At 41.8% G+C, this 69787-nt stretch overlaps 6 protein-coding genes across 7 annotated transcripts; 3 read left to right on the top strand and 3 right to left on the bottom strand.

Annotated features, from left to right (window-relative positions):
- Positions 1–1243: 1243 nt before the first annotated feature.
- LOC116929995 (progestin and adipoQ receptor family member 3) lies at positions 1244–4620 on the bottom strand. The gene is made up of 7 exons (XM_032937332.2): positions 3992–4620; positions 3056–3218; positions 2829–2981; positions 2021–2218; positions 1865–1955; positions 1762–1793; positions 1244–1658 (listed from the first exon to the last, which is right to left on the bottom strand). Exons 1-7 carry the CDS (start codon positions 4369–4371, stop codon positions 1488–1490), a joined length of 1188 nt encoding a protein of 395 aa, XP_032793223.2. The 5' UTR covers positions 4372–4620; the 3' UTR covers positions 1244–1487.
- Positions 4621–10015: 5395 nt separating this feature from the next.
- Positions 10016–21908, bottom strand: LOC123466557 (ankyrin repeat and KH domain-containing protein 1-like). Its single transcript, XM_045179163.1, has 13 exons — positions 21326–21908; positions 19870–20077; positions 19637–19793; positions 18540–19317; positions 18223–18474; positions 17918–18153; positions 15814–17843; positions 15449–15740; positions 15218–15384; positions 14837–15136; positions 13486–14768; positions 13044–13421; positions 10016–12888 (listed from the first exon to the last, which is right to left on the bottom strand). The coding sequence occupies exons 1-13, from the start codon at positions 21707–21709 to the stop codon at positions 10159–10161; spliced, it is 9195 nt and encodes a 3064-aa protein (XP_045035098.1). The 5' UTR covers positions 21710–21908; the 3' UTR covers positions 10016–10158.
- Positions 21909–22265: 357 nt separating this feature from the next.
- LOC116929989 (ring canal kelch homolog) lies at positions 22266–25476 on the bottom strand. Of its 2 annotated transcripts, none has more exons than XM_032937321.2 (13): positions 25183–25476; positions 24972–25115; positions 24681–24909; positions 24425–24600; positions 24260–24356; positions 24044–24200; positions 23872–23981; positions 23674–23786; positions 23421–23598; positions 23212–23352; positions 23060–23152; positions 22839–23001; positions 22266–22688 (listed from the first exon to the last, which is right to left on the bottom strand). In XM_032937321.2, exons 1-13 carry the CDS (start codon positions 25239–25241, stop codon positions 22516–22518), a joined length of 1833 nt encoding a protein of 610 aa, XP_032793212.2. In that variant the 5' UTR covers positions 25242–25476; the 3' UTR covers positions 22266–22515. The 2 variants fall into 2 exon arrangements, with proteins under 2 accessions (XP_032793212.2, XP_032793213.2); XM_032937322.2 differs by having other exon boundaries at positions 25195–25476.
- A 100-nt stretch (positions 25477–25576) lies between these two features.
- Positions 25577–26652, top strand: LOC123475897. Its single transcript, XM_045179117.1, has 2 exons — positions 25577–25871; positions 26084–26652. Exons 1-2 carry the CDS (start codon positions 25802–25804, stop codon positions 26476–26478), a joined length of 465 nt encoding a protein of 154 aa, XP_045035052.1. The 5' UTR covers positions 25577–25801; the 3' UTR covers positions 26479–26652.
- A 255-nt stretch (positions 26653–26907) lies between these two features.
- Positions 26908–27995, top strand: LOC116929992. The gene is made up of 3 exons (XM_032937324.2): positions 26908–27099; positions 27192–27374; positions 27444–27995. Exons 1-3 carry the CDS (start codon positions 27042–27044, stop codon positions 27662–27664), a joined length of 462 nt encoding a protein of 153 aa, XP_032793215.1. The 5' UTR covers positions 26908–27041; the 3' UTR covers positions 27665–27995.
- A 15827-nt stretch (positions 27996–43822) lies between these two features.
- Positions 43823–61385, top strand: LOC116929980 (filaggrin). Its single transcript, XM_045179114.1, is given in 5 exon segments — positions 43823–44881; positions 48050–50244; positions 50329–50493; positions 57345–58641; positions 58644–61385. Coding segments are annotated over 4 exon segments (4857 nt in total). The 5' UTR covers positions 43823–44881; positions 48050–48072; the 3' UTR covers positions 59867–61385.
- Positions 61386–69787: the final 8402 nt, after the last annotated feature.

Below are 69787 nucleotides of genomic sequence, written 5' to 3'. Positions count from 1 at the left end.
TGATTTTTGGAGAATTTCAAGAGATGTCATTTTTGGCCGATTTTGACAAAAGTGGAAAGGCTATACCCTTCCCACTTTTTCATTTTTGGCCAAATTTCAAATTTGGCTTAAAATACATGATTTAGATTCAGAATTGAATGAAAATCACGGAAATCAGGTTTATTTTTCTATTGGTCTTATAGTTTTTCATTTACATGTTAAAAACCATAAATGAAGTTGGTGCGCTAACAGAACTGTTTTCGTTAATTTTTTAAACGGCTAGTCTAAAGAGAAAACCAATGACTAAATCGAAATCAGCGTTCAATTTCGATTATGCCGTCTGATTTTTGGAGAATTTCAAGAGATGTCATTTTTGGCCGATTTTGACAAAAGTGGAAAGGCTATACCCTTCCCACTTTTTCATTTTTGGCCAAATTTCAAATTTGGCTTAAAATACATGATTTAGATTCAGAATTGAATGAAAATCACGGAAATCAGGTTTATTTTTCTATTGGTCTCATAGTTTTTCATTTACATGTTAAAAACCATAAATGAAGTTGGTGCGCTAACACAAAAGTGGAAAGGCTATAGAGCAGTAAAACATCCTGCGTTGCGCGTTTTCCACAAATGCGAAAATCTCATTTGTGTCCAAGTTGGTCTGCTGCGGCTGCAGCGTCTTATGGAGAAACCATCTTCTTCACGTTAAAAATTAAGTTTTCATAACTATAATTTAGTTTTCCCCCTTTTCTTCCAAGCAGTGGGTACCCTATTCATCTTTTCATTTCCCAATATTTTTTTCTAGCTCCAGTTATATCTACTTTATTTTTATTTTATTTTTGTTTGTAAGTTGCTCGTCTCTTTTAGCCGAAGAATTTCGTTTGCTGCCAGAAATTCGTCTGCTACAAGGGGATGAACAACAAACCATTCACAAACAATAGCTAAATAAAAATAAACCAGATAGAACTAGGACTAGAAAAAAAATTTGGAAATGAAAAAATGAATAGGGTACCCTCTGCTAGGAAGAAAAGGGGGAAAATCTTAATTATATTTATGAAAACTTATTTTTAACATGAAGAAGTTGGTTTCTCCATAAGACGCTGCAGAACTTGGACACAAATGAGATTTTCGCATTTGTGGAGAACGTGCAACGTAGGATGTTTTACTGCTCTATTTAAAGAAATGAAGTTTATAATTTTTCGTTGACACTTCTTCCGAAAAGTTGTCTGAACTAACTGTAAGGAAAAAATAGAAACATAACTTAAAATTTATTTAAATATGATTTTATTACTTTTAAAAATGTACCGAATTTAGAACAATAGATATTATTATAAGTCCTGCGACGATGATCAAGAATGGTGAAATAAAAATGAAAGTACATATCATGACAATGCAACAAATTTACAAATCGAATCGACGAATCGACGTTTGAGCCATTGCATCCCAGACAACACAAGTTTTACCAATATAACAGGATATTCTTGCGTCTAATAATCCTATAAATCTGACCACTAAAATACGGTACCACGGGGAACGTTTTCGCCAGTGACGTTGAAGACCGACGAAGACGAAATTGCCATTTGATTAAACTCAAAGCATCCGTGATGGGATCGCATATCGGCAAAATACTTGCCGACGGTCTGCCAGTGATAGAAAGCCAGAAAAATGATGATGTGCCACCACTGCAAAAGAACAAAAAGGTAAATACGAGAAATTTTTGCACACAAAACGATTTAATCAACGATTTCGCGCAGCAATGTAAGCTGGATTGAATTCGCAACTCACCTGGTGTGAACTACCAATGAAGTCAACGGAACCTGTTGATTTCAAGGAATGTCAAGAAGTAATTACGACATAAATATAATCAAAAAGACACAAGTATCCTCACCTGGGAACCAAATCTCGGGTACTTTAGTGACATAGAAGAATAAAGCTAAGCCACAAATCAGGTACATGATACCAATCTGGCTAACCAAATCCTGCGAGTAAAAAAAAATTTAGTTGACAGACGTTAGAATAATAACGAATGACGTCAAAAACGTACAAACACATTTGGGGTACTAAATCCACCATTCTGCCAAATCCAGTGAAGGCACGGAAGGAATCCAAAACAACTCCACGAAACAAAGAAGATCAAGCGAGTGAGGCTGTAATCGTCCGTAAGAAATTTTGGTGTTGTTTGGAGGACCAAGGCCACCACAAATAGAGTTCCACTTACGGTGATGTAGATTGTTCTAATTTCCTGTGAATAATTGCAAAAAGAAGAAAAAGTTTGATTTTAAAGCTAGAATCTCAGAAATGGATGCGTTAATTATAATTGATTCTTGTTGCAGCATCGTTTCATCTTGAAACGATGGGTATAAGCACCGTTGTTATACCGGATGCAAAACTTTCGTCCACACCAACTTTCGTTTTCTCTTTTCTCTTCACACACATAAAACGGACCTACTCCAGCTGGAGCTGATATAGTTCAAGGACGGCCGTGTAGTGACTTTGACCTACTTTAACTTTCTCTTTCGATTTCATTCACCACATGGCAACATATTTCAGCGAGTAGCATTTTTAAATGGAGGAACCTGATAGTCCATTAACTTTAGGCTATTATAGTACATTACATCAGTTGTTTTTGTTTTTTTGCATATAGGTGCTTTATGAACTTCAACAGATAAAGAAAAGGCCTGGATAAACAAAATAAAGCGACCGTTGGGAGTAATGTCCTAAGTTCCCTTGACGGACTGATAATTCGTCTTAAATCGGTATCATGGAAATGAAAACCGAAGTTGTAGTCCTCGGTAGATAGACCTATGGGGGAAAGGGATATAAAATAGATCAAACAATCCCAAGAGTCTTACGTTCTGGCACCAGAAGGCGTAATAAATCCCGGTGGTGTAAATAGCCAAGAGGCTGAAGGAGATGCCACATAAGTCGTAGGAGAGCCAGCAGTGGTAAAAATCTTTCGAATGACAGCAAAATGTGTGATAGCCTGTCGACATAGCCATGCAAATCTACGAGAAATAAAAAATAATTAGTTGCTAGAAACAACAAACGAATTGGTCAATCAGATATGGATCCCACGAACCTGGAAACAGGAAACTATCAAGAGGCTGATGGCGCTGTCTTGCCATGAAATGTCATTGCTGTTGACCAGCTGAAGGACTTCATCCACAGTGAAGTAGGCGAAATAGATCCATCCGAGCAAGTGAGTCCAAGCATTGAGCGTTTCATTCGTCCACCAAAACAGGCTAAAACGACAAAGAAAACGAAAGGACATTTTGAACAGATTGTTGTGCAATTCCATTTCTATCGTCTTATTGCTGTGCGATTGGAAAATTTTTACGATACAACCAACCGGTTAAGAAAGTTTTTAGTTTTACGGTTCAAATTGCAATCCGCCTGTCACTGCTTCTGTAGTTGATCAATAACTTTCAGAAATTCCATGGTGCAGAACTGCTCACCATTTTGGGGGTACTCTGACCAGACTGTCTATTTTTACTCCGAGCTTGCATAGACTCACACACTTGTAGAGGCAAATTACATTGAGGTTAATGCGTGAGCACGTTCTTTTAATTAGAGTGTGGTTTTCTTTGTTTTGCTTCAAAGTTTTAACAATTTCCTTGCATCGGGCGTCATGTGTTCTGGCAGCCGTTCAACTCTGGCCCAGACAAAACCCCCAAAGAAAGTGAAAGTTTCTACCCGTTGGCTGCGATATGCGTTCAATGTAGAGAATGTCCTAGAAAATAAAAATAAAGAAACAATCTACGGATTTCTGAAGATTACTACTGCCATGTGGAGTGAAAAAGCGAAAGTTGTTCGTTGACCAAAATGACGCATTTGGAAAAAGAAAACATGAAATACATAAAAATTCTGCCTGTCATCGGGACTTTTCACGCATTGGCGATTGATGCGTCTTGACCCGTGAAAGAATCATACTTGTTTTTGCAAAAACAAGCTGACAATCGAAGTTACTTTTTCGTTTTTTTTTTGTTTTTTGTTCTACTGTTTGATTTTGTTTTACCTTCTGATGCACGTAACGATGCACAAATTAGTGCGATAGCCTCTATAGATGAACGGGTTGAACTGGAGAAAAGTTGGAGCTTCGTGAAAATTGACCACAACCGGTTGCGGAATGGCTACAGTCGTTGGAGATGGTGTTCCGACGATCGAAGTATTGGATTCCGACCTTAGCAAGCGCACCTCGCTCGACACGCTGCTGCTCCGGCTGCTGCTGGTCGAAGACGCGAGTTTGTTGGAGCAACACTTGTTCCGATTGTTGTTGGGTTCGTACGATTCCGACGTCTTCCGTAAATGACGGGGAGAAATGGAACGGCTACGCTTCCGCCTGCGGAGCCTGACATCCACGAAAGGATCGCTCTCCACTTCCGAGTGCGGCGGCATTGTATCAGACGTTTCGAATCAGACAAAATACCCCTAGAAACTGCAATGGTGAACCGAGAATAAGGCGGGAAAGATGTTTCCGAGGACGATAGGACCACTTTTCAGTCCTGCTCAAGGGAATGCATGCATCTGCACCTGACCAATCTCGGTTACCGACTGGCTGGACTCGCCGGGCGGAGCGTGTTGCACACCAATTCAATGTACTCTCTTAACCGCATGGTGGCGCCTTCTCCGCGGGCTATTTTTTTTCATTCTGAGGGCAGCTGCGGCCTCTTTTCTTTTCGTGGTTGTATGGTATCTAAACCAAAGTCGCAACAGGAATCTAGCCGACCCCTATTAGGATCGTTTGAATCTTGGCCCATGGTATTTAAAATAAAATGTTTAATACTATTCTCTCGAGACGATGTGGCCTCCAAATTCTGTCACAGATATATTATGGGGGAAATATTTTATTAAGACAGTGCCATTGATTTCTTAAGGAGGAAGAAAACACTAAAATGTTTACCTTGAAAAGAGAAAAAAAAAGGGCGTGACGACTAGAGTTTCTCACTTTCTATCGCGCGATCACTCCACTCGGAACAGGCTCGAGTTCAGTTCGGTTTTGGGATTCACACGCCGCATCATGTAATAGACATTTCCATACATCATTCATACGCTTTCACTTAGGCCTTCGGCTTAAAATGGGGAATAATTTCCAAGCTTACCTTGAGTGCAGTACTATATAGGGAGACGTCAAAGAACAATGACGAATGAACCGGGCGACCAAGGCGCTTCTCGTATGGTTGGTAGATCGAAGGGGCCGGTCGATTCCATTTAGGATTCGTATGGCAGAAGGTCATGACTTTTGATCGTGACCGTGATTTAGCTTTTTCGTCGGCAGAGCGAGACAGTCAACAACGGGTTTGGGGTTAGACAGTCTGCTTCTGAAATCTGAATACAGTTTTTTTTTATTGGCGTTGCTTTCGGCGAAATGAGAGAATCTCAATGCCATTTAAACTGGATGACTAGCTGTGTGGCCTTTTTTTTATTATTTTATGGCACGATAAATATTTTCGGATTCGTAACAGGGGAAAATACTAGCGGAAGCAATACGACAAGAACCGATTTCCTGGATGCTATAGCAATCAGTTTTACCATTTCCCGAAAAAAGGATCAATTCTTGAACCATTTCCTCCACGTGTGCAAAATAAAAGATTGAGCGACACGTGTACGGGTAAAAAGAGCCGCACGGAAGACGGCATATTGGATTTTAATTGGGCTTTTCAAAACGCAAAACGTTCCGAAAATGATAAGATTGTGGAATATTCTATCAATCAGCATGCGCACGGATAAGCGGACACCCGAAAAATTAGCAACTATTTTAAAAGCATCCGAACATTCGCGAAGCAAAAATTTGGCCGTCTGACCGTCTATCCGTCTTTCCCGTCGGTAACACAGAGGAACATTTAATATAGTCATCAAAGTGACGAAATATCAATTTGAACTCACCAAGTGACTTGCAGAAACCATTTACTCCCGAAATCGCCCTAGCTCGCGTTTCATTTCGATCTTTCTAGACTGTGACGGCCCAGTTGCAGACACAGCATATAACTTTTCCATTGGCTTTCTAAAAGAAAAATAAAGAAATAAATAAACAAACAAACAAAAAATAAAATAAAATAAAATAAAATAAAAAGGAGAGTACCGAAAAATTAGTTTCGAAACGAAATAATCACCAGAAAGAAGTTTCATCATGAGAAAATAGGCCGATGAAAATATCTGTCGGTTGGGAAGATATGTTGCCCGTCGAGACGTCGACGCCTTATGGCGACCAAGTAACGTCCATCGAGACTTTCGCTTTCGACTTTCTTATTGTTTTGATCCATCGAACGATATTCGTGACGTCATACGACCTCGCCAACAAAGTCCTAGTATTCAAATCCTTTCAAGTCCAAGTTCAACAGTTACAATCAGAGGCTAAAAGTTTTTAACGCCAATATTTCTCTCGCCAAAATGGCAGTAACAAAAATTTCTCTTACCTTGACTGAAGGTACATTGCATGTTCCAGACGTCGTTAAGGTCCCGAATTTCTTTTTTAGTTGTTCTCAACGACTCTAGGATGGCCTGCGAGGTTTTTCGAAACACCTATTTTTAAATTTAAAAAAAAAGAGCGCGAACTTTGGCTCTTCAAAGCCTGTCTCGGTATGCCACGAAATAGTTGTTTCTACGGGCGGTCAATTTCAAAGTGTTGCTAACTCGGTTTTCAAGCTTCTACAGTACGACTTATTTATATTCGCGCATTCGTGCCAAATCATATTTAAGGCGATTGAACCTTTCCATCGTAAGCCTGTGTCTCTTTCGATTTCGAAACCACGTAACACGACAGCGTCATTTGGTACTGTCGTGTACTTTCACTCGTTCACGCATCACTTCACCACGGCAATATTAGAAATGTTTGTTGTTTAAATGCCTGATTACAATGTTAAGTTAAATTCGCAATGCGTTCCAGAGCAGGCTTTTTTTTTTCTCTTTCTACCTTGTGACGCAAAAAATACTTGTCCAGTATGCTTGAATAGACAAGAGCAGGTAACCACATTTTCATGCGATATTGACTTTAGCGATAACGACCCATTAGCTGTTTACAGGGCCTTGAAACTGGAATCTGACCTAGTGCTGATATCTCCTGCGAAAACAATGTAGTAACCAAGCAATTTATGTAAATCGAATTTTAAACAACCCACCTTGTACTCCGATCTCCGGGGGCAACAAATTGCGATTCAACTACGTGCCATAATGTCCCAAAAGATCTTTGACCCTACATATTTTCACCACTTCATTTTCTACTCAGATTCAGTCACATTTGATCATATCGAGGTCACGGGACTTTGCCTTTTCCGAATTGTAATTGTAATGTTTGCTGATCGGAGCTTGAAGCGGGAGAAAAAAGATTTGATATTCCCCTGATACGCCCATTACTTAATCGCGTTTGGAAATAGAACAATTGTACATGCCTGTAAACAAAAACAGCAAGTTAAATGGGTCACTAAGCCTAAAACGCAATATTATCGCTATCTGTTAGGGAGCCAGATTGCACGCTCACGATTTTGCTTCGCACATTCGACAACGGCTCAGAAGCTAGCAACACGAATCAAAAGTGAATGCCTTGCTTGGGTCATCATCGCCGTTGGAATTTTTTCCTCACTGCTTGGATTACTTCTAGATTATCCCTAGACGGCCTAATAGGGAGTTTCTCCTGTCATTGCAGTATTTTTTGTTTTTATTTTTACTCAACCCTTCACTTGGTACAAAACATAGGTGAAAAAAAAATGAATTGAGGGCAAAACGAGCAAATGGGAAAGGGAGCGGGGAGGAGGGTCTAGCAGCCGGTTTTCATATAACACGGATTGACATGATCCCGTCTTTCAACGAAATTGTAAGGCAAAATAAAAAAAGGAATTGAATCAAGGCATTATGGGACCAAAAAATAAAGAAAACAAAGGGTACGAGACAAAAATGAAATGGGGAAGGAAAAAAACCAAACAAAGGCCTACACGATGCGTATCCCCATCTCGTTTATGAAATTGACGACATCAAACAAAAAAAGACTCGTATGGAGAAGCATAAGAGAAGTCAGTGAGAGGATCAAAGAGATAAAGTGCATGTAACAAGGCAAAGAGAGGGGGATAATAATAATACACCCAACAAACTACATTCACAATTCGCTCGCAGCAATCCCAATGACATCGTCAACCTCTGTTATTTATATCAAAAATGAAAAACAAGAGATAATAGAGAAATGGAGGTGCAAAGAGGGTAAATTAACTTGGGAAAGGTAGAAGGAAAAAAAACTAATGTCGCAAAGATGGATTCACAAAATTCGATCTGACAAAGAAAACGCTTCCCACTTTTTTTTGTGCACGTTTTGCTTGCAAAATCGAATACAATCAAGAGAATGCCAAAAGCAAATGCAAGAGGGAAGGGTCGGAAGACGGACAACCAAAATTTTCAGGATAAGGGAAAGGGGGAGGTCTATATAGGCTTCCCTACCCAATATATGGCTGGTCACATCCGACACTCTTTTCGAGTTCCATCTACGTAAGTACCTCCAGCACGTTGTTTCGTCTTCTAGGTGCGTTCCAAAATAACATAAAAATATAAAAAAAAAAGAACCGACCATTCACCCAACACTAGCGCACCCTTCAGATAATTCATTTTCATCTTTCGAAGTTTAAGTTTTTCTTGTTTTTTTTTTGGCTCTTTGCGTTGTTTGTTTTGTTGTGTATGTTTAATCTAAACCCAAAGAATCATATCTACATTCTAACAGATGACAATTGGGTCAAAAAATTCCGAGAGTCACGCTCATCAATAGGTCGTACGGCAAAGGAAAAATGAAAATTTAAAAAAAGGGAAAAAAAAAATAAACAAAAAAAAATACACATACACATGATTGGGAAATATCTTCAGATTCCATTGCCTCATTTTGTCGACTCTTTCCTTCCAGATACAATGAATATCCCAACTGTTATTTTTATGTTGCTGTTGCCGTTAAAGGCCGTCTTCTTTACTTTTTTTTTTTTGTATCATTGTCTTCACGATCATTTGTTATCGTGTCTTTATTGCTGGCTCCATTTCAACCAAACCTAAAATTAAAGAGAAAATGTCACACTTGTTTCTTAAAAACCATAAAGAAAAGAAAAGAAAAAAAAGTGAAATCACAAAACAGAAAGCTTACCATGCCAGCATCAGAGAGTTGCTGATCGCCCACAATAGAGTTGGGCGACGGCCCACTCCCTTTACCCTTCATGTTGGAGCCAGGTCCAATCCACATTCCATTAACGCTGTCAACTCCGTGCTGTTCTCCAGGTCCGCCTGCAAACATCGGTCCCATCGGTCCGCCAGGCATGCCTGGTGGAGGCATACCATTCATAAAAGCGGCTCCATGGTGTTGGTGATACGGGGTATTCGAATTGGGCCCTCCGTTCATTCCGACCCCTGACTGTGCTGAAAACTGCATATCCAGAGATTCATTTCCATCCGACATGCCCTCCATCTGGCGTTGTAACAGGGTGTGATGATGTTGATGGTGGTGATGATGGTGCCCCATGCCTTGCTTCTGTTGCAAATATGAAAGGCCTCCGTCGTCATTTGAGTTGGGTGCAGGGACAGACACGTTGGGCCCATGAAGTCCTGAAAGTGCCATCCAATCATTGGGACTGAGGCCAGGGGGCAAAGTGGATGGATTCATAGCGGAAAGTGGAGGTGCCATGGGTCCTGCGCCACTGGCATTCATATCAGCACCGGGAGCGGTGTGATATCCCCACAAACCGAGGTCAGCCGGTGAAAAACCGACACCACCAGCTCCGTGAGGTGGTCCAGGAGTCCGACGAGTCATGGCTCGCTCGGTACCAATCGGCCTCAATAATTTGCGTTGATCGTCCTGCATGGAACGATGTTGAGAGTGTTGATGTTGTTGGTGTTGCGGAGGGCCACCAGAAGCCCCGTACGCATCATGGTTCTGTCCTCCCGAATTACCGTCTACATGACAGGTAAAATGTCACACACACACACACAAAAAAAAAGAATTGTTCAAAAAATGAATTCGTAAATTAAATTCTACACATTTTACCTAATAATCCCCCACCCGTTTGGGTGGATGGAGGTGGACCAGACATCCTGTTGGCTACTCCAGGTCCGGGGTATCCCATCATGCGATGAAGGTCGCTGGCAGATGCGCCAAACGGTGTACCGATAGGTGGAGGGTAGTCCGTCCCGAAAGTCTGGCTTGGCATGTGCTGATGTTGTTTCATATCACCACCGTTGGCTGAACCGAGGCCATAGCCAGACGGAGGAAAGAGATTCGATTGCCAACGCCGTACATTTGGGAAGGATAGCCTTGCTGCTGTGGTCCACTGCCACCTCCTCCCCTGCTGGTTGCGAAATCCGGAGCGTTGGGATTGAGTTTCGCCGACGCCGAGAACGAGGCTGATAATGAAGAGTTGTTATACCTCGGGGTCCGCCCATTCCCGGAGCCAGGGGGAATGATGGTGCCTGTCGCATATTGTCTACTCCTCCACCGCCCATCGGTCCTGTTGGCCTCGTGATTCCGTAGAAATTGGGCATTGGCAACCCGTCGAACTGAGACTGCTGCTGCGAAGGATCGTGCTGCATTCGACTTGTCGCCGTTGCAGGACGCATCCGCACGGTGGCCGATGGACCACCTGGAGCCAGCGAAGCAGCAGGAGGCGGAGGCATCATGTGCGAATCTGGCGGACCGCCCGACTGCTGATTTGACTGCATGTTTCGAGTTCCGACAGGACCTAAAGGTTGAATCGGAGTCGGGTTAAACAAGGGAGGTGTCCCAATCCGTGGCGGTGGTGTTAGCGGGTGCGGACGGCTGCCGACTGGAGCTCGAATAGGACACGAGCTCGGAATCGGTGTTCCCGGAGCGCTGGATGCCAATGAAGTCGGCAAGTCCATCGATGACATTTCACTCTGTGATTGGTTAGAGGCTGTCAAATTCCCACGGTAGCCAGGTGCTTTTGCTGCATCCACAACATGAAGAGATGGTCCAAGGTCCGCCTGGTGGCCGGTTAGGGAGTTAGACAAGGACGTGGGAGTCTTAGACGGTATGGGACTGACTCCAGCAGCAGCCACGCTAGCGAAATTCTTTGACGACGATTTCGAACCCTGCTGTTGTTGCTGGAGCTCCCTGGCCCACATGGTTTGTTGCGCCACTTTGCTGAAGAGATTGTTAAACGGCGAATAATCTTGAACAGGACTGGCAGAATTAGGCCTTGAAGAAACCAAGCTGTTTGAATTGGGAACGGAGACCGAAGACGAACCAGAAATGTGCTGGGCTTGGCCACTGCAGACGGGTCCCAGTTGGTTCATTTGCGCTTGCGAAGTAGCAGGCTGCGGCTGTTGTTGGACTGGAATTTGCTGTTGTTGACTTGTCACTAGAGAGGCAGACATGAGTGGAGATGTTTTATCCGACACCTTAGATGGCGCCTGAGGAGCGATTTGCTGCGGAGATAGTTTGGCCGGTGGTGCTGGGATTTGACCCGAAATGACCGGGGTAGTGCGCGTCGAGGCTGAACTACTGGTAGTTGGAACTGACGCGCTGCTACCGGCCACGGTGTAAGACACGACTGGCTTCATCGCTGCAGAGGATGTGGTAGCAGCTGGAACGCTAGCAATGGCTTTCTTCGCTGCGGGTGCGATCACTGTTGGATTAGCTTCAGGAAACAATTGACGCACAGCTCCACTCTTCTGCTGTTGCTGTTGTTGTTGCTGCTGCTGAACAAGCAAAGGAGCCGAGGTAACGGGTGGGGTCTTCGATCCTGAGGTAGACACTACCTTTTTGGGAGAGGAAGCAGCGACAATCAGGGTATTGATAGCTCCCCATGCAACAGTACTTGGAACAGGAGCAGGCTGACCAGAAACTGGAGCAGTTGTTGTAGGCTTGCTGGATGCGATTGTCGTGGCGGATCGGGTTACTTTAGGCTGGGATGCAGCGGATGCCGTCGTTGCGGTCGCGGATTTCCCTCCGGCGCTTGTAGCGGAGGCTCCTGCTTTTGCCGCTGCATTGGCGGCTCGGAATTTGGCCATTAACTCGTTAAACTCTTTCTCAGGTTCTTTGATCAATGCGCTGATGAGTTGCTGTGCCTGGCGGATGGATTCCGCCAGACCTTTTATCAAAACCGTACGGTCACCCTGGCCTTTGCCTTGTTTCTCAATCTCAATGTGGGCACCGGAAATTTCACGGATGGCATTGATGTTGCATCCTGCTCGGCCAATGACACGGCTAATAGCGTTCGAAGGAACAGTCACTTTCTTCGATCGCTCAGAGCTTTGTATAACGGACAAGGTACCCGATGAACGGTCGCTAGATTGGCTTTTCTTCCCTCCAGCTGAAGTTGAGCCCAAATTTGAACTCGAGTTCTCCCGACTGCTGACTGGTCCTCGACGTACAACTTCCTTCCAGCCTTCTTCCCTCTTGACGGGCCGTTTGGGACTTGTCAGAGAAGTGGGTGACAACGATTTTAGGGCCGATGGAATATTATTCATTTCTTTTAGTGTGTCCAATTCCGGGCCATTACGTTGCTGATGTTGACTCGGAGGAGTAGGCATCTTGGCCGATTTCTCGGTTGCGATAATCAAACTATCCAACAACACGTTTTCCTTCTTCCGTTTGCTGGCCCGGCTCGACAATAGAGATGAATCTTCGAAGGTGCTGGTGGTGACCAGTGGCGGCGGAGATGTTTTCTTGGTAAACTGCTGAATCTCCGGTTCCATTTCTTTCTCCTTTCTTTTCGAAACTTCAACAACGACAGCATCTTCCACGCTGATGGCGGCATCGAATGCGGCTGTTTTGGCGCCTTTCTTACTCTTCTTGGCTTTGGAAGATTGCTTCTCTTCTGCTTCCTTGTTATTATTAGTCGGAGGAGGTTCCACAAAATCAGGAATATCACCTGTTTCGCTCATTGCATCCTCTCCGTTTTCGCCATCTTTATCATCGTCGTTATCGTTGCCATTTTCCTAAAAAGAAATCATGAACTTATTGGACTGAAATACGAGCAAATTTGATTAAACAGCACATAATTTTTTTGCGAATTATAGAAAAATCTAACGAGTTACTACCGACAACTAAACAAACATAAATAATAAATGGACCGGAAACACTGCGGTCAGACCTGGGAATCGTTATCGAGGTCGTCGCTCTCGGCACGACGTTTCTCTTGCTTTTTTTCCTGCTTCTTCCTCTTCTTCTTTTCTCGCTTGCGAGCCGCAGCTGCTCGTTTCAAATCTTCGCGAATCTTTTCCATATCGAGCTCATCAAGTAAGTTAGCGGCATTTTTATTGGCCTCGGCTGCCTGGTGATCTTTGGCTGCTCGGATAACCTCCATGCAATGATGGCATTTTTTAAGAAGGTCCTTATCGACAGCCGTCGAAATGAATCGTGTCATTTCCTGATCAGAGGGGAACTGAGTCACTCGTTTCACCATCCATTTCACAACTTTAACGTGACCCTTGCGGAATGCTGCCATTAAACAAGAAACTTTGCGGTTGTCCTAACAGCAAATAACAATACAGTCAGAAATATGAAGAGATAAAAATCAAAATCAACGAATTTACCTGCGAATCGATATCTGCCTTGGCTTTGTACAGCAGCTCCACCACTTCTAGGTGTCCACCATTTGCAGAGAGCCACAGAGGTGAATTGCCTTTCTTATTTTTGACATCGGCCTGAGCACCACGTTGCAGTAAAAGTTCCACAAAGTCGACATGACCCTTGTCGGATGCAATGGTGAGCGCAGTGTCGCGCGAAGAGGGTACGGGAGGCGCGTTGACGTCAGCGCCGTAGTCAAGGAGTACTCGGCCGACTTCAACGTAACCACCGCTTGCTGCCTCCATCAAAGGAGTTAATCCAGTCTTGGCACGGTGTTCCACATTGGCCTTTTTCTCCAGTAGAAGTTGCACGACCTCGTGTCTTCCTTGGAAACACGCTAAAGTTAGCGCAGTGTTTCTGTTTGTCTCGATTTGGGCATTAATGTCACTGCCCATCTCCAATAATGTCTTAACGGCAGCCACATGACCATTCATAGCGGCAAGCATTAACGGCGAAATGCCTAGCTTGGATCCCGTGCGCGAGTTGATCTCGGCGGCGTGGGCCAACAGCAGTCGGATAATGTTAACATAACCGCCTGAAGCGGCCAAAGAGAGAGGCGTGTAATCCGAAACGTTGCGATGCTCCTTGTTGGACCCACGGTTAAGTAGGAGTTCGACCACCTCGTAGCGACCACCTGAACATGCTAACGAGAGGGCTGTATCCTTTGTCCGCTCAGACTGGGCTTCGATGTTAGCGCCATGATTAAGCAAAACTTCGACAACCTTTTCGTGCCCGGCTGTGGCGGCCAAGATCAACGGAGTAAATCCTTTCTTGTCACGGTGCTCGATGTTGGCGTTCCTGGATAGGAGCAGCTCAACTAATTCCTCGTGGCCACCCGTACAAGCCAGTGTCAGTGCAGTATCATGATTTGAATCCGTTTCGGAATCCAGATCCAGCATCGGTAATAAAGGTTGACTGTATTGGCTAGCAGATGTTGCGTTAGGAACAACTGCACCTCCCGTCACAACAGATGTTCCAGACGGTGGAACGGAAGCAGGAACTGGAAGACCACCGGCAGACGACATCCCAGCAGCACCTGCAGGCATGCTTGCATAGTGCGCTGAAGGTATGGAGGCTGCCATAGACCCTGGAGGGACAGATGCCGTTCCAGGCGGTACAACACCAGGTAGGAAGGAAGAATAGTCGGGATTGTAGTCAGCGTAATCTACAAAATCAGGATCGAAAGCAGCCTGTCCAGTTTGAACAACGCCATTGACCCCAGTTAATCCTATTCCTCCTATGGCTAGTCCTACGAGAAGAAAAAAACGTGGTCAAATAAAATGGAGGATACAAAACAAAGATCAGAGGGCAACTTACCGCTTGCATCAGTAGTAGGAGCAGAGTACATCTGCTGTTGCGTTGCCGCAGATGCAACTTTCGATTTTTTACCACTTTTGGTCTTTTTATCCGTTGAGGAGCTGGCCAATTGGACGGAAACGGGAAGCGAACCTCCAGAAATCTGAGGTTGCTGTTGCTGATCGCCGGTGGTGGCTGGCGGATGCGGAACCGTAAAAGTTCCCATATTAAATCCCGACCATTTCGTGTCCAACGTACCTGGTGCAGCCACAGAAGTAGGGCCGGCAGAAACCATTGGCTCGAGAGCTGCTTGACCTGTCGCTGTAAATGAGCGAGGAAAAGCAAGACGAATGACATACCTTCGCCAGGGTCAATTTTAAATGAATTCATTCTGAAACTTACGTATTTGTAGCGACTGCAGCCGTATTTGCTGGTGAATTGCCAAACTTGGCGTTTGGGAAGTGACTACTTGAAGACCGGACGCAGAAACGGAACCTGTCTGAACATTGGTCGTCGAGGCAGACTGTAATTGCTGATAATGAATTAAGGTGGTTGAAGGTGATCCATTTCCAATCTAATTGAAATGTCTGAATTACAACGCTGTCTGGGACAGGAATAATTCATGTTGTTTACCTGGGCATTCGAACCCGAATAGGCAGAACAGGGTATTGAAACATTGGTCCCCGACAGAGGTTGAAAGGTGATTCCCGTGACACACTGAGCCGTGGATCCGTTGGGTAACGCTGCGCTCTGGACTTGTATGCCGATATTTGCCGCAGCAACCGAAACATCTTGAGTCGCAAAAGGGGAACAGGAGCCCCAGTGACTTGCAGGCCTCCGGTTGTGGAACTGCACGACGAATCCTCACTGGACGTGTTGTCAATGGGGCGTTTCTCGGCACGGATTGGAGATTTCACTTCATCGCCTAAACATATTCAATATTTTAAAAAACAATGATTAACACATCATGACACATCAAAACTTTTGAATAAAACTACCGTTGACATCGTCGCTATTGTAAGGTGGAAACTTTGCAATGGCTGCCGTGTCCGCGATAACATCACCATCGAGGTTGTTTCTTTCAACTCGACTGGCCGTTGCCGGCTGAACACTTCCACCACCAGCCGCCGCAGCAGCCAATGGAGGTATCTGCTGCTGAGGGAAAGCTAGCTGCTGTTCAACTTGGAGCTGAAACTGTCGAATTTGTTGTTGAAGTTGTTGTTTTTGCTGAAGAATCTGCTGGACACATTGCTGAAATTGGGCCGTGGCTGCTGCCGCCGATGGACCTTGGGCCGCACCAGCGGTGTAGGCCGGTGCCAAAACTTGTTGCTCCAATTGCTGAAGTTGTGCCACATTTTGCTGAAGCGCAGCCAACTGCGCCTGATTCTGGAGGGCGTTTTGTTGCAAAGCAGCCAAAGTGGCTTGATTTTGCTGCTTCAAATGTCTCTGTTGCATTACCTGCTGCTGCAGGTGTTGATTCAACTGTTGCAACTGCTGTAGTTGTTGGAGTTGTTGTAGCTGTTGCAGTTGCTGGCATTGTTGTTGTTGTTGCTGTTGGACCGCATTAGCGGGAACTTGCCAGTGTTGTTGATGTGCTTGTTGAATTTGGGATGTCTGTTGCTGCTGCTGCTGTTGCTGTTGTTGAGGAGCAGGCTGCTGCTGCTGCTGTAGTAGTAGTTGTTGTTGCTGCTGCTGCTGCTGCTGCTTCTTGAGAATCTTGTTTTCCTTCTTGACTGCTTTGGCTTTTGGTCTTTCGGCTGGGGGTAGTGAAGCCGGTGAAATGGCGGCAGGCGTCACAGCATTAGAGGCGTTTGTGCTGGGCGCGGAACTGCTACTGACAACGTTGGGGTTCGTGACTATGACGCTTTCTCTCGGTTGCTGTTGTACCGGCTGTGGAAGGATCGAAGGAACTGAAGGGGAAGGCGTAGTCTGGTTGGGCACAGGTGGGGCGGGCGACGGTCGGGTAGATTCAAACTCAAGAGGAGGGAGCTCTTCAAGGAGTTTGACAATGTCTTCCAAATTAACGGGTGTCGGTGTAGTCAGACCCACAAGGGTGCTCCCTCCCATTCCACTCCCGCCGGGTCGATTCAATTCAACCTCCATATTGAGCATGTGCGTCAATGCGGCAGCGGTTGCCGGGCTTAGAGCCGTACTATGACTCGATTGAGAGCCAGACGTGTTACTGGCCTGTGATGACCATTGGGCTCTATCTCGCAATTCACGTTCGATCTTCTCTAATTCTTCTACCAATTGGGATTTCTCAAATGAAAGTCCCTCAGCTGACAGAGGGAAGCGGACCGGCAACAGTTTACTTTCCGAGGAAATACTGGCCGTCGAGGTGACGGTACCAGATGGATGCTCACAGGAAGGTGGCGCGACGTTCTTCGTCCCCGCCGAAGATGGATGTTCAGATTCGGCCGCGGGAGCGACGGGGGTGGAGGTGGATGTTTCAAGCGGCTTCTTAGTCAGCATTTTCTGGGCGGCCGCCGCCAATGTTGAGATTGAATGGTTTCCTCCCGCACTCGGACTTAGATTGGACGATCCGGTGAGAGGGGTCAGAGAGGCTGCGATGGCTGGCAGCGAGGTATTGGGCGAATGAAGGCTGGTTAAGGCAGCGGCAACTGCTCCCTGCGGTTCCGGTCTTCCTCCCAGTGCAGTGGTAGGAACCGTAGTGGTCACTCCTCCGACAGGCGGCACTCGCGGTGCTGCCGTAGGAACTGAATCCGTGACTACTGCAGGTGATGGAACAATCGAATCCTCCGATGCGATAGGGACCACTTGGCCACTTGAGTTCATGCCCGGTGGTAGTTGGGCTTGATCGGGTGTCACCAGGATGGAACTGGGATAGTCGAGTAGCAACTGCACAACCTGAGTATGCCCGCTCTTCGCCGCTTCTATAATCATGGTCGAATTGTCTTTTAAACGATGAAATGGATTGGCCCCGTGCAGGAGCAAAAGCTCTACGACTGCCAAATGGCCACCGGCGCAAGCCAAAGAGAGCGGTGTGTGATCATTGTTGGTAGTTTGCCTGTACGGAAAAAATAATAAATCAACACGATTACATACTGACTTAAAAGTCTAGCCATTATTAGTTGATTTCACCTGTGAACATCGGCTCCTTTTGCAATGAGAAACTGAACGGTACAGAGGTGACCGGCCCTGGCTGCTTTCATAAGAGGTGTACGTCCTCCTTCAGACGCATGTTCCAAATCGGCGCCGTATTGCAGAAGCAATTCAGCCACATCGGTATGTCCGTTCTCGCACGCGTAAGTCAAAGCCGTATCCCCCGTTCCCGTTTGAGCGTGAACATTGGCGCCAGCTTCTAGAAGATAACGGACCTAACAAAAAGACCCAACGACATTAGGAATTTGTAACATATTAATGATTTCAGTCTTAACAATACACACCAGATCAAGATGGCCCTCTTGCGCTGCTTCCATAAGTGGCGTGGATGCTCCTAGTTCGATATCAGCACCGGCCTTGATGAGAAAATCGGCAACTTCAGAGAAGCCCCCACAGCAGGCAAGAGTCAAGGCTGTCTCTTGCGTCTCCTCAGTCTGTGCGTTGATGTCGGCGCCCTGACTAAGTAGCAACGCTACCATTTCTTCGTGTCCCTCACGTGCTGCCTCCATCAGCGGCGTGTAACCTTCATCGTTGACCTGGGCGAACAAAATTATTTCAAATGAGAATATACAAACGAACGGAATTCAAAATATATCATTACTTCTTCGATGTTGGCTCCACGTTCCAGAAGGAGCATGGCCAGTTCTACATGACCACCGCATGCAGCCAATGTTAGTGGTGACTCAAAACTGTCGGCGGGCATGTTAACTTGGGCTCCCGAATCGAGAAGAAGCCGGGCAACCTCGACGTGACCATCCATCGAGGCTTCCATGAGAGCTGTGTGCATCTCGTCAGTTTTATGTTCTTGATCGGCACCAGCTTCTAGAAGAAAACGGACCATCTCCAAATGACCCTTGTAGCAGGCCAGAGTCAGGGCAGATTCTTTGAACTCGTTCGAATGGGTGTTGATGCCGGCACCATGGTTCAAAAGAATTTTCGCTACGCCGACATGGCCGGCCGAAGCGGCTTCCATTAGCGGCGTGTGGCCATTTTCGTTATGGTCCTCCACATTGGCGTTGGCTTCCAGTAGGAGAGTGACTACCTCCTCGTGGCCACCAGCACAGGCGTACATTAATGGTGTGTTACCCGATGACGACTGGGCGTTGACTTCGGCGCCGTGTTCCAGCAGCAGGCGAACAATATCCGCGTTACCGGCTGAGGCCGCCTCCATCAGTGGTGTACAGTCGCCCTTGACGCCACGATCTTCTACGTTGGCCCGCATGGCAAGCAACACCTGCGCCAGTTCGTAGTAGCCAGCCGAACAGGCCAGCGACAACAATGACTCGCCTTCCTCCGTGGTTTCGTGAACGCTACGTCCTTCGTCTAGCAAACGCCGCACAGCGGAGACGTCGCCGTCAGTGCAGGCTTCCACTAACGACCTGTAATTAGAAAAAATAATAATAAATAAACGAAACATTCCAACGCGTCTTTCAAAAGGAGCAATTTCTCATATAAGATTTTTTTATTATGTCTTTAAACTGATCTACTTAAAATCCTTTAATCTATCTTATATAACTGCATCCTTTCAGCGTGATAAAAAGCCGTTGGCTTCAAATATCTTTATCAGCTAACCTCCATGAATGAATGTTTTGACTGTTGGGTAAAGTTCGTCGTAGGCGACTTGATCAGCAAAACATTTATCTGTCGTCATGTGCGACCCCTTAGCAAATATTAACCAATAAAATAGTTCTTGCTTACCGGGCTTCTTGGTGAAAATTACTCGAGTTTTCGGATCGCATACGAGTTAATGCCGCAGCGGCTTCGTCCAGTGCACAGGATACGCTGGACGTTAACCGACTGAGTACTTCTTGATCACCGAGTCGTTTGCTGTCTCCTCCAGTTAGTTTACCGATTCCTTTATTTTTCAAAACACACGAGAAAAATATTAAATCAATTTTCTAATTTCCATGTTAAGCTTTCTTTTCAATTACCTGCAGCCTCGAGGAGGGCTTCAATCCTGGCTTGTGTGTCGGGGTCGATGCGTGGTAGTTCGCCAATGCTGTGACCGTCGTGTTGGGCAGCTGCCGCTGCCGCCAGCAGGAATCGTGGCGCGTCCAGCGACGAGGCCGAAGACGAGGGGCATCGGCAGTCGTCCGCACAGCCCTCCACTTCCGACTCCTCCACAAAAAAAGATTCCACCTATAGGTCAATTCCCATTTTCACAATGACACAAAACAACGAGCAACGGTAGCCGAAAGGGGAAAGAGACTTGATAGTAAAAATTGAGATAGAAGAGTAACAAATTTCGAACTTTATTTTTTTGTTTAGCAAGCTTTCGGTTCCTAGTTATTGTTACCCCCATTGAATGAGTTGTAGTATTCGAAAGGCAGAGCCAAATCGGTACACAGACGCACCTAAAAGTTGCTTTAAATAACAGTGGGGCCCTTCATTCGTTTCAGGCTTGACAACAGGTGCTTGTCATGTTGCACGAAACGTAACTAAAATGAAAATAAAAATAATGACAGCCGAATCGCATCTAGCTGGAACGATTTGGACTAAAGTGGGACAGTGCTCTGCATTTCAACTTGGTGATTTACTTTCCCTTCAGCTTGACATGTTTCCACAGTTTGCAGCCGGAACTATTTCACCACGTTTCCAAGGGGATCGGGCCAACGCTGTAAGCTTTATAATTTTGGAAAATAGGTGTTCCACAATCCCATTCCAAAATATTTTGCAAATCGGGGGAGAGGGGGGCAACGAACCACCGGAATCCCTGAGAAAAGGCTTCGAAACTCCCCCACCGTATTCCCCCTATATAATCTTTTGCCTCCCTTTTTTTCTTCTCTGCATTCTTTTTGGCCAAATCCCTTGAAAAAGGCCCCCTCCTCCCTTTCTCTTTCAACCTCTAGTTGTCCCCCAAAGTCCAACCATCTGATTTGCCATCATGCAGAACCTAGACTACTTGAACCCTGAATAAACCCCACGCCAAACACGGAAGGATGGACAGGGCCACCAAAAAAAAAAAAAAAAACTGTCGATATGATAAACTCTTCTGTGTTAAACGACGATTGTTGCTTGACAATCAGATTAACAGACCAATCAACTGGTACTCCCTAGAAGTTAAAAACTGTAGTAAAATAAAAAAGGCCCTTCTAAGTAGAGCAGTTAAGTAAGTCACGAAAAACAACTTTGAAAAGCTTCCAGCCTAGAGCCTATTCAAAGCGCAGAGGAAATCATTAATAAACTAAACATAAGCATCACAAACACAATTAGCATCTATCCTGATTCCGATACACTGATGCAAAGGCTTATAACACAAGATGGAACTGAACCGTTTGGCATTTTCATTGGTAAGCTTCCACTACAACTGGGAGTTGTCGCCTAGATTGGTAAACTGATTTTGTTGAGAAGAAATAATCTTCCTTTGCCTTTCAGAAAGCAACTTACCGAAAGGACGTCGTCACTGTCACTGTCAGAAGAATCAGGCATATATTGACGATATGATCTGCTTTGCTTGACTTGTTGGATAGCTATCTCAGTAGCTAGGGCTGTTGAACAAGAGGTGGCTAGGTCTGTCACAGTAACAGTCTTGTGATTCAGATTGGGTGTTGGAGGTTGATGAGTTGATGTTGGGTGGTTGTTGCTTCTGCCCGCGATGTGATTGCTCTTCGGGACGGAATTGCCTTTGCTAGGCTTGCTCGGCTTTGCACTGGCAGCGGACGTCGCAGGAGTAGCTGCTGCTGGGTTGGCCAATGCACGATGCCCGACCTCGTGCTGTTTCACGCAGTTCCCTACACTTTCAGAAGCAGAATTCTGTACCACATTCTGCATCTTCAACAAAGTAGGCAATTGTTGGATACATGGGCCAGTTGGCCGTCTTTAGGCGCTGCTGAGCTTCTTAAATTAACGAGACTTTTCTTTGATCCAAAAATGGGGACTTATCGGTGAGCCTTTTGGGTGTATTACAACGACGACAGACTCTCCACTGACCTACACAGCCGCCATTTGTCTACGTTATTTCGTACAGCCCAATGGATAAAAGGCCGGATGTCTCTCACCGCCATCTGTGATACGCGAATACGAACTTGATTATTTGTAAAGGCGGGCTAGCCAATGACATCTATGAATAAAAGGAAACACTATCAACAAGCACAAAGTCGAATAGATTCGTAACCCTGTAAATACGACGGAAAAGAAAAGAAATAAAACAAGTAATTTATGACCTTCATCTCTTACTTGATTTGAATTTAGTATAACAGCAATATGTCACAAATTAAGTAAACTATGAAAGCTAGAATTCGAATCGCCCAGATTTATTCGAAATATCATAAGGTTCGGTTTTACAAAGAGCAGACGTATTCGAGAATATACTTGAATTTTCCGCTAGCGTTTTTTTTCCTTTTTTTTTTGTTTTTTTTTTTTACATCAAAGGAACGGGTAAGGAAATGCACGGATACCCCGAGAAGCGTTTTTGGCAACAAAAATCCAGAAAAAAACAACATCGAATGCAAGGATTCTGATTCAAACGTTGTACGTCGTCACATTTGAAAATGCATGCCGTTCTGCTGTCACGATTGGATTGATACGTTTTACGAACGAAATGAGAACTTCCATTGACTTGGCTGGTTGAAATATGTTCAACATGGTCGATTGATTATGGCGATTCCAGCATAACTTCGGCCAATACCCATACAGGCGGACAACATTGACCAGCTGTTCGTTGCGGGATCATACACTTCAACTGAATTCAAATTAGTTGTTCCATCATCACCTCCTACGACGTAGAGTAAACCATCATGCGTCACCACTCCTACATAAACAAAAATAATAACATATAAGAGAAAACTGAGAACTTAAAGCAAAAAACTATATGCGCAGTCATGTGATGAAGGATCAAAATGAATCCAATAAGGAGGTTATCAATACAGTAAAACTGTTCAAGGGTCTTTCAGTTTTTTACCAGCGTTTCTCCGACAAAGTGACATGTCCGCAATGGAAGTCCACGTTTTAGTCACAGTGTCGAATCTCTCGACCGATCGCCGTACCATGGGTCCATCATGACCGCCAATGGCGTAAAGGTAACCGTTCAATACTCCCACACCGGCTCCGCTCCGCCGGCAAGCCTAAAAAGACAGAAGCAAATAAAAACTCTTCTATCGATGAAACCCTAGTGCGATGTACCATTTCTCCAATTAAACTCCACGAATCTGTTTCAGGTGAGTAGCATTCAACGGATGCCAGGCAATGCCGAGAAGCCCCATCATATCCACCAACCTAAAAATTCTGAACTTGGTCTAACGTTTTAAATCTGAAATTTTTGTCTGAACAATTACCGCATACAAGAGGCCATTCAAAACACCTACACCTACGCTGCTGCGTCGCGTAGTCATGGACGCCACTGCACGCCATTCTTGTGTTGTTGGATCAAATTTCTCGGCGGATTTCAGTCCCGTAGAACCATCAAATCCTCCAACCTTGGAAAACAACGGGACCATGTTTTAACGAATCAATGCTATCGTCGTCTTGTTTTCATGCGTCTTACAGCGTAGATGCAATTATTTAGAACGGCAACACCCAACGTAGACCTGCGCGTTTCCATATCGGGAGCGGGAAACCACTGGTCCAAATTCGGCTCATAGAGATCAACCGTGCGCACACGTAGGGATCCATTGAAACCCCCGATTGCATAAATGCGTCCGCAAACAGAAGCTAAGCCTGCCCTGATGAAGGAACCAGACATTTAAAATGAATTTTTGTATTAACTATATTTTTTTTTTTATGGATTTTATATCTACCTGCACCGTCTGGTAGGCATTTCTGCAAGGGGATTCCATTTTTGAGTTTCAAAATCGTAACACTCAACTCCGCGAATCGCTTTTGGGCTTTGACCGCCCACGACAAGAAGAATCTAGGAACATTTAAGAATTTGAATTTAGATATTAGGCGATCGTTACTTGAAAATAAGATTATAAACAGCTAATGTGTCAATATACTTTTGGCATGCCTATCGGTAACCTCGGACGAGTTCTAGAAGTTTGATATATTTGCTTTTGATCAGCTTTGAGCAAATGATACTTAAGGGCTTCAATCAAGAGATCTTTGCCTACGGAAAAATTTGGAAATAGTTCAGTTATTTTGTCATTAACCTGTAGCGACAATGCCTACAGTGAGCATTAGATCGCATCAAAGTGTTGGTTTCGACATGCTGCAAAAGATAGTCTTGAGGAAGAAGTGGAAGACGAACGTACTCCATTAGATGAGATAACTCAATATTTCTGTCATCAATGTTGGCATTTACCCAGTTCATCACAGCTTCATACACCTGCGAAAGAAAGCTGTAGAACAAAGGGGGAATCACATATCTTTTAGTTAATTTGAAACCTTCTCTTCGGACGATACAGTCAATTTGTCGCTACTAATTATACGTATCACATCTTGGCACTGTAAACTAGAAAATTCTTCTCCATCCACCACGTCGCTACAAAACAAAACATACGTTGCTAAGGTTAGGAGTTAAGTCATAAAAGAAAATAAACTGGAGTATACCTAAAATGCTGGGCAGTGTACTTGTCGGCTAAATTCAATAAATCTATGCAACCATGAAGATCGGCAAATGCCCGAATTCCGAGACAATTAGATGGATGTAACTGAGTTACCAAAAACTCACTACAGGCTTCTTTGACGTCAAACATTTGCAAAAGATTGGCGGCCGGCAACAAGGTCTAAAAAGAAAAATTTCCTTGGAATCAACCTTGTATTTTAGTTAAAGTTTAAGTTCAGATTTTTTTTGTTTTTTTATAACCTGAACATTATCTTCATTGACTTGAATTTCAGAAGAATAGACATAGTCTAACAGGAGGCTTAGGGCTTTGGGGTCCACATCTTGAAGAACTATTCTGTTCTGGTTACTTTCCTCAAAGCAGCTAAACATAGCATGAAAGTAAGGGCTGCAAGAAGCCAGAACTGCTTTATGCGCCGGAAACTCCTCTTGATTTGTAGTTATTAGGACAACATCACAGAGAAATTTTTCTCTTTAAACACAAGGTTGAAACATTAGATACTGTTTAGATAATCAGGAGAAACTGTACTCTACTTTCTCATCATGTTGAACTTGGAAAATGCCTTGGAAAAGTGCTCTGAGTTGTGATAAAATGGCCTTTCAGGTGAAGACTGGGTAGACTCTTTCTGGGAGCTCTCATCAAGGGAATTTTGACTTGCATGACGGAGGAGTAACTTACTGTAAGGCCAAAATAATTTGATTTAGTAGTCATATATTAAAGATTAAAAGTCCTTTGAATTCATACTGGATACTTAACTGTTCGGCGAAATCCCTAGAAGATGAACTATTTGAACTAGTCGACATCGCTCGTCGATCTACGAAGCAGCTAGCATCAGCCGAGCTATGACGCAGAACCGCTTTTCAAATAAAGTGATATTCTGAGGATTATACCACTTGATTTCTACTGATTTTTACCACTTTTTTTTAGCAGTTTCAGAGAATTCAAAAAGCAGAAAATTAAAATAACTCCAGATAAGAAAGTTCGACCAGTTCCGTTCAAGTTCAACAACGGTCACTTTGTTTTGTTGTTTTGTCCTTTGATTTCCGTTGTGCTGTAGCAGCCGACGTTGATTTCATTCAAGGCCTTTCTTTATGGCTTCAGTATTAGTCTTCATCAGTCACATTTCGTTGCGTAATTTTGGGGTTACGTATTGTTCTACCGATAACATTTCAATTTTTAAAATTAGCTCTTGCCAAAATTGAAAGACGGTCCAAAAGGATTTTGGATCATTTAAAAGGTTTCTCAAAAGGACGTTCTGCCCAGAAGGTATCGCCATCTGCCGGTCGCTTGGGAATCTCGTGAAGAACGACGGCTTTGACATCGCAAGCTCGCAACCCTGCTTTCAAAAATAAAAATTCAAGAAATGGCACCGATTCGATCATTGGGCGTGTTCGCCAGCATTGTTATATTTTATTTATTTGCTGTAAAGGAAGGTATGACATTTGTTTTATTACGATTTAGAAAAATAGGCGATTTCATATTTTTTTACCATTTTTCCAAAATAGTACCAACATCATAATATGCCATTTAGAATTGTTTATGTTTTTGACACTTGTCAGCGTCCATAATACTACGGAATGCTAATGATATTTCTGGTAGAACGCACGTCAGGAATAGAGTTAACATTTTTTCACTTTTCATCTAGGTAGTGGTATCAAATGCTGGGTATGCAGATCCTTGGAAGATCCCAAATGTGCAGATCCATTTGACAACACATCCACGCCCTTTTTTGACTGTGCCACCTTTCCAGAAGTAACACACTTACCTGGTGTGAAGGCTACTATGTGCAGAAAAATCCGCCAGAAAGTGAATGGTGAATGGAGGTACATCCGTTCATGTGCCAGGCTTGGGGAACCCGGTATTGGGGGAGATGAACGTTACTGCCTGCAGAGATCAGGGACGTTCAACATTCACATTGAAAGCTGTACATGCAACAGCAAAGATGGTTGTAATGCTGCAAGCTCACTACTACCTTTCAATCTCATGACAGCAGCATTAATTCCCTCAGTTTTAGCCGTCCATTACCTCAAGAGGTTGTAATGTGTGTAATCAATCTGGTTTGTCAACATCATAGCAAAATGAATCTCAGCCCTTTTATTCATTCCATTCAAGCCGTCCAACCGCTTGAATTTTTTACGCCGTCCGTAAAGTGCCTTTTTATCAGTGAAACGACTACACACCTGTAGAAAATAAACGATTGTTTTTATGTGCTGATTTATTGTTTTTCTTCGCTCACTGACTGACCTTCTAGAGAAGGAAACGAGAAATTTCCTGTTCACTGTATGGATTATGTTGTGCATTCAGTCCCGTTGACGAACATGACCGGGACGCGTGTTTTTACAAAGAGTGAAAAGACGGTATTTGGTTAGTTTTGAATCAATTTGTAGACCTAGTAACTTAGTAAGTTTTTGGCCTTCAAAAGTTCAAAGCGTCTTTTTCAACAAAAATGAAATGCAAATCTGGCAACTGTGCAGCTTGAAAGTTTCTCAACAGAAAATTTGTTTTGGGCGGTGGCGTTTTGTCCACTTTTATTATTAAATGCAATCAATCTAAATAAGAACAAATTATTTTCAATTATACAGTGAATCTCCTTTAATTCATCAATGGCCACCCATTGCCTGTTAACGCATTTGTTTCTTTTCACCTTATTTGTTCACTCGGGTACGAAATGGACGCAAATTATTTTACTGTATTGAGCATACTGAAGTGCATCTAGTTTTTATTCAACAATTTAATCCCTTTTGTCATCATAGGTTTTTCAATAAAATGCCACCAGTGTTCTTCTAGCCAAGATCCAAAGGGGCAGGATAACTGTGGTGCCTACAAATTATTTGACACACGAAAGAGTATACCCGTAGACTGCAACAGTGATGAATCTGTGACACCTGGAACATTTTGTGTCAAAATCACTCAGCAAGGCCCCAGAAGTTTTGTGTGTAAGTCTGAACTTAATTTACTATCATTATCTGAAACATAAACATCATTTTGGTGTTCTGTCTATTTAGGGGATGGGCGTTGGAGGCAGGTGATCCGTCGCTGTGCATCTGTGGCTGACACAGGCGTGACAGGTGTTTGCAATTGGGGAGTGAAAGAAAATGGTGTTTATTGGGAGGAATGCTATTGCGCTCAAGATGGTTGCAATGGAGGCAGTCAGATCTCTATAGCCCTTTCCTCAATGCTTGTTCCCATCATCATTTCCATATTCACAAAACATTATGCATGGTAGTATCATTCCAGGCATATTTTCTCACTTTATGGGAATTATTTTTCCATCATAAAGTTTCAAACAGTGCCTTTTTAGTCTGATCTGGTAGGTTGTTACCTGTCAAGACACCGTTTTTAAAGTACAGCCACTTTTAGTGTTACGGTATCAACACTTACATCCGTCCAGCGAGAAAAGATGTGTAACATTCCGTCCCTTTTTTTTTTTTTGTTTCTCCTGACAGAAAGCGAGGAAAAGTCGCTTCTTCTGGAAAATAACTACACGATCTTTTTTCTCTGTCTTTTTACTGGATACTGCAGGTTTCTATGTTTATATAACGACATGATCTTGAAAATAATAAATGAAAGGGAGCCCCAGTTGATGTTTGGTCATGATTGACTACATGTATCTTCCCAAAACTAGGCGAGGCACGGGAAGGAAACCGCGATACATCACACACACGGTGTTGACTATGTGTGTCAACGTTGCAGTGAGATCACCATTTCTGCCAAGAGTCCCCATCAGCCTGGAAATCTTTAAAATATATATAAAAAGAATTGCAAGGAAGAAAAAAAAAAGGCGTCCAGAGCTCATCGTCGTAAAAGAAGGAAGTTTTTTTTTCAGTATCTCTTACTCTTTCTTCCCTTGACAACGAAAAGAAACAAGGATGTGTAGTTCTAAAAGAGTCAGGAGTAGCATCCTGATATCATGTAGTCTCTAAACATTTGCAGCAGAACTCCACTTTTTTTTTTTTTTTTCGACGGCCCTTTGGCTTCTTTTCTTTACAATAAGGGCGAGTACACCCCAGAAAAGCTGTTGTTGTGCACGGCAAAAGAAACGTCGAAAAAAAACTTTTTTTTTTTCCTTATATTTTAACTGTTTTTATTTCCTGTCTTCTTTGACCCTTTTCTTTCTCTGATGTTTGCGCATCTCCCAGACCCTATATTCGCTAAAGCTTCCTTTTATAGACTATTTACACACAATTCACGGGGTAGGAAAAAGAAAAGAAAAAAAAAAGTTACCTAAACTTTCTTCTTCCTCTCTCCCTTTTTTTTGTCTCGTCAGTGTTTCATTCTTCCCCCCTCTTCGGTGGGGAAGAACAGGTTTGTATTCACACGCAAACAGCAGCAGGATCTCCCCCTCTATTTCGGCAAGAAGAAAAAAAAAAAGTGAGAAAAAGCAGGACAGAGTTTGCGATGAAGAGAAACATGTAGAGGTTGTGTGTATTCGGTTGCTATATAGCCTTCACTTCCGTCTTCAACACATTTACAGGAAAGGTTTGGTTTGGCATACACTCTCACGGAGGGGGGTGGGGGAGGGGGGACTAGCAGCTATGTATTTTGGCTGACGTGAAATCCTATTTATTTATTTTTTTCGATGGTTACGTGAGCGTACGTTTCCTGGAGAGCCGCCCTAGCAACCACAGCAAAAACTGACATCGAGACAGAAACTACTAGACTATTCCCTTTACTAATACGCAGAGTTGTTACATTATTTTGTTCAATCTCTAGAAAGGCTTATTAAAAACAGTAGAAATGCAACTCTTAAAAACAAAATGTTTCTTCCTTTTTCGATTTGAATACGAGCTATCCAAAAAAATAATAATGAATTGCTTTGATTTTTTCGCTTAGTTTATACGCATCATAGGACGACCACCATCGACGACATATAAAAACACATTTTGAATTTCACAACCAAATATAGGAGACTCGGAAAAGTGTCAGATGTTTTATTTGCCAACTCAAAACAAAAAGATTTCCTACAAATATTTATTCTTTTTCCTTTTTTTTTTTAACTATTATGATGTGACGAAAGTCAAAGACCGTTGACTCGTTTATTGCAACTTCAACAGCAAGAGTCCACTATTTAGACGCTCCCGATATGGAGTTGCAAAAAGCAGGACAATTTATCAAGTATATGCATATCCTTGACTGTATTGTAATACATAGGAAATTGGAGATAGTTCGTATTGCAGTACACACTTGTAACCTGGTCTACATGGTCAAATACCCATTATATATATTAATATCATTATCTTGTACACTGTTCAGATAGTGTACGGATATGCGAAACTGCTGTAAAAAAAAAAAAAAAAAAAAAGAGGGAAAAAGGGAAAAAGGGGGCGAACGCTTTATTCCACTCGTGAAACTTTCCGGAGCTCGGATGCGCTAGCGTGTACATAACGCACGTGTAACGTATATCCTTCTTTTCCACGTTACGTATAGGGCAAAAAAAAAACAACAAAAAAAAACCATCATAGATCTAGCTATATAGTTTCAAACCCCGAAAAGGTGGGAGACGGATGGGCTTTTTACTATAGCCGGATGATGGAGAGTTTTCGGTCTCAACTTTCGTTCACGATCCATACAGGAGAGATATCGTGCGTCATGTTCGCCGTTCGTTTGTTTATACTTGGAGAAAGTCATATTTTTTATTATTGATAAATGTAGTGAACAAAACAGCGCTACCCGCTTTAAATGTTATAGCTCTTTAATCGATTTATTTATAATTGATTGTTGAAAAACAGCTCGAGTATCGACGCATCTATTCGCTTTATACGGCGCACAGCAATCTCAATCGATCCGCGCACATCAGTGTCGCCTGTATCAATGAACCAAACAAATGAACAACTGTAAGGCCTATTATCCAAGCCGACGTTAAATCACTCGGCGAAGTGGATCAATTAAATCCACTACATTAGTCTACACATGTCTATCTAGAGTGTCGGTCGTGTAGAGGCTCATCATTTGCCTAATATGCCATCCAAAAGTGGCTCCATTTAATAGTTTCGCCTACGCTAAAATCAAGTCAGCTAAGCTTATAACACAATCATTTGCCGGCCAAATGAAGGCCCATCCATCCCCCTCACTATATGCATAGCGAGATGATTGCTCACGGCTGTCCCTCACAATTTCGGTCCGCGCAAAATCGATCGGCGTCGCGGCAATTAATTTCCTCTGTGCCAAGTGGACTGTTGGCGATTTTCATGACATGCGGGGCGGTATGCACATCAAGACCTTTGCCATCAAAATTTCAATCCCGGCTAAATACCCAATAGCAAAGCATCTATGTTGGCGGCGGACGTTGGACCTGTTTGATGTTCTTTAATGACTGCCCCCCCCCCCATTCGTCCTCTCCTTCGTTTGTGCAAGAGTTGGAGCGGACGGGAGTGATCCCCCTACCTAAAGGGAGATGGAATGAAAGGCATCACGTGAATCTTTGCAGGTCGAGTGATACCTATTAGAAGTAGCCTAGCAAATATAAATCGAAGGGGCGTGGTGCTACAATCCCACCCTCTTCCTTTCTTCCTCGCTGATTATTGCATACTAGGTGAAGATAATATTCGTTACATGTAGGCGGGTAAATTTCCCTATCTGTTCGGCGAATAAGGAAATTAAAAATTTCCTCATTTTTTAAGAGAATTCAAAACAAAACAAATCGTAATAAAAGTAATACGGGGGTGGTGGGCGTTATAGACGTTGGTGTGCATGTTCACACAGCAAACACATATCCCGCAAGTATTGAATAAATACGGTCGAGTGTGCTGGCTGAGTGGAGCATCACATGATTGGCACAGAGCGCAAAAGGGGGGCGGCAGTGAGGGGGGGGTGAAGGGAGAAAAAGCGTCTACGTCTACGAGTACGGGAGTACAGCGTGATCGCAAAGTTTGTTAGAGCTCTCTCTCTCTCTCTCTTCTACGCAGGGGTGTGTGTGTGTGTGCTCAAACAAACACACACTCGAGGGAGTATATGCAAAACTAGAGAGGCAAAGGGCAGCCAACAGCGAAAATCAGTCGAGTGTAGATTATATGGACACAGTGGCACACGAATAAACCAACGATTTATAGACGAGTTAAAAAAAAAAAGGGAAAAAGAAGGGAAACTATATAGTACACTAGTGTGTGTATGGAGTGAGGGAGGAGTGATAATGTATCGCAAAAAAAATATTCACTTTAGCCTTTTCAGTTTGATATTTTGCAAAAAGTAGATGGCTAAAATATTTTTTAATGGCGTCATTTATGAAGGATCACGAGTATCTAAGGGGGAAGAAAAGTACAGGTGAGACGCTTGACGCGTGTAGTCAAGGCGACCGATGAATTCAATGAACCGGAAATATGGGAGAGGATAGAATGATATTTTGCAACCAAGTTTCTTTTTTCCTGATAGTTAGGTCAAAATGAAGGTGAGCTGCAAATCGTTATTGTTAAAATCAACAAAATTCAAATAAGGTACAAGAGATGAAATTCATTTGCATGATAGTGCCTCGGTGGGGTGGGGGGGTCAAATGAGAAAATGTATCAAAAAACTAAATTTTGAATCAAGTCTGAGATTAAAAAGGAGAAATAGCTTCAATTCCTGGCAAGTCTTTGCCATTTTTCGGACCCCGTAAATCGATTAAACTCGGTGCACATGAGTGATGGCCAAACGAATGAAGTTAATAATTACTTAATTAGGCCCACCAATATTCTCCAAAATGCTTTTTCCACTAACATTAATATCGTTCGAATTCCTAACAACAAAAAACAAAAAATGCATTTTCTCTCGTTTACAGAGTCATTCGTTAAAACGAAAAGAACAAAATGGCTCTATTAGTTTACTCGAATTGGATAACTTATTACTTGCTCCTGTGTAACATTATTCCTACTATTCCTGCGGCTATGACGAAACACATGTTTGCACAGAGAAGTGAGTCTATAATTGAAGCCAACAACAAAAGACACACAACGCAATGAATTTCTAGTCTACACGGGCCACGTATGGTCGGCCATTGAAAACGTTGGCATCATACAAGTCTGGCGAATATGTAGGATATAACAGGAATTAAATGTAATTTTGCTGCAAAAATTTACTTGCCCGAAGGGTGTGTATCGTTCGTGCTCTCGTGTTGAGATGGTAAAATTGCCTTTTGGAAATCCATTCACGTATCTTTGCCTCGCCTTCTTTCTATATACGTTTCACCTCACATGTGACGCGTGTACTAATATTTGCGCGCAAAACTAGCAGACGAAAAAAGAAGGGAAAATTGTATGTGATGTTATACAACTGTAAGAAATTATTGTTTCTAAATTAATTGCTTTTTAGACCTTTAGCGTTAAAGAAAATGTATCTCAAATGGGCGAATAATAAATTATCTGAAATTGAAGACAACTACTAAATTAGCAAACACATCTTTTTGTGAAATGGCGTCTGTGCAAATCTTTGTTTGCATGGCGCCAAAACTTTTGCGGTTGGCAAAGAAAAACAAAATTCTGTGAAATTGGCAGGAATCAAACTTTACTTACCCCAAATCCCATATCAGCTACCGATACTGATTCAGTTACCATCTGATTATGATGTGAATAGAAGTTGATGGCTTGTAATTAAAATTAAATAAAGATTACATCAAGTTCTGCTGCATTTGTGGCACGACACAAACACCACGACCGCCATTATTGTCAATCCCCGTAAGGGAATTATCGAAAGATTCCGAATTCTGGGGATGGGTGAGGAAAGTGCCTGGCCTTGGAAATTATTTAAAATTATCCCTGCGAAAGGGAATGGTTTACAAATTTGAGAAAAAATCTACAATACTTTTGATTTAAATGTTTCTAGAATTATGAAAAATATTTAAAACATTCAACATCATTTGCATAAATGACGTTTTTTTTACAAAATGTTTTTAAATAAAAGCCTTTAGTGATGTGTGTCTCAATCATTTTACTCAGACCGTGTCAACCGACGAAAACTGCAGACTGGCGAAAAATAAAACTTAAGAGAAAAAAAATATATGTATATCCATAAAGTCGAAAAGGAAGTAAAAACGTATGCGCATATCAGCCCACTTGGGTACTGAAGCCGTCATTTGCATATACGAATTTAATGTCGCAATGGCGGCGGCTGGTGCTGTTTCGCCAAAAAAGGAAGAAAAAAATCTTTTTTTTTCCCTCTTTATTTTATTGTTTCTTTGCAATTGCGTCATTGGGAGAAACTGTACGTGCGTCCTTGTTGCCATGGTATACATTATAGGCTATAACCCTCTTTCGACAGTATTTCCTAACAAGCTCTTTTCTTCTTTAACACACAAAAACAAAATTACACAGCCACCATTTTTTTTTATTAACGAAATTATTCAATAAATGATGATTCATTCAAGATCACGAATTAAACATATTTCGTCTTCGGAGCTGACTTTTTCTTTTTTCCCAGTCCGTTATCAATAGAAAATGGCCGACCATCGAATTCGCAAAATCGTTTTTCCTGCCAATCACGTCAGCACATGTATTACCGGTTGCTATGTGCATCCCCCAGGCTCTGTCCTGAACGAAGATTTGTATCTTTTTGGACAACAAATAAATAACGCATTTATCGCCAAAAAGAAAAGAAGCCAATGACGTTGCCGTCTGCATGGATTCGCCACTTCTTTGCCGCCATTTTTCTCCCTCGTGTAATATGTATGGCCTATATCCATCAGCGTAGCTTTGGCCATCTAGAGCAAACAGTGCAAATGCTTTTTTATCGATGGTGCATATAAACGATAAAAAGTAAAGCGTCTTGGCAATAAGAGTAATAAATAAAAAAGGGAGTCTCGTCATTCGATGTGAAATCATTCAAATAAAGACGAACTCGGTAAAGGAGATTGGCACACAACGCAGACGAAACGATTCTCTATTCAAGAGCAAAAAGCTCCTTTTCTTGATTTCTACTTTGTATGCTTTTTCCTGGATTTTAAAGCTATGATGAATACCAAATGTTTTCCTTCAATAGCCGATTTTAAGAAAATGATGAGACTAAATCAACTGCAGAGCGATTAAACAATCTTTTTTTTCTTCATAAAACAATTGATTGAAAAACTAGCGAGGAAATCGAATAATCGATACATGGTTATAAGCGAAAGAAATCGGCATACAGCAGTAGCGTCGTTGCCTAGGGAAAAAGCCACGCCGCATAGCCAATATGCAAACGAATGCAATTCTGATGTAGACATGGCAACAGAATATAATGTCAAGATAAATGTTCTTTTATTATTTTTCTCGTGGGTCTATTCAAAACTGATCTAAACAGAAAAGAATTGATCTATAAACCAAACAATATACTCTAGTCTATTGTTATCGCATATGACATCATATGAGCAAATAGCGCCACGGGGTCTAAAAAAAAAAATCATATAAAAAAAAGGAGGGAAATATTTTCTTTTCCCTTTTTCTTTTTGAATTCTTAAATATCATTTCCCCACCACAGTAGACGTAAGAAACTGTTTTGGACTCGATGAACTTACTCTCTCGCAGTCGGCCATTTTTTTTCCTTTTTTCGCAGGCCATTTATCGGGCGGTTGAATGGATGGATGCTGCAACTGACTTTGTGCGGTCCTTATATATAAACCCACTCTCCCGAAGTATGTCTACATCGCCAGTCCCTGGAAAAAGAAAAATATCCCCCCCCCTCTTTCCCATTTTATGTATATGTATATAGAGCTATATAAGAGAGAGAGAGAGAGCGACGCAAGGAAGGGAGAGCTATAAATGCATGGGCTCTGCGGCTGCATCAGTTGCGGAATTTATTTATCAGCCGATCGATGTGTCGTCGACTGCTGCGAATAGGATATGGACCGACGGGGATAACACACACACGGGGAGGGAGGAGCTAAAACATCTCGGCCAGCAACTTATACAGGCGTTTGTGGTTGCCGGGCTGGAAGGGAGGGACACACACACACACACACACACAAAATAAAATTGGGGGAAGGAAATAGAAGAAGAAAAAAGAATCGCAAAAAAAAGGAGACGCAACGAGGACGACACACACTCAGCAAATGGCGGATATAGAAGATTTTGTCGACTCTGACGCAATAGCAACGGCGATATCGACCACTATATACCACCACCATCTTTTTTTTTTTTTTGCGTTCGAGACATTCGAGTGTGTGTGTGTGTGCAGTTAGAACTGGACATTTTTATGGGCCTTTTTTTTCCTATGTACTGCTGCTGCTGCCCCCTCTTATCTGTTTGATTTTATTTCCTCTCAGTTGGCAACCGGCAGATTTATTTTACCGGCATTCGTTGTCCCCACACAACTAAATAAGCCAAGCGAAATGTTATTTTGTTTAAATTTAGGAATCATTACCTCATTTTTTTTTTAAATATTCATCCCGCCATTTTGTTGTGCAGCGTTGTCATTTTTTCAAAAATAAATTTTATTTCGTCATTCGTTTCTGCTGTTTTGTTTTTTTTTTCATGTCCGCATTTGGGAAGAAACTGATAATGGTAGTATGCACAGCCTTCGACCGCGATGCTGGTAGTTTTTACATGTGAAGAAAAGAAAAATCGACCTTGACGACATCCCAATCACCTTATTAGTGCTGTTTAGCCAAACACCCGTGCTTATTTTATTTATTCGCCCACTTGCTTTTCATTTACTTATTCAGAATAGAACATTTCGTTTTGGGTGTTTGGACATATATAGCATTATGCTGTATTTATAAACACACAGCGCAGTTTTTCTGTTGTTGTTTTTGTAACGATAAAACAAGTGATTCAATGTCTGCTTAACATACGTAGATGACTTTGGATAGAATAAACGCCTTTCGAAATAACACGAAGAAATTGTACGATGACTTTTTTTTGGGGGGATGGTTTTCTAGGAAAAATTTATATTCAAAATTGGAACATTTCATTTCTGCGCAGTGACTTGTCTGATGATAACATTTTATTTTTCTGATTTTTGAAAAAATTTGTTTTGTCGTCTGAAGGGAAAAATCACGAATTTCTTGGAAAATAAATTTACATAAAAACAAACGGAAAAGGGCAATTAACAAACAAAACTGGATCTCCTTGAACAAAAGGTAGACACTTTTAAATGTCCCCAAAAAAAAAAGATGAACGCCCTGCCATTTCCATAAATTCCCTTTTTTTTTTGCTAAATAAATTGAATAATATTATTAATTCACCTGAAAATGATTTTTTGATTTTATTAATAATTTTTTTTAATTCAGCGTTGCCAAGTTACAAAACCGGTTTTCGTCAATGTCCAACAGTCACAATTCACACGAGGGGTTAAGCAACACTTTAATTCGACCATCATGAGATGGACATGGCCAATACAAATTTTACGCCGTATAAAACGCCGTTGATTGTTCATTGTCCGTCTTCTCAAAATAAAAAATGATTGAAGCTGAGCCTCTATTCACAATTGAAAAAAGGGCCATCAAAAGAATAACCCACCGTTAACGTGGTGGTTGCGCATTACATGCCCGAAGCAGGGGGGATAACAACAATAGGCCGGACTAGATAGGTCTACAAGTCCGGCATATGCAAAACCGGTATTATATAATAGGTCTAGTCGCGCCCTCCCTATTTTTTTTTTCAATTGATGATTACACGCGTGATTAAAACGGAAAAGGTGGACCAGTTCTCCGATGTTCATCTCACAGCCATTCCCCTCTTCGTAACCAATTTTTTTTTTTTTCATAGAAAATCGTTTTCGTCGTTAGAGAGAACAATAGGTTGAATATTCAAATTTTAAAATGAGGGCCGAAAGAATTTTCATCTTCCGCTTTCGTCAAAAGAACAAAGTCTTCTTGTGTTTTTCTCCTATCGTGTCCGTCGTTTGTTTTTTGTTTTTTTCCATCAGGAGGGGAAGAGAATTGAGGAGGGGAAAGGTATTCAGTTCCAGTTTTTGAAAATGAAATGTCGTCTATGGAATGTTCCATTAAAAAGTAGGAGTATATATCCAATCCTTGCCCACCCCTTTTTTTGATTATAAAGAATTAAGAGAAAAACTTTTAGGGTCCATCCCCCTCCCATTTGAAGAGAACAACATGGATCCGAAAAAGGGAGCAACAAACAAAAAATCGAACGCGTCTTTTCGTGAAAGGCTTTTTTTTTTCTATGAATAAAAAAAAACAAAAACGGAGCGCAATTTAAAAAAATAAAAGGAGGGGCATGGAATGCGATTTCAACGGATAAAGTTCTCTTCTCTTTCTACACGACCATCCAGTTGTTCGTTTGTCATTTTTCTTTTTCCTCATAAACAAAAACAACAAATAAACGAAGATCTCGGGTTTAACATTTAAATTTTTTTATCGCCATTGTTGATCGAATAATTCAATAGAACCTTCCGGTTTTCTTGCATGGCGGTTAAACACAGTTCCGGAATTCTATACCCCACAAATAAATTTAAAAAAAAAAAACAAAAAATGGGAAATTTTCTGTCAATATTTTTCTAAATGTTTTTTTTATTATTATTCATGACATTGTTGACGTGAAATACAAAAAAAAAGGGGGGAAATAAACAAATGGACGACATTTGAAATTGCAAGTGTCCATTTCCAACTAGTATAGAATATAGCAGCAATAAAAGAAAAAAAAAAGTTTGATAGATTTATTGAGATTAGAACTGGACTCACCAAGAGATGGAGACAAGGTTAGGTAAATAGCGAGAAAAGAACGAAAAAGAAGAAAGGATAATAAATCGTTACGTGACATTGCCAGAGAGATTGGACGTCAACCCATGTCCTCCATCCGATAACGAATGAATGAAGGCCTATATAAATTCCTTTTTTTTTTAGGTTAAGAAAACACGAATAAAAGAGTGGCAGAAAAATGTGATTTCTTTATACACAAGTGTGTACATCAAAATAAGAATTATACATTGTGTGCATATAGGCTAGACTTTGTGTGTGGCCATATAACACAGGCCATTCTTTGTTGTCCTTTTAAAAATGGTTGAAAATTTATTTGAAACGACCGACCGTATACGATTATTGTTTGCTGTTTTTTTTTTTTTTTTTAATGGCTAAAAGAAAAACATTTACAGCGTTTTTTTGGCGAAAAAGGAAATTGCCAACAGGTCGTCAACATAAAAAAAAAAAAAAACAAAAGACTTAAAAAGTTTTATATTTCACAAATTATTTTTGATGGTTTACCCAAATTTTCGCCAAAAGGAAAAGCGTTGTTGCATTTATCGAAAAAGAAAAAAAGAAAAAACATCAAGTGCGACAATTAACTATGAAAATCATCTCTCGCCAAATCATAATAACAGTTGTATATAAATTTATTACGTGTGTGTGTGTGTATGTGTGGTTGCGTCATGAAAATGCTTATTATGCCACGACGATGACTCAACCCCCATCCTCTTGTTTGGTTCCCAGTTGGCCGAGCTTGGCTTCTCATTCACGCGGTCATATATATATAGCAGTGTATCCACTAACACACACATGTAAGTATAAATATACAGCAGGAAGCAAGCAAAAAAAAAAATATGTATACTCTGTATGCCGGCTGCTGTGCTGCTGTGCGGTATATTTAGGCCAACAATCCGCCGATCTTTTGTGTTTCTTCCCCCCCTTTTTTTTTTAATGGTTGTTACATTTGCGCGGTATGTAGTAAGAGCATCATTTTCTCTTATACATTTATACAACTCTTTTTTTTTTTTCAATTTTCATCCTATTTTTTATATGTGTCTTGATATTTAAATTATGGCAGCAAAAAAAAAAAATTGAGAGGGTCACTTTTTTTTTTAAATGCAGACCAGGAAAAGAGGGGGACGTATATGGATACGCTAACTGTCATTATAATCTGCACGGTATTCTTCTTTCTTGAGCCAAATAAATAATAACGAGCGCGCAGATGACAATAACACGACTAGACGCCATGTAAAAAAGTGCGTTCGTCTTTTTCTCATTCTTATATTGCATTTACCCATGCAACCCTTTTGCCCCCTCCCTCATCATTATGCACGTAGAACAGACTAATGTATTCCGAGTACAGCTCTTTTTACAGTTTTTTTTCCTTTTTTTTTTGCTAATTTTTTTGGGGGTATTTTATGCGAGTTGAGTCTTTTATACACCCCCTCCAAAAAAAAACTGATCGCCTGTTCCCACTGATTTTTTTCCCCCTCCACTGTCGGATGGAGGGTTCATTTATATTGTTGCGTGGGAATTCGTATTCAAATTATATGCAAATGAACCAATACATCGAGTCTTAACAGTTTTTTTTTTCTATTTCATTTGAAATTAACAAAAAAAACGCAATGTCTTTTTGTTGTTGTCTTCTACTGATGTTCCGTTAGAAGGGCTGCTGTTGCCCGGATTGTCCTATAAACTTATATAACAAGGCCGTCGTCTTGTCCGTTGGGAATTGTAGAGGGCGGAGTCATACTTGTACACACACGTAGGAAGAAAAAGAAAAAAAAAGAAGAGAGCCTCTGGCAATGAATTCGCCCAGCAACAGCCAACTGGCGTCCAGGCTCAGAAATCTCTGAACAAAAAAAAAAGGGAAATGTGAAAAAAGAAATGCCTAATATTATATATCGTCATTAAAGGTAACATTCTTTACGTTTTAGTTGTGGGAAATGATCCAATAAATGTATTTTCCGATTTCTGTAGATTTATTTTAGTTACCCTCCGGTTATACAGGCTGTCCAGGTAGAAAAAAGCCCAGGGAAAAAATCTGCAAATGGCTTACCAAATTCGTAATAAAAAAGAAAGGCTCTTTTATTTTATTTTATTTTCAACCAAAAAAAGTGTGTTTTTTTTTTGTTTTCGCAAAAAAAAGAAAAAAAAGACGGCACTTTGCTAGGGGACATGGCCTGCCCCCTTTTATTTTTTCGCATTGTTTTCTTTTCTTTATTGCTGGTTTTTTACCTTTAGGAAATGCATAGATGTATAATCCTTTCTTTTTTTTATCCCTAATGCAATGACATAATCGTCAAGGAAAAGTTTGAGATGATTGTGATTTTTATACCATTCCTGAACCCCCTCCCAAAAAAAAGGAATTGAATTAGCCTTTTTCTTATGATTATTTAAACAAAATTAATTAATTAAAAATTCTCTCTTTTTTTTTGTTTTGGTTTGCCTACTCAAATGTCTCTGTGTGGTATAAATATAGTAGTCTACAAAAGAAAAATAGTTTCAATTTTTTTTTGTTCCTGGACAACGGCAGCTGTCGAGCAGACGAAACTTGATTCCCCTTCTCCTCCTCCTGCTTCTTCCACAATATATTTTCCTTCATCTTAATCTTTTAACTGTACACATTTTGAGCTGATTAGCATCAGATTGTATCGTTTTAAAGTCTTCTGATGCAATCGTGTCGCAAAAGTCCAAAGTTTTGCCGTTTTATTCTTCTTCAGACAGCCTGGGCTGTTCTTTTTCGCCAATAGGAGACGCGGATTGCGTGTGTGGACTACGTGCACATGTTTATTTGACTTTAAAAGGACACTGTCTTTTTCTCTCCTTTTTTTTCTCTCTCTCTCAGTTGTGGTTTTTTTTTGCACTCAGAGGTCGCTCCCGCTGGCACTCCCTGTTTTTTCTAACAATTTTTGTGCCTGTTTCGTTTCTAACCAGTTCCCTCTTTAAAAAAACCGAATATTTTAGCGAAAAAAAAAAAAACCTGAAAAAAAATCTGTTTTTCTTATCCAACCTCCGATGTCCCTGTTTAGTGAAATCATTTTGGATCAAAATTTGTTTGCTAAGGAAAAAGGAATGGTTTTCAAGGTTAGAAAAGCGAAAAATGAAGAGATAAAATGATTGTAAAACTGGCAAACAGGCCTGATGGCGATCACGCGGCACACGTGACCTTCTTCCTTTTTTCCCGCATATTTTAATTGTAATTTTCGTTGATTTTTGGTCAAATTGTGTTGGTGGCAAATCCCCCGCGTGTAACCTGATTTAATAAGACGCTCTCATGTTTTTGTTTTTGTTTTAATTTATTTGGGTTTTTAGCATGAAAGTCAAGTAAAATGTTAGGCAATATTTTGAGTGAAAGTAAATTTAGGTTTCTTTTTCTTTTTTGTTTTTCTGAAAAATGTAAGGGCCATTATTTACACAGCGGCGGCTGTGTGTTATTGGTTTATACTTTTTATGATCGTCGTTTCGTACCCCGACCATTTTCTTTAGAGAAAATAACAATTTAATAGAAAAAAATCAACATTTTTTTTATTGAACAAAATTCATTTTTTTATTTTGTGTTGTTGCTTCCGTGATGCATACGAAAGGAAGTCAACATTTCGAGCTATTGAAATTAAAACAAAACAAACAAAAAATTTAGGGTTACCTCTTCAAATGACAGAAAAAAAGAGTTATATGGAGCTCAACTTTCTCTCCGGTAGCAGTTGGCAATCAAGCGGGAGCCCCCTCTGACACGACCGTGATTGACATGGGAAACAAAAGAATGGCGGAAATGCTATGTATGTATCTTTTTGTTTTTATACATATACAACCACCAACGGTGAAAGGGGTGGATGATTTCTCCTTTCTTTTTTTTTACCCGCCAAAATTAAAAAATGTTAATCTTGGAAACAAAAACAAAAAATATTTAAATTACATAGGAAGGGTAATATTATTTGGTCAGCCTTGACATTAAGTGAAAGGCATGGTAAACAAATGTCAACAACATCTTCACACAAAAAAGAAAAATGGTTTTAAGTAGCCATATTCAAATGAGAAGAAAATCGAAAGTTGACCACCTGAATTAATTAGCATCAAGTTTTAGGGAGGTTCACTAGAAAGGCCTGAAACTTTTCTGTATTACATGTGTTTTCAAATGTTTCGTGTTGTTCTGTCAAGGTCAAATGTGACAAAACGGGTCTCGACATGTTTACCCCCGCCAGAGAAATGGCGTTCAATTCTCCTTTTTTGATTCAACTTTTGAAACAAAATTGATGATTGAAAACAATTTTCGTGACTTTAGGCCTAATTTGCTGTGCCCCTCCTCTAACCCGTGCGTTGACATATTTGTGCAGGAATCGGGAAAAAAAGAATAGTTCTTGTTCTTTTGTCGTTTCCAGTGACTGATCAACCGGTTCTTCACGTGCATTCTAAACTTTCATGGAATTTGAACAAGCGGGACTATCTATCTCCTGGCCTTTTCGCTCCTTAACTAATGCTAATTATTTAGAGGGGTCATTGAAATGTATATCAATAGTTATGATAATTTCATTTCATAAAATGAATTTTAATGCCCTCTGGTAGCAAAATTCGATCTTCTAAATGTTGACCTGCCCACGAGTATAGTCGTTAAATAATCGATATACAGCATTTGGAACTACAAGTCGATACGTAAGAAAATAAACATTCGAGAAAAAAAAATGTTATTCCTTTTTTTTTAAATAATGGTTTCGTAAACGAAAAGTGTATCCCTCACTCTCTTTTTTCTCCTCCCTTGGCAACACACGTCTTCTGTTCCCGCGTGCACACACTTCTTGACTTGCTCGTCCGGTCGGTAGTCGTGTTTCCAAGGCAGTTCTTTTTTTTTTTCCTTTTGATTTCTTCTCAAAAAATAGATCGGTTCAAAATCGAGCATGGCTTCTCAGCCTTCTCTGTCTAGGCGAGAGCACATTGATTCCAAAGATGTCTGCTACTAAACATTTTGGCGGCAAAAATGCATTCAACAATGAAACAACCAAAAATGTATTGTGTAACACGTTGTCGATGGGCGAACGGATAACGTAAATTCGAAAGCAGCAATCGAATCGAAAAGATAACAACATTGTCGGCCTAGTGAAAAACAAAAAAAATTTTTTTTCTTTCCAATAGTTCAACACGACACAAACCACATGAACCTCAATCACGCCTTGCAGCGGTTTTCAACTCGAACCCGACTCGTTTTTTTATTTGAATTTTTGTTTTTGAATTTATTTTTTTTTTGAAAAATGATAGTCCCACCCGCCATTTTTATTCGCGAGTGTTTCGTGTGTCTCACATTTGAATGTTTTATGTTCCACAGTCTGTTGCTGGGCCTATCCTACGGGCTTCCTGTGTTGCCATTTTTGGCCTACGGCATCGTTTCATTTCAACTTCCTTTTGTTTGAATAATCCTTTTTTTCACGATGTCTGATCATGCTGAAAAAAGGGTTGAAAAGCGAAAACGGCGAAAGAACTGATGAGCGTGAAAAACGAACTGAGAAACAGAAGGAAGGCAAGAACCCTTTTGCAGACTCCGCCTCCTTTTCCCAAATTTGTTTTATGGGATGAAAAAAAAATCTCGAGCCGCAATTGCTGCCATCTGGTGGCAGAGCCTCTACCACCCCTTTTTCCCTGCACAGGCCCGAACACTTTAAAAAAAAAAAAAAAGGGAGGGTGGAAGAAGGAGGTGGGTGGTGGGGTTGCCATTACAGCACTGCCAAAAAAACTTTTTTTTTTTTTTTTTTTTTCAAAGTGAGAAGGAGGAGGGGGGCCGGGTTGGGAAAGATGGGCGGGAGAATCGCCATTGCCGCCACCGCCGCACGCCTTTTTCTCCGATCGGTCGACGTGCGGCCTCGTCAGTCTCAACGAAAAGCTCGGCCGGTGAGGTGAGAGAGTGCGGGACAGAAAAAAGCGAGTCGTGTCGTGTCAACTCTGCTGCAACAGACACACGCAGACCCACAAGAACGTGAACACACACACACACACACACACGACGTGACAAGAAAAAAAAAGAAACGTGGTTTATCAATTGTTTTATTTAAACGAGTGTGTGCGAAAACTTGTCCCCCCCCCAGAAAAGAAGAACAAAATCATTTTCATTTTTGCCATGTGATTTTGAAGAATTGCCAAGAAAGAAATTTCGAGTGTGTGTGTGATTATTTCACCTTCTATTGTGTGTGTGTGTGTGTGACCACCATCACCACCACCGGCGTGTGTGAGTGATTTGGTGCGTTTTTTTTTTATTTTCTTCTTCAGTTTTGTCTCAAGGATTTTTTCGCCGAGTGTGTCTGCGTGTGTCTGCGGATTTTGTTTTTTTATTATTTGATTCTTTTTGGGTTATGTCTGCCAATTTTATCGGCCAGTGTGAGTGAGTGTGTGTGTGTCTGTGTGTGAGGCTGTTTGAAAAGAGTCGACTCCCGCACGGCGACGACACACATGGGTCGGTCGGGAGCAACAAGAAACAACACAAGGCAGCAGCAGCTAGCCAATCAGTAGAGAGAATTATCTCCTTCCCCGGGGTTGCGGCGGTGGCGCCACTAGGCCTCTCTCAATGTTGTCCATCCAACGACGACGAAAAATTCGTTGAATTTTTTTTTTTTTTTTTTCTCTTTTGCTTCAGTTTCTTTTCGGATGGCGAAATCAATTTGATGTGTTAACATTGTCGTCAACAATTGACGTTAAATTGTAAATCTAAAAAGGCAACATTGAAAATTCGAAAAAGAAAATTTTTTTGCAAGTGTGTGCGGTTTTTGATCTCGTCTAACGAGAAGAAGAAAACCGGGAAAACCGAACGCGACCGAAGAAAAAAGTTGGCCAAAAATCCGCCAATCTGGCTCCTCCCGCTATCGTGTCGAATGTAACACGGTAAGTTTTGGTCTCATTTGTTTTGTTTTTTTTACTTTTTTCTTGTTCCCTCCAATTTCTTCGTTAGTGTCTTTATGAATGCCACGCGGGTCACGATTGTTGTGGTAAAAAGAGACCTCTTAAATCTCTGAGTTGTCATCGCCATCTTTGTTTGACACGCGTTTTTTTTCCAATTGCCTTGTACTGTCCAAACGACGAGAAAAGTCAAAGTGAAAAAAAAAAAATTCTCCCCACCTCCCCGAAAAGAGAGATGAACCGGTTCTCCCTTAAAAAATAAAATTTTTTTTTTTGAATTATTTTTTTCTAAAAAGAAAAAAACAAACAAAAAAAAACGGCGGGTCCTGATAAGAAGGAAATGAAGAGGAAAAAAAAAAAGTCAGCCAAAATATATAATTTGAAGGTTATACCACTATTTGGGTAGAGCGCAGCACTGCATGTCCCTTGAACGTATGTTGAAAAAAACCAGAAAAACTGGTTGTATACAGCAGAGGGGTTAGACATTAGACCGAGACACAAAAAAACCGAGTCCAATCCGCCTCCCAAGAAAGAAAAAAAATAAACGGGAGGCTCCCACCGCCCCGTCGCGTGAGTGCAGCTTTGGCGAGCACGCACGAAGGGCACATGTAAAAAAAAAAAAAGCGCGCCTTCCCCTCCCCCCTTTTTTTCCCCGTTCTCTGCAAAAGAGTAGCCAAGGGTTTTCTCTCTCTCCCTCCGATTTTTTTCGTGAAAAAAAAAAATCGGATTTTAATTTTTTTTTTCTTTCGCGGGAGTGAGTCTCGCGCTTGCTCCTACTTTGCCTCTCCCTCCTCCTTCCCCTCGGCAAAAGTTTGGTATGTGAGAGACAAGAGAGAGAGAGAGAGAGGAGTCGGTTGTTTGAGAAGTTTCTTGTGCTTTCAGAGTAAGTCGCCGTGACTGTTGTGGGTGCTGCGAATTTCCGCCATTTTGGGCCCGCAGAATGGCGCGCACCACGGCCCCGACTAGGCGGTGTCTCATGTGGCTGCAGCGGCAGCCGCGCACGGCCGCAGCTCAGCCTGCTGCTATTCGACCTCGGCCGACCGGCTCGACGCAAACAATCATTTTGTGAAAATAATCGATTGCCGCAATTTTTGTTTATTTTTCTGATTCTTTATTGCTTTTTTTTGGGGGGGGGAGTTGAACTGAAATTTCGTTAGTTTTTTTTTGTCTCGATATATTTCAATTGTTTGTTTCGTCGTGAATTTTATTGGTGAACCGTCCCGCCGAACATTCCCCGGTTTTGTTGTTGTTGTTGGAAAAAAGTGAACCGGTGCTCTGTGTGTGTGTGTGTGTGGTCTTCAACATCATCAATCTCTCAGCAGTCAATGTGAGTTTTTCTTTCGCAACACTTTGACGCTTTTCAACTAAAAATTTCACCGTTTTTTTCCCTAAGTAAAACATTTTTTTTTTCTTCGTGACTTTAAACGAAACGTTAACGGGGTGAATGTTTGTCGGGGAATTGTCAAATATCGAACCCCGTTTCTTTTTTGGAAGCAAAAACATTCAAATATTGCGTGTCACTAGCCCGAAATATTTCGATAACAATTACCTGTACGTTTTTGCGTCTATGCCGAGTTGTTGTGCTATAAAACAACAACAAAAATGTCGAATGTCCGAATGGGGTCCGTTTGTATCGATCCAACAAACCTTAAAAAACAAACAAACCCATTTAAAAAAACAAAAAAACAAAACAACTTTGAATTCAAGTAAAATAGAGGGGAACATGTAGCGGACAGTTCATTATGAAAAAGCTACTCCTAAAGGGACATGTGCATAAGGAGTTGTGCCATTATCATTGTCTTGTTAATGTGATTTTGACGGGACAAAAGGAGCACGAATCATTAACAGCCCCCCTGACACACTAGTTTTCATCTATTCCCTTAATCACGGAGATAGTTGCTCCCGCTTTACTCCAACTGCCCCTCACTCCATAAATTTCAAACTTGCGCACGCTTGATTTAAATGTCTTAAAATGACCAGTTTTTTGTTTAAATTTTGGGATTTTTAAAATTGTTCGCTCTTTTCAAAAGAATGTTTTCGGATTATGTCCAATCTTTTTAATTTTGAGGTTGGATGGACCCTCTAGGCCTTTGGGTGGAGTCTCGCTATTTTTTGTACATCTGTGCAAGGACATTTTGGGGCTGGATGGAACAAGTCAAACCGGTTTTGTTTTTTTTATTTCGTTTTTCGAAAAAAATTTTATTTGAAAAAAAAAAGTCGTAAGTTTCAGAAAGGTCGGCCATTTTGGGGAGGGTGCTCCCTCAATCCCACACCCTTCTTTCTATAAATTTCTTGTTCCTGCTGCTCCGGTTTTGCTTACCGACGGGTGGGGGAGGAGGAGAGAGAATTTAATTGGCAATGGAAGAGTGGGGACACACGCTGGATGCCCTGCGGATTTTCTCCCCGGGATCGCACAGTTTTCGCCGTATTGATCGATTAGCATCGGCAAAGAGTCTCGCTGTGATGAGGGGGAGGGAGAGAGAGAGAAAGAGATCCGCAGCTGCGTGCGCGTGTGTTACACACACCCGGATGACCGGTGCTCTGGTTGACATTGGTTCTCTTTTTTTTTTTCCAAAAAAATGTGTAAAAAAAAAAAAAACTGCAAAAAAGAAAAATGAGGGCAATGGCAACACGCGGCGTTGCCATTACGGAATGCGCCATCAAGGCCGTGTAGACACGCAACTTTTTTTTTTTTTCCCTGCATCTAATTCTTTCCATGTGTGTGTTGTGTAGCGTTGCGACATCGTGCTACTAGAGACTCTTGATTCTTTTAGGCGAGCAGAAATGACAATTCTTCTTTTTATTCTTGCGGTTTTTTTTTTTTTTATTTCCTGCCCGAGGGGTTTCTAACCGAATGGCTTACAGATCCCGTTTCAATTTTTGTTTTCTTTTAATTGTGTGTATCGTCCAAAATATTTATATAAAAAAAAAAAAAAAGTATTGATGAGTCACCCGTCCCCTTTGGCAATGGAATCCTTTTATTTGAATGTAATCGTTTTAGATGACACTGGTGTCATTGTCTTTGAAATTTATTTGGCAACAATGCAAAATGTTAACGCGTGTGTGTCGATTCAAAGAAAGAACAACAAACAATCTTCTGAATGAAAAAATAATTTATTTATTTTTTTTTAAATTTCTATTTTTATCAAATAGACTTGGGCGAGGGCTGGAACAGCATGGGCAGCCCGAATGAGGCGGCCACACAGCCTGGACCCGGCTCAGGACCGCCCGATGGTGGTCCTGCAACACATCACGACGAAGATGCGGCAACTGTCGATCCGCCGCCGCCTCCTCCGCTAGCCGTCACAACCTCCGCCAATAATAACGAGGACCCTGCCCGGAGTAGTAACAGTAGTCCGAGCAGCACTACTGGCAGTACAGGTAGCACTAGCAGCGACCATTCGAGCACATCTAGCGAAAATCACAGTAGCGCCACCGCTGCAAGCAAAAGAGCCAATGGCAAACACGGCGGACGAAGATGGAAAGCCGAGCATCAACCGCTTCGCAAGACGTCGTCGTCGTCGTTGGTAGCGCACGAGGAGGGAAATGAAAAGCGGATCATTGCGGAAGCTGCTTCGCTGCCGGAGCCGGAAGTTGTTGTGACTCCGAGTCGTTTAAACCAGACGTCGGAAGAATCGGACGAAGATGACGGTATGGACGTGGATAGGAAATCTACGCCCAGTAGGCCGGCCAGTCCGTTAGTGGATCCATCGCCGAAACAATCCGAACAACAACAAGATCATTATTGTTTGAGATGGACCAATCACGGCAGTCACGTGCTCGGCGTTTTTGCCCAGCTGCTTCGCGACGAGTCGCTGGTGGACGTCACGTTGGCCGCCGAAGGACGTTCGCTTCGAGCTCACAAGATGGTCCTTTCCGCGTGTTCCAGCTTCTTCCGCACGCTGTTCGTCTCTCACTCGGAGCAGCGACATCCGATCGTCATTTTGAAAGACACGAAATTCACCGAACTCGAATCGCTTCTGCAGTTCATGTACAAAGGCGAGGTGTCGGTCGAGTACGGACAGCTGGCCACGTTGCTCAAGACGGCCGAGAATCTGCGCGTCAAAGGGTTGGCCGACGTGACGACGACGGCGGCGGCCGCTGCGGCCGCCAGCCAACCGAAAAAAGCGGACGAATTGGACGAAGAAGAGGAAGACGAAGAAGACGAAGAAGAAGACGAGGATGACGAGGACATGTTTGACGAAGAGATGGAGGACACTCCGATCGTTATCGAACGCAGCGCCCTGGCTTCCGGATTGTCGTCTCTGACGGACTCGGTCGGAAGGATGCAGCGACGCCAACGGCGTCGACATCATTTGCACAACCTGAGCAATCCTTACCGACGATCTCTATTGCCATCGCATCCGAATCACCAAGTGAAAGCTTCCGGACGATCCGGCCTGGATGCGGAATCGCTGGCCAATCATCACCGACTAGTACAAGAGGGCGGCGGCGGCGGTGGCGGCGCCATCCATTACCAGCACCACATCAAACGACGGGGCATTGTCAATGACGACGACGACGATGATTCTATAGTTCCGCTGGATCTCATCCATCCGGAAGTCATTCAAGATCTCTCTTCCAACGCCGCTTCCGTCGATCGACGCGCTCACAATTCTAGGCGGAATAACAACAATCCTCAGGCCAATCATGTGCTGCCTGACGATTGGAAACCTCCGGACGAACTCCAGCATCCGCCGCGGAGGCAGCTCAAACCGTCTCTCAAATCCAATCATCAGCAGCAGCAACACAATCACCACCATAAGACGCAGCATCGCAACAATGCAAACGATCCGGCATCCGTCGCTAATGTTTCCGCCAGCGCTTCCGGAAACACGGAAAAGCTCGGCTGCGTCATCCGCGATCCGGACGATGGCGATCATAATCACCGCTTTAAAAGCGCTGGATCGTCTCGCAACGACCCGCCGGAACAACACACCCACGATGCCGGACTTGATGGCCAAGAATCTCCGCTGGATTCAATGGCTCAAGATTGCGGCACGGCTCAAGATCTCCGCCGGATGCCTCCACATTCGCCGCTTCAATCGTTGTCTCCATCGTCGTCTCCTCTTCTTCCCTCTGGTCCTCCAACGAGCGGCGCAACGGCGGCGACATCTGGTGGCGCGTCTACGGCACATCCGCATCAACGCTTCCGTCACTGGATGATGGAGGAAGAGAGCGACGAGAGTGGCGAAGAGGTGGAAGCAGAAGACGAAGACATGGAGGAGAAAATGTTTATGGAAAATCGTCGACAGGGTACAAGTCGTAGTCACAACACTTCCGCATCGAATGCTCATCATCATCCGCCTTCAAATCTATCCATCGGTTCGCCGCAGCATCTTCCAATGGTACCCTATTTGATTATTTTGTTTTTTTAAGTTTTTTGTTCTCATTTTTTTTTCGTTTGGTTTTCGCTGTTAAATGTCGTGCAGTCGTTGATGAAAAAGGAAACGGGAGATTGGAACGATTCGGCGGCCAATTTACCAGAAGCTTCCGGTTCAGCTGGAGCTAGTACGGCCGGAGTGGATTCTCTTCGCTCACCTGGCTCATTTTCTTCCAACAGTTCCGATTATGAACGTCACGCTGACGCCGATCAGGTAGGAATTTAATTTTCTTTGTTCTTTTTTCATTTGAATGGTCGTGAAAATCGACTCCCGCAGGACGCGGCGCCATTTTTTTTGCCGCCGGAATTTTTTATTATAATTTTTTTTTTTCGGGGGGGTCGCACACAAGACAAATGAGACCTTCGAAGCCAGAAGTTGACCTTCGTTTGGGTCTTTTTTTTTTTTATGTGTGTGTTGGAGAACGTGCGTCTGTTTGTTTAAGAGAAACAAACGACACATTTGTCAACAAACTGAAATCCTACGATTTCAATATTACACACACATTTTATACGTAACAGATTCACACGCAGGCGGCTTTTGTTATCTATCCTATCTCACTCTTTTGGTAAAAAAAAAAAAAAAAAGACGTAAGATCAAAAAAATTATGCAAATAGGAACACAGAGAGAAAGAAAAAAAAAAAAAAGACCTGACAATATGAACGTCAACTTCTTGTTTAATTTTTTTTTTCCCTTTTGATTTATTAAAAAAAAAAAAAAAAATCCTAATTTAAAAAAATGGGATGGCGGGAAAAATTTTAATTTTAAATTTAAAAAAAATAAACAAATCTGGAACAAGAAGTTGATATAGTTCTATCTTGTTGGGGTTTTTTTTTTTTTCTTTCTTGTCTGTCTGTTCTTGTTTGCAGGCGGCCGCCAAACGATTGCCGGATGCGACGATGGAAGAGGTGTCGTCACCAACGGCAGCCGTGCTGGACACTAGTTTGGTATCGGTTACTCTAAGTTCTGCGCCGGATGCGTGTGCAACGATTGCGGAGGAACCAGCATCGCGACCGTCTCCTTTGTTGCTATTATCACGCGGGATGAAACGACAGCGTCACTTGTCAGCCGCCGGTCTCATGCCACCCAATTTTGCCGCCATTGCAGCCGCCGCTTCCGGCATCTTGTTTCACCATCCTGCGCACGTTGCCGATGCAGATGCAAATCCTTCTGGCGTTGTCCGACACCGTCATCACAGCAGCGGTGACGGAATTCCGGATCATTTCCATCAGCGTTCTAATTTGGAACAGGGCGGCACCAATAGCCATTTGGTGGCCGGAATGTTTAGCGCTGCCGCCATCGCGTCCATGACGGCCATTGATCGTTGCTGCCCGTCTTTCGCACCTTCCGCATTAGAAATGGCCTCGGCCAATAGTCAATTGATTCATTTACCTGGATCGTCTTATTCTTCGTCGTCATCTCAGAGCGTCAAGTCTCCGATTCTTTTGCCTCCGTTCAACGCCATGGCCGACCCGGCGCCGGATCCGCCGCAACAGCAGAGGCCGTTCCGTTGCGATTATTGCGGCAAAGCGTTTAAATTACGTCATCACATGAAAGATCATTGCCGTGTTCACACGGGCGAGCGTCCCTTTCCTTGCCACCTGTGCGGCAAAACCTTTTCTCGATCGACTATTTTGAAAGCTCATGAAAAAACTCATTTGCCTAAAGCTGAACGATTACATCCGCCGCCTCTTTGAAATTGTTTCCCCCCTTTTTTGAATCTCGAAAAGTTCCTAAAAACATCGTCACACCATTTTTTTTTTAAGGTGATCTGTGATTTCATTTGAAACTAATCGTGTTTAGCAGAGTAATACGTTTTTTCACCGCTAGGGTCTTTTTTTTTTTTTAAAGTCTCACGGCCTTTTGTTTCATTTCCTTTTCAATTGAGAAGAAAGCAAAAAATGCACTGCCACGAGTGTGTGTGTGTGTGTGTCATCGATTCTAGTTGATTAAAATCGTCACAGCTGTGTGTGTTCTTCTCCCTGACGTCGTGGAGGGTATTTCTCTATTCGGGGGGAGATTGAAAAGGGAGGAGCTCTCCAAGGGTGGGCTTATTGCGTGAGTCTTTAGCCTAGAAAATATTTCAAAAGCCTAGTAGTTAAAAATTAGAGCCCGTATATGCATGTAAAGCTTTTTTTTTTCTTTTCTTGTCGGATGGTCAAGAACAAAAGAGTTGGGAGAGTGAAATGAGAGGATTGTCCGTTCGTCATCATCAGGGTAGTGTCTGTGTAAAAGGACTCGAGTTCCACCCACAGAACTCCCAAGTGTTTTTTGTTTTTTTTCACTCCACACTCTTGTGTGCGCATTTCCCTCTTCTTTAATAGGCCAGCTGACATGTCTGAAAAATATGGGTTTAACAGGTTTTTGTTCTATTATTTAAAGAAAAAGTGATTTCCAGTTGATTACGGACGACGGAAGTTCGGCCCACATGTAGAGCCCTTTTAATTAGATTTCTTTTTATGTCTTGAGTTAAAACACACACACAAAAAAAAATGATGCGTCATCATCAGTGACATGGAAAACTGGGAAACCCTAGAAAGAAAAAAACTGACGTTTCCTCCCCTGGTCTTTTGCGTAGTCCAGCTGTTATGGCGTCATCTTAGATGGACCTTTTTTCCCCCCCTCACTTTCCCCTTCTGTTTTTTTTTAAAGGTGGAGATTGACACGGTTTTATTTGAAAACACTAAATGCAGTCGCAGCTTAAAACTCTGCACACGCAACTGTGATAGAAATTTGTAGTTGAAATTTGGAATTGGAAGAAGTGAATAAGGTTTGATACACAACTAATGGGGTGATATTTATTATCGAACGGATAAGAGTCGAACGAAAAAATTTGCATATTTTCAAGAAAAACGGGGTGTTATGTAAAGGCTTGAAAACATGCAAAAGAGGCAGGGTTTTCTTTTTTCAGACGACGAGGGATAACGTACACTAACATTATTTCCTATTACTCAATAAGTCAAATTTAAAAACAAAACAAATGTAGTTGGAATAAAATGTTGTTAGCATCAATTATTTTCGTTTTCTTTAATGATATTTAATTTCAATTGTTTTTGATCTCTTGTATCAATTTACCTTTCACATTTTTTTTTTGAATTTTATTCAAAAATACATTCACTCTGAAATCGAAAACAAGAAAAACAAACAAGTTTTTTTTTTATCATCTCGTGAAAGAAAAAAAAATGCTGGGCAGAGCTGTAGCCTCGAATAAAATAAAAAATACTACGCCATCTTGCACATAGCGTGTGTGTGTGTGTGTGTGCCGGTTCTATGCGGGATTTTCAAGGTCTTCGGGTCCCGAATGTAGACGACGGCCATGAAAAAAAAAAAAAATGAGAACTTGACGAAATAAACGGCATAGTTCCTTTATTTGGTCGAAGAGAGTCGACATTGATTTTTTGTTGCCCGACCAGTTTTGCCATTAAATAAAAACGAGTTTTTATTTTTTTTCATCGTCCGTCTGATCCATCATTCCGATTGCTCCGATGGAGCAAACTGATACCTTGACTGTCTCACGTCTTTTTTTTTTTCCTTTTCGTGAACCGAAAGAGATACAACAAAATAAAGGAGGGCTAAGAAATAATTTTTCTTTTTTTCCTTTTAATTTTTTTTTTGGTGTGCAAGAAAGAGAAGAGGTCGGATAACAACATTCTGCTGGTCCGAATTCGAAACGGGCGCAAGGCAACCAATGGCGTCCCTTTCTTATTTTCAACCCTTTTTTTTGTGTGTGTGTCCAAAGAGATTATGCGGGGCCTTGGTATTATAATCGTAATTCTCTACTAGTAGTCTAAAGCTTACTCCGTTTTTTTTTTTGGCCTGGACGACGCTTGGTTTCTCAAATCCCCCCCTTTTTTTATATTCGGTTAAATATTCAAATTCTACTTTCGATGGCAGCAGCAGTTGCGCACAAAAACACGACCCCTTGTATTTATATATATAAAAAAAATGTGATGTATTTTGAAAAATAAATTTAAATCGTGGATTCAAAAAAAAAACATGGGGGGGAATGGATTTGTGTGGATTCACTAGTGAAAGAAAAGAAGAGGGGGGAAATAAAATTGAACACACGCACAAAAAAAAAAACGAGAGCTTGACCGTTACGCTCACATCTTTCAACGTGAATAAACTCACCCTATCCTCCTTTTTTTTTCAAACTCGCAACTAGAGAAGTAAAAAACCCTTTTCTGTCCCTTCTCACGCAGACGTTTTTTTTTCCTTTTTTTTTATGAGTGTGTGTCGTAGGGAAAAAAAAAAAGAGATGAATTTGAGACTTTGAAACTTGTCTCTCTGTGTGTGTGTTTGCCAGTTATGTGCTTTTTCTTATTCAACAACGCCCCTTGAGGGAATGACGGCCCCCATCCGGCTGTGCTGCCCGGTGAACCCCCAGCCTATTTATATGTCGACATCAAGGCCGACCTTTCTTCTGCATTTGATACACACGAACGAACGCACAAGTTTTATTTTTGTTCATATACACACACACATCTTGTGTGTGTGTGTGTGTGTGTGTGTATTAATGTAAAGACACTGTCTAGCCTCTTCAGAAATGCTACACGGACGGCCAGTCACGTTATTTACACGTTTCAAAGATTTAGGTAGGCCGGCGGCCGTGCCGAAACCTTGAGTTGCGCATTATAAATTGTCTGCTGGTTGAAGGACGTTTTTCTTTTCTTGCTAGGCCCAGCAGGAATGACGTCATTCCGTAGACTGATTTAGATGTACACAGTGTGTTTGTGTGTGTCAGACGAAGGCTATAAATAATAATAGGAAAGAAAATGTCCGGCTCGGTTGCGGGATCAGATCAATACTGGTCGTCCTGCAAAAACTTTGTTCTTTCTTTATAGCGGGAGATTTGAAAGAAATTAAACGTTTTCCTTTTTTTAAATGAACGACTGTCTCTCTGGAGATGCTATTTTTATTTTGTACTTTTCATTATTAAATACCAATAATGAAACGAACACAAAATTGAATTGTTCTGAGAGGGAGGGGGGAGGTAAAAGTATTTCCAAGCCATCGCTTCACATTGGCAAATGCCATCCGGGGACGAGGATTTATTATTAATGATATGTTTTTAAGCCAAAAAAAAAAAAAAAAATCCCCTCCTCAGCATCTTTTCTACCCTCAAGAAAAAGAAGAAGTAGCTCCTGCATATCAAACTCGATAGATAATTACGTGACAGCCACGAACGAATAGCAATCGATTCTCCATTTTTTTTGTTGAACCGATGAAAAACGGAAACGCGTCATTGTTTCAACATTTATACATTTTTTTTTTGGTGTGTGTCTTCGAATGCTTAACCGCAAAACGTTAATGCGCAGTCGTAGTTCCGCCTACGCCCCATTTTTGTCCACCCCCCCTCTACATTTTTCGCGACTGTTAAACAAAAAAAAAGAAAAAAACGTGTCGGATGCGGGAGAGCCAATCCATCGGATGAAAATGGAAAATGTTCTTTGGAGAAACGATGAGCTAGGGAGGGAAAGAGGATTTATTTTTTTCTTATAGGACTATCTTAATATCCTTACAAGATCTTTTGATGAACGACGGAAAGAGGGGAGGGGATGATGGACGAGGAAATCTGATCTTTTGGCCGAGAGAACATAAGGAGGAAAAAGCGGGAGCAAAAAAAAAATCAGGAGGATTGGCGAGAGCGTGTAGCCATGGAAAATGGAGATGAAGAGGAGGGAGAGAGAGAGAGGGGTGGAGAGAACGGGAGTTTCCGGATGAATATTGCAAAAGTGAGAGAGAGAGAGAGAGGGTCTTTTGTTTTTTGGCGCGTAAGAGTTTTAAAGGAGGGAGGGGGGTTGGGCGTGGAAGAGCTAAAAAGCGTCGAGTGCGGAAACGGAAGAAGAGGAGGGAGGAATTATATGCAGGACACATACTCCTGTGTATGCGTGTGTGTGTCTGCACGCCGGGGTTGATTGAATGAATAGCGAAAAACGGGGTGGGGTTGCGAGGGGAGGTAACACACGCGAAACAAATGGAATAGCACAAGAGGGGGTGGGAAATGAGGGGAGGGGAAACGGCAGAAGAGAGAGAGAAACAGGGGACGGCAAAGGTAGATGGAAAGTGAAGAGTAGGTCGCTGCGAATCGCGCGGGACGACGCCAAAAGACGCCGTGATCGTGCGTCCGACCGACGCTTTTCTCCAAATCATCCGCCGCCCTCCTTTTTAATTTTGAAAAAAATAAATAAAAATGCCTATAACTACAGGATAACAAACGTTTTGTGTGTGTGTGTGTGTGCGTGTGTTGCCGGAAGTGCGGAGGCCTTTTGAAATTTAAAAAGAAAAATTAATAATTGGCGAAAATTTATCGTGTGACGTGAGATCAGATAGGCAGAGGTGATCATGCAACGGCAACAGCATCCGCCATCTGCCGGAAGAATCCACTTCGACAGTCCAGTTTTCGTCACGTTTTGTTGTTGTGCCAACGGCCGACCGTACCGGAATTAATGTGCCACTTTCTATTCGGGTCTGTACAATTTGTATTTGGAAAAAGAAACGATGTGCCGATCTCTATTTTGATTGAACGTATATTTCCAATAAGAAAGGAGTGCGACCAGTTGAGCCTACGAGTCTGACGTCGTTATCGTCATCATCATGAAATCATGATTTGTTGGTTAGCAACCGTTTTCGACCGTACAAGAAAAAAAATGTTTAGGCAATGTTCGTTCCAGTTGGGTTTGCAATTCGTTGCTTTTCCTTGGTCGTATTTCTAATTTTTGTTTCAATGTTGTTTTTTTTTTTCCTTGTTGGTCAGTTGTCTGTCAACCATTCGCTTTGGGGGGCGGGTATGTTGTGGTCGTTGTGGTCAAGTTGAATAACGTTGGCGTAAGACGCGTCTAATTGCACGAGATAATTCCCGTTATTTAATTTTCCTCATTTGGAATTTCCATTTTTATTGCGTCAACCATCAGCCGTTTGTTTTTGTTTTCCGCAATCAATAAAAACTAACCAAACAATGGCCTAGATTTGAGGTTTAAAAAAAAGATACTCAATAACCCCAATCAAAATAATTAAATTGAATTTAAAAAAAATTGAAATTAAATAAATGTGACGTCTATTTTTAGTTCTTGGACGGCCAGATGCCGACGGCCGAGGTGGTGATTGAAGAGGGCGAGTATCTCAACTTCTCCGGCAGCGGAGGAGGCGCCTCTAGCGGACTGAGGATGAGGCACAGGGACGGCGGCGGCGGCCGGAAGAGTCATCACAGCCATAAAACACCGACTGGTGGCGATCTTGGCAACCACCATCACCACCATCACCATCAGCAACAGCATCGCAGCAGTAGCGCCAACGCCGCCGCCGGAAGTAGCATTCATCCGGCCGGACGACCCAAGAGGTTCCTCTCGTTCCCGGAAGGAGCCGCCTCGATCGCCGAAGGCTCTGCTCATCACTCGTCTGCCGGCGGTAGCGGACGGGGTCGCAAGGACGGCGGATTAAGCGGAAGTGATTACCGCGACGAGGTGTCGGTCGTAGTCAGCCGCTCGGGCGCTGGCGGAGGAAGCGGATCCGGAGCGAATGAAACGTCGTCTTCGTCCAATTTCCTTTCGTCCATTTTGCCGATGGTGGTGCCGCAATTCGACTTTGGCATGCGCTTCGCCGGCATGCCATTGGCCATGCCGTTTGCCGGAATGAATCCATCCCATTACCGGAGTAGTAACAGTAACGCCTCTGGTGCAGCTAGTCGGTCGGGTAACAATACGCCCCGGCCAGGACCATCTTCCTCGTCGTCTTCCTCCCATCAATTACAACAACAACAACAATCAAAACAACAGCAGCAGCAGCAGCAACAGCAACAACAACACAATGCGGCGGATGGAGAAGAGTCGGGCGCAGGGCCCGGATCGCAGCGCAGCGGTGCCAGCAGCACGGCCAGCGACGTGGGCGTGTGCCGCGACTCTCCGTCATCGTCTTCCGCTTCGACGAGGGCCGTCGCCGCGTCCGGCTTCCCATTTCCGACGTCCATCTCGCTGATCGAATCTCACGTTGGCGTCGGCTTCACGCTCGGCTCGCGCGAGAAACCGTACAAGTGCGAACAGTGCGGCCAGTGCTACAAGTACCTGTCGGCCTTCACCAAACACAAGGAGCAAAACCACACGGCCCGTCTGCCCGGCGAGAAGCCGTTCCGCTGCGAAATTTGCGGCATGCAGTTCAAGTATCTCAAATCGTTCAAGAAGCATCGGCTCAATCACGCCGTGGAGCGGCTTCACGTCTACCCTGGCAACGTTCGATCGATGTCGATGCCCGGCGCCGGTGGAGGTGGAGGAGCCATGACGGCCGGATCGCTGGCTGGATTCATGCACGGCGTCAACATGATGGAGGAGCGCAGCGTTTTGGAAATGTTGGCCCGGCCGCAGCATCACCACCGCAGGGGGACCTGCTGTCCGGCTCGTCTGCCTCCGGAAGCCAAGCGGAAGCGAGAGCGCGGCTGCACGGGACGGGCGGCAACACGACGTCGAGCAATGCCGACGGTAGACGATCGTCCAGTCCGTCCGGCGATCAACGATTGGGCGCAGCTCGCATCAAATCCGAAGTGGAAATCGTCTCTTCCGGCGACGAACAGGACAACACGATGGACGACGAATCGACCAACGATGGCCGTTTGATGAGCCAAGAAGAGGCCGTTGCGGCTCAGAATCATCAGCAGCAACAGCAGCAACAATATGCGTCGGCTGCTGGACGATCATCAGCGTCGGCCGGGCATCACTCGTCGCATCCGCACCACGGACATCATCTGTCGCAGCAGCAACAGAACCGCCAGTTGCTGATGCAACACGCCAAATTCACAGCCGGAAGTCCAGCGGGCAGTCCGGCTTCGTCGTTCCTGCAAGGTGCGTTCCAGCTTCAGAGGCAACACCAAGTGGCCCAGCATCAAGCGGCTTTAATGGCTGCCAATTTCTTGGCCGCCCGTGGAGCTGGAAATGCGGCGGCGGCGGCGGCGGCGGCTGTCGCGGCCGCCATGCCGCCACCGCCGGGACTGGAACGACTTCAACCGCACCAGCAGACGACGGGATCGGACCCATCGGGACACGGTCCGGCCCAGTCGGAAGAAGGTCAGTCAGATAGGGAAGGTTCCGACGACGGAGAGACGAGCAATAAAGGGTCCGGAAGGAAAGCCACTCCGCCCACGGCAACATCTGCTGTTGGCGGAGGAGGTCCGGGACCTTTCCTGCACAATCTCATCCGCGATTTCAGTTCGGCGGCGGCGGCCGCCGCGGCCGCTGCCGCCGTTGCATCCACCAGCCGGCCCTCGTTGGTCAATTCGGCCACGTCTGGCGCCACTAACGTGCCAGGAGTGGCCGGAATGACGGGGCCGCCTCCCGAATACGACCCCGGCCGTCCGCATTTGTGTCCGTTTTGCGGCAAAGGCTTCCGCGCCAAGGAGAACTTGAAATTGCACATCCGCAAACACACGGGCGAGCGTCCGTTCGAGTGCGAATTTTGCGGAAGGGCGTTCGGCGGCAAGAGCGACATGAACCGCCACTTGCGCATCCACACGGGCGAGCGGCCGTACAGATGCGACGCTTGCGGCAAAACGTTTGCGCGTGCTGATTACCTCTCCAAACACCTGTCCACTCACCTCGTCTGACCGATGACGCAACTCAAACAAAAACAACAACAACAACACACATACACACAAAGAAATGTGGCAACCTCGCGCCTCCCGCAATGTCTTAATCCGATAAGACCCAGATCATTTGCAATTCTTTTTGGAAAAAAACAATCCTGAACGATGGGATCCACACGCACCGCTTTTAAAAAGTTTTTTTTTTATATTGAGGCTGAAAGTCCGGTCGACACGACAATTTTGTTTGTTAATTGCCCCAGTGAATTGAAGACAATTTCTTCAAAGTCTCTTTAAGAGCCTTTTTTTTTTTTGAAAGTTTGGATTTTGTGTTTGAGCTTTGAGCCAGAGGGGATTTTTTAAATTATCTCCTACCTTTCATTGGCGCATCGAAATTCTTGTTTTTGCGTTCAAAATTGTTCTCTTTTCCCGGTGATAAAAACAGGATTTTTAAAAATCGCGGTTGATTGCTTGCCCTCCACGATTTTTGCTTTTTTTTTTTTTCTTATATTTTGGAAGAAATCCAAAATTAGAAAAAAAAAAGCAAAACAATTTTCAACCAAGTTGTTTGTTGTGCCTGGTTCTAAAAAAAAAAAACTCCACTCCCCCGTGTTTTGGCATTGACGTCCATTTGACCGACTCTTTGAGTTCTCTCTTTAAAAGAAACTCGGGAGAGGATCGAATCCATTTCGGAATTTTAACCCAAAATTGCAAATTTTCCCTCCCCCCATTTTTTTTGCTTAAAAAAAATCGATTTTTCGGCCTAGCCCCCCCTCCCCCAAACGTCTTGATCCACGCAACGGACTGTGATGAAAACCCCCATTTTTTATTTTTTTTTTTTTGTGAAGACTTTGGAAATTCAGAAAATTATCTTAACATTTATTTCGGAACGAAAAAAAAAAACAAAACAAAAACAAATGACGGAGCTTTTTGCAAAAGAGCTTTCGCAAACTACTTTTGGCAAACACACAAAAAAAGAAGAAGAAGAAAAAAAAAATGTCTCTCTGGCCCCGAATCAAATTCGATTTAGACCGGAACAGAACAGCATCCGCGTGCGAAAACATTCAGGAAAGGATCCGCACAATCTTTTCTCCAAATGCCCCCCCCCACATCAAACATTTGATAAGTGTCAGCAGACATTAAAAGAAAACTCTCAACGCCAATTGGACAACAAATCAAGACAAAATTTCAAATATTTAAAAAAAAAAAAACACATTTTTCTTTTGGATTTCCCAACCCACTACCCCACCCGGTGAAAAGAAACTTTTAGGTGATATCCGAAAACAAAAAAGAAAATCTTTCAGAAAACAAAACCCAGAAAACCGAGAAAATTTTTTTACAACTCAAACAAACACCGACAACACGTTGTGGCTGTGATAAAATTTAAAAAAACAAAAACAAAACGTTTTTACATGTTTAGGCTTATTTTTTAAAAAGGAAATTTTTACAAGGAGGAAAAATTAAAATGGCAATCGTCGGTGATTTTTGGCGGAACGTGTTCAAAATCGATTTAATCGAGCAGTGCGTCTATTAAGAAGAAATGCTGCCAATGAAAAAGCCCAGCTCAAAAATTGAAAAAAAAAAAAAGAAAAATTGAAATTGTTTTCAAATAAGACACGGTCATCGGGCAAATGTGTCGTGCGCGTTTATTTGTCGTGCGTGTGCGTGAGTGCGTGTTTGACACATCCATCATGAAGAAATCCCATCCAACCTCAAAGGAATAGAAAAGCAAAAACAACAAATTGCATCAGCAATCAGAATATCAGATGACAAAAGAAATTTGCATTCAAAAAAGGTTTTGAACCTTTAAATCCAGCCGCTGGATTTCCAAGATCGGCAAATGCACCGTTCTTCCCACCTGACACAGGTGTTGTCCAACCCCCCAATTTTTCCCCCCGTCTCTCTTTCCCCATTTTAATCCGGTTTATAAATCAGCAAAATAATTAGTTTTTTTTATTGTTGTTTTAAAGAATACTACCCCTCCCCCGACACACAAAAGTGTTTGAATTATGTTTGTCCCATTCAGTGTCAGCCGTTTCGTCAGTATGTGTCGTGTATGCGTGTATGTCTTTTGATTTTTAGATGATTTGTGTCCTCTTTTTTTAAATGTTGAAATTCCCGCTCTCCCAAAAATTTCAACTTCTACTCGTTGAGAGTGCTCAAAAAATGTTGAAAACAAAAAGTAGCCTCCCCCTCCTACACCCCCCTTTAACCACCAATTTTGCCCCTCTGAAAATATTCCCTTTGAATTTGAAAACAAACGAAAAATGGAAAAATGGGATTTATCGAGGAGTTTTCTCTCCAATTTAGGCCTTTTTTGGACATCAAAAATTTGAAAACATTTCGTGTGTGTCACGTCCAAACGTTGAGCTACTTGCTGCCTAGCGGTTCTTTCTCTCTCACTTTTGAATTTTTATTTCTCACCTTAATTGAAAGAAGAAGGAAAAAAACTATTGTATTTCTTTTTTGACTAGTTTACAACAACAACAAATACTTTGGTTTCTTTCAATTCACATTTTTTCGATATATGGAGGGTAAAAAAAAAGAAAAAGAAAATATCGATCCATGTTGCGACCATCCATTCATTGTCAAATCAAAAGTCACGGCCTTTTTCGTCTTCTCTTTGTGCGAAATTTAAACATTTTCTCTCCCTCCCGCCCCCCTTTCCCCGTTATTACGTCCCCCCATTTTTTAAATGCTGAAAAAAAAAAAATTCGTTTTTAAAAAACATGAAATGTTATGGAAACCGCGAAATTCAAAGCGATGGAATATCTTCGTTTAAACGAGCCCGAAAGCCTCTCTCTCTCTTATTAAAAATCCCTTTTTTTTCTTTTTGTGCGTACGTGTTTTTTGTTTTTCGGCGTGTTTTTATCGGACGATGAATAATTGGTCAAAGTGCTAGCCAATTTGCGATCTCTTTTTTGAAAAAAAATTTTTTTTTTTCGATTCGAAATTTTTGTGGATTGATCAATTCAACGATGATGGAAATCGTAATGGGTTTTTAATTGCCTTTTGATGTAGCCCGCCATTAAGTGATTTACGAGAAAGTAGAAAAGCTATTTTGTATTGGTTTTTTTTTTTTCAAAATTTGGCTCCCTCTTGTATAAATTATGTGAGCGCGCAAAATTTGAAAAAAAAAACAAAACTACTTTCATTTTAAACAGGTAAGGGAGGAAACGATCGACATGGAAAATCCATCACAGATACTTCTGCCCGTCCTCGTCCGACATCACAGTGTCAGACAATTTTTGGCTCTTTTGTATCAATTTGATTCGAATTTTTTTTTTTTTTTGTTTGAAAGGGCGGGGAATTTAAATCAACCAGCGACGTGTGTTCACAATTCTCTTGGCTATTGTTATTCAAGACAAAAAAAAAACAAAACAAAACAAACAAGGATACTATCAAAATTTGCCTGTCTTGCGTGTTAAAAAACAAAATGGAGCCACACAAAAGTGCATCACGGCACTCTAATCTCGTCATTATTTTCTTAGATTTTTTTTTTTTTGCTTGTAGAATTTTTTTTTTCTCGTTTTGCCAAATTTTGAGACTTTTTAGCGATTTTTTTTCAATCATTTGAACGAAAATGGCATAGCAACAAGACTTTTTTTTTTTATTATTTTATTTATTTCAAGATTTCCGATTCGAGAAAAATTTGGTCGTCAATTAGGCATTGAAAATTTTTGGGGGGAGATTGCGTCGTGCAGCATAGCCGTTTTTTGGTACTGTGATATTCAAATCATGAAGGGGAATTGAACACGAGAGGGATATTAAAAAATTATTTCGAAAATCAAATTTGAGCAACAAAAAAATGCTATGGCCTATTCGATATCAATTGGATTCGTGAACGAGTGCCCTGGGCCATGCCCACTTAAAAACAACATTAATGTCTCTCGCGGTTAATCACATTTATTTTTAATTATTATTAAAAATCATTGGGAAAAAAAGAAGAAAATGTTCGAATTGATATTTATGGAATCAGTCCAAAGGGCGTTTATATGTGCTATCTAAAAATTGCGAAACTCATTCAAATTCAGTAGAATCAAAAAGGGAAGGGAGGGAGGTCTTTTATCGTTTAATTTTTTTCTTTATTATCATTATTATTATTTTCGGGAGAAATCAGCTAAACGGTGTGCGTGTGTGGTCGTCGTAAAAGAAAGAAAAAGTGCGGATGTTGCGCGCGAGTGTTTTGTGTCAACGTGTTCATTTCTTATTTTCACGCGGTCAATTGCCTCGTCTGCGTTCAGAACGCCGAGGTTAATTTTCCGCCGTGATTCGTTTCATCTTTTTCCCCCTCTCTTTTTATTTTTATTTTTTCTGTTCGTTTTATTAACGAGGCAGTTAGGAAATAGTGACGAAATCAACGTCACTCTAAACAAAAAAAAGAAAAATCCCATTGCGAATGAACATTTTTTGAAATTTCAAAGGCGGCAAATTTGAATCTACTTTGTATCCCCCCCTCTCCTCTCGCTCTCCCCGGTGTAAAAATAATCATTTTCTCTGTAGTAGTGTGCGCTTACAAGAGTTTACATGTCGATTCGTGTCACCTTTATTTTGTTGTCAAATTGAATTCGAAATTTGTTCGTTCACCCCCCGCCTCTCATTGACTTGCGCTTACGTCGCTTTTTTTTTTCCTTTTTGAAAGGAAGGAAAATAGAAAAAAAGAAAAAAACGAGTTAGGATCGAATCCTCGCCGTCTTAATTATCTTTGATGTACTCCAACGATTAAAAAAATAAGAAGAGAAAAACCGGCCCCAGGAGAACACACACACTCATTCGTCCCGCGTGACCGGTTCTCTTTATTTTTTTTAAATCCAGCGGAGTTGTTTCGATGACATGTTAGATGATAATACAAAGAAAAAGTTTTTACCAAATACACACGCGCGTTCACACATTTGAAAAAAAAAATTAAATAAATTAGCGCAAATTTTGAATTTGCACCTGATCGAATTCAATTTCTGAAATTTTCCAGCGACATTTTTTTTTTTTTTGAAGTGTCAACTCGTGTGTGTATCCCTTTTTTTTTAAAATCATGTTTTCCCCTCGTTTTTCTGGAACTTGCCCTCTTTATATTTTTCCCAATGTCCATTTAAAAATTTAAAAAAAGAAAAAGAAAAAAAGAGATGTTTGTATTTGATAACATTGAGCGTGTCAGAGCCAGGCCATGATGTGGTGTAGGAGCCCGCGTGGCTTTTTTTTTTTATTTTCCAAAAAAAAAAAAGAAAAAAAAAATTAACGAAAAAATTAAAAAGATTGTGGAATTTCTAGGTTATTGGTCAAATTTTTGTTTCTCTTTTCGCCTACCCCCTCCCTCTCCCCCCAACCCCCAACCCTTTGAATGGAAAAGAACATGAAAACCCAGTGAGAGTTCATTTTTTTTTGTCACATCATCTGATGACTCTAATGACTTAACCGATAACGGATTAATCTCCTTAACAAAGACAAAATGCGTTTGTTTTTTTTCGTTTTTTTAAGAGAAACGCGTGAACGCCCCGAATTTGACACAAGAAAACAGAATTAGGAACAACTACACCTTTTCAGAGACGTGTCCCCCACCAACAGATCCCCGGAAAATTGTCATAAAAATATATGCGGAATGTCGCATCCGTTGATCCACTCCGGAACTTCCGCTATGTTTTGTTTGTTTATTTTTTTTCCAGGTCGTCTCAATGAAATCAACAACCGATTTTCAATAATTCGTCGCTGGTACGAAAATTGAATAAGATACAAATTCCCTGATTGTTTTTTTTTTTTTTTATTATTATTTTTTTTTATGAAACTTTTGTCGACATTTTGAAAGACAAAAGTATTCGGGAGAAATGCTCCGAGCGTGCAGACCCGCTCCGAAATTTTTTTACCTGATCGAACCCCCCTTCCCCCTCCCCCTACAAACCGTCACTGTTTTTTTAATTATTGAAATCCCGATAAAAAAACAAAAATTCTTTTGTAATTCAATGTTCTTTTTCAGTTGCTTTTCCCTCCCCATCCACTTTTTTTTTTCTGGCAACGTAGCAAAAAAAAACAAAACTAAAAACAAAACAAAATCTAATATTTCCTCTTTTTCATTTTGATTTGCTCAGTTTTCCTCTTCGTTTTATTGTCGCTTTCGGTGGTGAAAACAAACAAAAAAAAACCCAAACAAAACCGCTCCCCTTCCGGGCTGAGACTCTACCGCCCGTCAAGCGGAAATCAACACCTGGTTCACACAATGTATTTTTCCCCAACAATTTCAATTTGATCGTCTCTCTCTTTTTTTTTAATTTTTTATTATTATTCAATTTTTCATTTTGTTGTTGACGTAATCGTCTGTTTGGTGATTCAACACAGTTACACTAAAACATTAAAAAAAAACACACAAAAAAAAAATTATTATAATAATCCAGTAGAAATGATTGTCGAGATCAGATCACCCCTCCCCCCCGGTCCGTGTTAGGTTAACAAATAACCATTAGTTGATCGTCAATCGTAGGTACACAGTTTGTTCGTAGATGTATTAGCATATTTTACAACACAGGTCAACTTGACTCCTCCCCCTTCCCCCAGTTGCAACAGTTAAAAAGGTAGCACAGTTACAACCACCCCGTCAAAGTGACCATTTTTCTACCCGATTTCTCTTAGCTATTCTTTCATTTTTCCACCCTCCCCCCCCCTTTTGTTTTGTTTTTAATTAGTATATATCTGTCGTAGGTGTTTTGCCGTAGGCGGTCGAAATCCCACCCACAGGTGGTTTCTTCACGTCATCAAGTAATAATTAGAATGTTTTCCAATTGCCTTTCATCGTTGAGACAGTTGGATTACTTTTGGTGTTTTTTTTTTTTGTCATTCTTAGCGTGCATCCTTTTATTTTTCAAATCCCCTTTCTTTGGTCTGTGTTTCTATCCGATAGTAAAGCCACATTTCAAACCGTTCAACGTCATTTCTTTCAAAAGAAATCGACGGCGGTATCTCCGTCTGTATTCTAATTGTAGTGGAATTTTTCCGTGTTTTCTTTCTCTCTTTCAACTTTTTCTCTCTTTGCTTTGATTTTTCTTGGTTTATTTTTTGTTTTGCAAAAAAAAAAAACAATTTTTTTTTTATTGTTGATTTGACAAAATTTTTTTTTTGTTTTTTTTTCTTCAGCTCTTCAAAGAAAGAAAGAAAAAATCTTTTTGCTTTTAAAAACTTCCATATTATTCTTAACAACCCATGCAGTTCCATAGCCCGGTCCACCACCTGAGGAAAAACAACAGCAACAAAAACCAGCAAAAATACCCCCCTCCGCCATCCACCTCCCCCTCCCCACAAACATCCACCCCCCCATCAAACATTTTATTTTATTTTTTATTTTATTTTTGAAAGGGAATATCGACAGGAAAGGAAACCACCATTACCAAGAAAAACATAATTTGTCGTCACTGTCAAAGACTCACCTTTTCGTTTCGACTCAAAAAAGGAACTTTGACTTAAAAAAAAATAATAATAATAATTTTTTCCCCTCCCCCCTCCCCCCACCCCACCCTAAAGTGTTCTCAAATTTAAATCTCTCCACCTCTCTGGATCTTGTTTGGGCCTTCCATGAAAGAGGATTTGTTTTTTAAAATGTTTTTTTTTTTAGATCGTTTAATCGGATTGACTTTTTTTTTGAACAATTGGCCTTAAAGAGGAAAATTAAATTAAATTAAATTAAAAAAAAAAAAAGAAAGAATTGGTTGCCATCCCGGGGGAAACCCAAATTAGATAAGAAAATATTATTATTATTGCTTATTATTTTTTGTCATTTTTGCCAAGGAGAACATAGTCCTGTTTCTTTTTGTTTTGTTTTCGTGAAATAAAAGAAAACGGGCGTTTGCTGAGCGGGAGTCATGTTGCGTGTGTGTGCGAGTGTTATTCATTCAAAAAAACAAAATTAAATTCTCTCTCTTTTGAAAAATTTCAAATTTTTTTGGTTAGGATGATTTTTCGTGTTCCCAGAGGGATCTCTCTTTCGGCTTGCCAAGTGCCTCTTTCCTAGTGTGCGCGCAAAAGAAAGTTAACAAAAATTAACGAAATAAAAACAAAAAAAAAAAGATGATTGAATTTGTTGTTATTTTGTTAGTTTTTTTTTTTCTCAAAAAGAGCTCGAGATTTTCGGACATCGTTTCGGAATTTGATGTTTCAAAAATTAGAGAATCAAAAGCTCTCGGATAAAGAAAAAACATTTTATGAAAAAATATTATATGACGCGGAAACATATTGCGGTTGTTTTCTTTTAAAAAAGAAGGAACTGCTTTTTTCTTTTCTAATGTTCGTTGACAACGTCGTTCAGAGTGACAACAAAAATTCACTGTTTTGGCCTCTACGTGAAATTAACGTGTACGTTCATTTCATTTTTGATAAGAAAAAAACAAACAAAAAAGGGTATCTGCCATAAAGATTATTTTAGAAATTCAAATTTATTATCGAAAAACATAAAAATTTCGGCTTTTTTTTTCATTTCGGAAATGTTTCGTGTTCTCTTTCATACGTCGTTTATCCACAAAAGGATAGGGAAAAAAATGTGTTAACGAGGATGTCACACTTTCTTTCACGGGGTAATGACATTTTGTTTGTTTTTCAACAAATTTTGAACCCCATTGAGTGAAACGATTGTTGTTGTGCTCGGTTACCCTTTTTTTAAAGTTAAAAATGAATTTTGTCGTAATTCTGAATGACGAAGAAAAGAAACCTTAAAAAATAAAATAAAATTGTTGATTGAAAACTATTCAACTTCTGTTGTCTTATAACGTCTGGTTTTGTATTAAAAAACACAAACAAAAACCGGCGTGCTAAAAACCTTATTTCTGATTCTTGTTTGGCATTGAAAGAATCTTGAAATCAAAACTAAAATAAAATTCTTGAATATTCGGCCTGTTATCGTCCAAAATTTTCCTTTTCGGAATCGCTGTCGCCACTAGTAAAATGATTTTTTTAAAAGTTATCTTCAGTTCAATTTTTCTTTTTAATTTTTGAAGTGAAAATTAACATTTTCGAAAGATCCTCTCTCCCACCAACCGAATAAACTTGCCACATTTTTGAAATAACATCATCTCACTTGCAGAAGCTGTTTTTAAAACCATCGCAACTCTCTCCTGTCTCATGTAGAATTCAGTCAAAACCGGCCCGAGAAGATCATGTCCTCCTTTCCTCCAAAACGCTACGTGTTTCTCAACTCTTACGTGATGAAAACAATTTAATCATATCTGACTTTTTCCCCCACCTGCCCACCTTCCCTCCCGCCTAAAATTTTGATTTTTGAAAAATACCAACGTTTTCTGGCAACAATCCCCCCCTCCCCCGGTCAAAATGTTTTCTTTTTCCATTCGGACACAGTTATTATCCTATATCGATTCGTTCTTTTCCGTTTTTGACATTTGTTTCGGCGGCTGTTAATTCTGAAATTTGAACATGTTACGAGTAAAAATTGAAAAATACGATTCACTCTTTCCCCCCACCCCCAAAAAAAATGTCGTTGTGTTTCGTTCGTGATTTAAAAAGGAAAACACGCTGATGTCCGCAACCGAAATTGGACATCTAAAACAGAAATTTACATTTTCGTGGGGATTTTTGTAACCGAGTTACACAATACACACACCAAGAGACGAATCAACAACAAAAATAAAACAAAACATCAACCAATCCAGAAGATTCCGACGAAAACATCAGACGATTTTTTTGTTAGTGAAGAGAACATGAAAAAATTTCTTTTCCTTTTTTTTTTTTTTTGCGTTTTTTTTTATTTGGGTTTGTGTACGCTAAAAAATTTGACCAACCAAACCTAACTGCCAATTCCTTCGACTAAAAAAAAAAAAAAAAAGTGCATGGTTTTGTTGGCACGTGATATGGAACAATACAACTTTTTTCCATAAATGAAATGAAAACCTGTGTTTGTGTACTGTTTTATTCTACTTTGTTTCATCGGAAACAAGGTTGACCACATTTAACTGTCAAACC

Source organism: Daphnia magna, linkage group LG9, assembly GCF_020631705.1.
Source record: "Daphnia magna isolate NIES linkage group LG9, ASM2063170v1.1, whole genome shotgun sequence".
In the NCBI taxonomy this organism is placed as follows: domain Eukaryota; kingdom Metazoa; phylum Arthropoda; class Branchiopoda; order Diplostraca; family Daphniidae; genus Daphnia; species Daphnia magna.
This window is presented reverse-complemented; position numbering and strand designations above follow the sequence as displayed.

Excerpts from the sequence above, each read along its gene's own strand:
- LOC116929992 (XM_032937324.2), top strand. The coding sequence starts at position 27,042 with ATGGCCACCCATTGCCTGTTAACGCATTTGTTTCTTTTCACCTTATTT. Across the intron at positions 27,100-27,191 it reads CACCTTATTTGTTCACTCGG|GTTTTTCAATAAAATGCCAC; the intron begins GTACGAAATGGA and ends TTGTCATCATAG. Across the intron at positions 27,375-27,443 it reads AGGCCCCAGAAGTTTTGTGT|GGGATGGGCGTTGGAGGCAG; the intron begins GTAAGTCTGAAC and ends CTGTCTATTTAG.
- LOC116929995 (XM_032937332.2), bottom strand. The coding sequence starts at position 4,371 with ATGCCGCCGCACTCGGAAGTGGAGAGCGATCCTTTCGTGGATGTCAGG. Across the intron at positions 2,219-2,828 it reads ACGCCTTCTGGTGCCAGAAC|GAAATTAGAACAATCTACAT; the intron begins GTAAGACTCTTG and ends AATTATTCACAG. Across the intron at positions 1,794-1,864 it reads ACCCGAGATTTGGTTCCCAG|GTTCCGTTGACTTCATTGGT; the intron begins GTGAGGATACTT and ends TGAAATCAACAG.
- LOC116929989 (XM_032937321.2), bottom strand. The coding sequence starts at position 25,241 with ATGTCGACTAGTTCAAATAGTTCATCTTCTAGGGATTTCGCCGAACAG. Across the intron at positions 24,357-24,424 it reads TACACTGCCCAGCATTTTAG|CGACGTGGTGGATGGAGAAG; the intron begins GTATACTCCAGT and ends TTTGTTTTGTAG. Across the intron at positions 22,689-22,838 it reads ACTTTGTCGGAGAAACGCTG|GAGTGGTGACGCATGATGGT; the intron begins GTAAAAAACTGA and ends TTGTTTATGTAG.
- LOC123466557 (XM_045179163.1), bottom strand. The coding sequence starts at position 21,709 with ATGCAGAATGTGGTACAGAATTCTGCTTCTGAAAGTGTAGGGAACTGC. Across the intron at positions 19,318-19,636 it reads AATTTTCACCAAGAAGCCCG|GTCGTTAGTGGAAGCCTGCA; the intron begins GTAAGCAAGAAC and ends TTCTAATTACAG. Across the intron at positions 18,475-18,539 it reads GTGGAGCCAACATCGAAGAA|GTCAACGATGAAGGTTACAC; the intron begins GTAATGATATAT and ends TTGTTCGCCCAG.
- LOC123475897 (XM_045179117.1), top strand. The coding sequence starts at position 25,802 with ATGGCACCGATTCGATCATTGGGCGTGTTCGCCAGCATTGTTATATTT. Across the intron at positions 25,872-26,083 it reads TTTATTTGCTGTAAAGGAAG|GTAGTGGTATCAAATGCTGG; the intron begins GTATGACATTTG and ends CTTTTCATCTAG.